Raw genomic sequence first — 72,089 nt, forward strand, 5'->3', positions numbered from 1 at the left:
CGACCCCGATATCAAAAAGTCAACCCCCTGGTCAAACTTCTCAAAAATTAAACTTTCGGCATTTCAAGCCTAATTCCTTTACGGACTTCCAAATAATATTTCGGACACGCTCCTAAACCCAAAATCACCATACGGAGCTATTGAAATCATTAAAATTCAAATCCAAGGTCATTTACACATAGGTCCATATCTGGTCCACTTTTCTAACTTAAAATTTTCAATTATGAGACTAAGTGTCTCATTTCACTCCGAGTTCCTTCCGAACCCAAACCAACTAACCCGATATAACATAATATAGCTGAATAATATAAAAAAAAGTAAAAATAGAAAAAATTGGGCTATAACTCTCGAAACGACCGGCCGGATCGTTACATATACCTCCACTGGGCTTTATACTTTCAGGTGTTGGGACCATCCATCCAACTTCACGTTTTTGAGGTGAAGTCAATCTTGATTGCGTATTTTTTATTTTTGTCCAATCATTTATCTATCCACATTCCAAGACAGATTTGAGAGATACTCGTCAATATCAATAATATTGAGCGTTATATTATATCAACGATATTGTCGACGATCATTTTATATCGGTTCCATCATCACTCAATAAAGACATAACTTATCGAGATATCATTATTTTCAGATACCTGACCCTTTCTTATGAGGTTTCATAAAGTGTTATGTCGCGGTGCTCTTATAGAGCACTTGCCTCTTTATTATGACCATCCTGATCATTTGCTCTTCTCCTTCTTCAAGGAGTTTTATTTTTGAAACTGATTGGTCTATTATGCTTCATGTGTGCCATAGACTTTATCCTTCACGGATTTTATTCTATTTGGATCATTAACCGCTGAAATATCACACTTAACTTTGGGTCAACAAATGTGCCTGATAATATTTTGCAAATGAATTATCACTTGAAATTCAAGTTCATATTTTCTTGTACGAGTATCTAGATGTACTCGTAATAATTCATTTCATGTATTACTTTTTCAGCTGCCCATTTTCTCCCCCTAATGTTGGATCACTAAGACATATCCCTATCATTCTTTAGGGACCCATCTTTATGCGTTATGGTGGAGCAATTAAATCATATAACACATATATATTTTTAGATGGAATTTATTTGGTTCTTGACCCTGAACCAATTGTAATGGGGAGAATTTATCATAACTTGTTGGCTAGATGTGTGCAAGTGCTGCTATATATATTAAATAATACATCTCATCCAAATTTCTTTTGGGGAGTTTTGTTATCATAACCAATTATTTAGCTATAATTAGAGGCATAGAATTTTTGCTAAACCAACTTGGATTTAAACCAACATTATCAAGATAAATCATTCAAATTTACATTCTCGAACTGTGCTCTAATAATTTGAGCAAGCAACCTTGCAAAATTCAAACTGCAAGTTGATAACAAACGCACATGTGACTATACAGTAGATGCATCTATTAATATCATATAATAGTAAACGGTCCACATGTCAGGTGACCGGGCCCATATATATATCATCTTTTATTCGTTCTAGAAATTAAGGGATTTCAATTCTCAACCTTAACTGGTATATCATGAGAATAAGCAGCACAAGAGAATTCTTGAAGAATCTTCTTACTTCTTCAATATATGCCAATGTGGGTTCTCAATTAATTTTCGCATGATAACTATTGAACCGGGATTATCTACCAGTCACGCCAACTAATATTTATTTCAGTAAACCTCTAGTTTACTTGTGGCATGCTATTCCACTCTCATGTTTATACTTGTGTAGTACAAATAGAAGAAAAGTCGGGTAACATTTTATATTTATCCGGTATGATTATATTAATATGAAGATATTTAATCTTCTTTTTATTTATAGTCTCAATATGCCAACTACTTTGGATAATATATTTAAAACTCAAAAAATATTTCTTTTGAGACTTACTACAATACCAATGCCATGAATAATTTTATTTATCCGGGTAGTAATAAATTAATTCTTCCGGATCTCTTAATTGATTTTGTACTACAAGATCTTTTGTCACACCATTCATATGGTGAATGTCTGCTTCACGGAGAAAATCATATTATAATAAATTGTCATGGTCAAAGTCATCATAAGCAAAATTATTTCTTGCTTGAATTTTCTTTAATAACCTTTAATAAGGCATGTCAAAATATTTTTGGCATACCACATGTACGCGACCAATGACATATTCATGTAACCACACAGTAATATTCATTATCTTTTTTTTTCTCAAACCTCCCTTAGAGGTGAGTTTGTGGTATGTGTCTAATCATTCATTGTATGTGTTTATTCATTACTTTTATCCATATTGCTACACTCGCCTTCAGGAAGGATTCTACATTCTAAATGTTTATCACAAGTCACATTCTTTTCAAGGAATGGAGTATAATCATTGCGACGTGCTTTTCCATACCAATTTGATGGTAAACATCCCCTTCACCTTTTGAAGGATATGTTGAGAACCTTTGTTGTTCTCTTTTTTATAATTACTACCGTGATGACGATTATTATTTTGTTCTTTGCCACGACCATGCCAATTCATATGGCCACGGTAATTATATTGTCTTATTTCAGAATCATCATCAAAATGGTGCATTGGGACTTGAACTCAATGTCTTACTCTTATAAAGGCGTGTTAGGCTTTATTGTGTTGGGACTTGAACCCAACATCTTATCATTATGATACACTTGGATATGAACCCAATATACCGAAGCCTCTTTCAGAATATATTGCAACTTAAATTAAGAGAAAATTTGAAGCATCAGACTATAACTACTATTATAATTATCTATAATTACTATTGCTCTGGGCTTTATGTAAACCTGCATCTTCTCTTGCTTTTGGGGCAAAACAATTTAGGTTCATATGAAGTAACAATAATATGCACCTGCCTTCCTTGATGTCTTTAAATCATACATTTTTACACTTATGCTTATTTGACTATTCTTATGTATCCATAAAGAAGTCAACATCTCATGTTCTAAAGGTCAAAGATCATAATATGCTCTAACTATGAATTAGCTTCTATGAGAAAAGTAGCAAGTTTGTGTCAACAAGAATAAGTAACATTCTCTCAGTATTCACCTTATAGATCTTTGTTGGCTAGCTTTTTTAGCCTCTTTGGGTTTTTTTCCTTTTTAATCTTATTTCACATTCTTTTCATAGATAATCAAGATAAAGAAAATATTTTCAACTATGAAGAACTTGACAAATAGGCTAATCAAAAGTATGAAATTTAATTTCTGCCGGAAAACAGAGAGATGATATATCTTAATTTTAAGAATAAAATGAGTGTCTATAGTAAGTCTTAATAAAACAAGTCTCTTCGACCATCTTAAATAAAATAACAATAAAAGCTTTTATATCCATATAACTTTGATCACTACTAAAATACTACTACTCCAATATTACGCAACATATGAATTCTGAGCACTTAGTATAGAATGCAACGTAAATATAATGTAACGCATTAACACATGGAGAACTCTTACAAGTCCAATATTGAATATCACACAAAGAACAAACTCAAATATAAAGAATAAGATGTGAAGTATACCTGAAGTTCTATGAATTTCACATCATCTCATTTATTTGTAACAGTTCAAATATTAAGAATTGGATACCTTCTCTAATTAGGCTAGGGGTTTCGAAGTAAGTTGTTCATAGTGGCAGATTCCATAAACTAATTGCTTGACCAACTTTGCTTCAACATATGGACCGAAAAGAAAATTGGTGTCACGATCCAAGATCCAATTAGTCGTGATGATACCTAATCCAACCTGTCAGGTAAGCCAATTAACAACTATCGAATTTAAATGAGATTTATTAAGAAAAGAAATGAAAATACAACTGCTTTATACAAGAATTTCCCAAGGACTAGTAGTATAAATCATGAGTATCTAAGATTTAGAATTTACAAAGCTGGTATGAAATAAAGTATATCATTTGTTTGTCAGATTAAAATTCTAAAGCTACCAAGATCAAGAGGCAGCTATGACCAGAACGCGGGTACATATTCAAATCCAGCTCCCTCCGTGCACAGCAACATCAGCATCCAACATCTGTACGCAAGGTGCAAAAGTGTAGTATAAGTACAACCGAACCCATATACTCAATAAGTAACAAACTTAATCTTAGGCTGAAAGTAGTGACGAGCTGGAACAAAGGTCGAAGTCCAACATCAGTTCATAACAACATAATAAAAGTGATAAAAGAAGTAACTCAGAGATATAGTGCTCAGCTCGTTCACAATTTCGAAAAATATGCATGATTTTCAAGTATGTCAGTGAAAATCTAAATCTTTTACCGAAATCACCAAAATATGAGTACGTTTGTAAAACCGTAATTTTTCCCAAAACTTTCAATAGGTAAATGTTTCATTTTCAAATGGCATTAGGAAAGTACATGTAAAGACCCGACTTATCGTTTTAAGAATTAACGCTCCGTTCAGCGACTTAAGATCTCGAGCAGTTTCGTAATATGTATTATGACCTGCGTGTGTGGTCGAGTTTGGTTCTCGGAAGATTTGGAATTTAATTTAAAGAACAATTCTCATTTTCTAAGTTTAAATGGAAAGAGTTGACCGGAGAGTTGACTTTTGAGCAAACAACCCAAGAATAGAATTTTGATGATGTCAATAGTTTCGTATGGTGATTTCAGACTTAGGAGTATGTCCGAATTTGGATTTGGAAGTCCGTAGGACAATTCGATGCATTTTGGCGAAAGTTGGAAAATATAAGATTTTTGGAGAGTTCGACTGAAGGTTGAATTTTTGATAACGAGGTCAAGTTTCAATTACAGAAATTGGAACAACTCCATTATGTCATTTATAATTTGTGTGCAAAATTTGAAGTCATTTCGGATTGATTTGATATATTTCGGCACACAATATAGAAGTTGGAAGATTTGAAAACTCATAATTCGATTCGAGGCGCGATTCATAATTTCGGCATTATTTGACGTGGTTTGAAGCCTCAACTAAGTTCATATTGTATTTTGGGACATCTTGGTATATTTTGTTAAGGTCCCGAGAGCCTCAAGTGGATTCCGGGTAGTTAACAGATCGATTTGGACTTGAAGAAAGCTGCTGGAAATTTCTGAACTGCTGGTGCATCGCTTTCGCGATGTTCTGGTCGCAGAAGCGACCTCGCAAAAGCGAGGAACTTGTCACAGAAGCGACCTGGGAAGAGCTGAAGGGAGGTCGCAGATGCGGACAGTCTTTCGCACCTGTGCAATCGCAGGTGTGATGTCTTGAAAACGTAGAAGCGGACTGAGGCAGAAGCTGGGCATGATTCTCGCAGAAGCGAACCTTCGTCGCAGAAGCGACATCACAGATGCGATGCTTCTGTCCGCAAGTGCAAAATTTGGACTGCCAGTGAGGATCGCAAAGGCGAATTTTGGCCCGCAAAAGGGAGGCCGCAGATGCGGCATTTATGTCCGCAGAAGCGAACTAGACAAAAACATTAAAGGACCAAAAATTAGTCATTTTGCAATTTTCGATTGGGATTTTGGAGCTCAGTTTTGGGGCGATTTTGGAGGAGTTTTTCACATACTTACACTTGGGTAAGTGTTCTATATCCTAAAGTGATTATATTTCATAAATTCATGATTATATTCATCATATATTTCGGATTTAAATGGAAGAAATCAAGGTTTTTGCAAAACTTTTCAAGAACGAAAAATTTAGATTTGCAGGTCGAGTTGTTATCGGAATTTGATAAAATTTGTATGGTTGAACTCGTATCGGAATGGATGTATGATTTCGTGAAAATTATGTCGGGTTCTGAGAGGCGGGCCCCGCGTTGACTTTGGTTGATTTGTTTTAGAATAAAATTTTAAGTCGACGTTTTATTATCCGAAATTATTTCCGGTAAATTTTAATAAAGTTATACAATTAATTTGGATATATTTAAGCTGTACGGAGGTTAATTCAAGCAAGAACGCTATTTTAGAATATCGGCATAACTTCAAAAAGGTAAGTATCTTGTCTAACCTTGAGTGGGGGAATTACTCCTTAGGCATTGAATTTTATGTGGAAATTATGTAATTGGAAGTTGTGTACGCGAGGTGACGAGTACGTACTCGGGCTAATATGTGCAAATTTTATTGGTTTAAAATTTTAGGCATTTTTATGTATTAAATTGGATAATTGTTGACATTTGGTAAATCCTTGAATTGTCACGCCTCATTCCTTATTTGTCGAGTTTATATTTTATATGATAATTTGATGTTATTGTCACTTGAATTTTTATGTGAATTCTGTGTGTTTGTTGATTTGATATTTTTCTTGGAATCCTTATCTGCAAATAATTATTTAATAAATTTAAAATGAGGCATTAATTTATACTTATTAAAAAATTGGAACAAAGAAGGTGGTGTCCTATGTTGAGTTACTTTTTCACCTCTGTTATTATTTTTGAGGTTTTATATTGTCACGACCCAAATTTCCCTCTGTATAATGTCGTGACGGCACCTAGTCTCTACGACTAGGTAAGCCTAACATTCACGGAATAATAAAATAAAAATAAAATTTTAACACCTAACTGTTCAAAATACACAGCAAATCCCAAAATCCGGAACATCGTGAATCACAACCTACAGAAGGAAAAATCGAGTGTCTCTATACATCAGAATTCTAACAAGGAAAATACATAAGATAATGGACATGAGAAAGAGTAGAAGGGGACTCCGAGGTCTGCGGACGCGGCAGATATACCTTGAAGTCTCCAAAGCTGTCTCGGCTCATTGATAGTGTGGCTGATAAGGTGCACCTGGATCTGCACACGAAAAACATGTGCAGAGAGTAGCATGAGTACACCACAATCGGTACCCAGTAAGTGCCAAGCCTAACCTCGGTCGAGTAGTGACGAGATCAGGTCAGGGCCCTACTGGTAAATATATATAATAAAATAATATAGAGTGTAATACCGCAATAAAATAAAGGCTGAAATTTAACAACAATGGAATCATAGAAGGTAACAGCTCAGTACACAGAAACACAACAGGGGATCTCCCGAGATACCGTCTCGTAGTCCCAAACGTAAATGTGCAGGGGAATCTCCCGGAATACTGTTTCATAGTCCAAAAGTAAATGTGCAGGGAAATCTCCCGAAATACCGTTCCGTAGTCCCAAAGTAAATATGTAGGGGAATCTCCCGGAATACCGTTCCGTAGTCCCAAAGTAAATATGCAGCGCGAGTGATAGAAAGACAACTACATCACGAAATTCTTACAATTTAGACTAAGTACCAGTCAGGGAAAAAGCAGGAAATTCACTGAGCATGTTGCGCATAATTCACATAAATAATTAAGACACGTAGACATGTTGTATTAGACTAAACATGATAGCTACACATATTGGAATAACTCAATTAAGAATGAAAATAGATTAGTATTCATTAAAATGGTATAACTCAAAATAACAGGAAAACATGTTTCTGCTCGGCAAAAAAATCGGGTTTTTCCATAACTAGCCCGTGTACGAACTCGTCACCTCACGTACACGGCGCTCACATAGCATAATAGTTCCAAATCTTAAGGGGATTTTTCCCACGCAAAGTTAGGAAAGCCACTTACCTCGAACCAAACTCAATCAATTGGTCACAATGCCTTTCCCACGAATATCCGGCTCCGAATGGCCCAAATCTAGCCAAAAGCAATTACATATCTTAAATACAACAATAATAGACTCATCTAATTAACGAAATCAACATTTTAACAAAAATTCCGAAATTAACTCAAAATCGCCCATAGGGCCCATATCTCGGAATCCGACAAAAGTTACAGAATATGAACGCCCATCCAACCACGAGTCCAACCATACAAATTTCACCAAAATCCGACATCAACTTGAACCTCAAATCTTCAATTAAAATCTATGAAGATTTCTACCATTTTCAACTCAATTTTTACCCATTTGAACTTAAAAATCTTTCCACAACCTTATTGGTATGTATACATAATACTCTTATACCCAAGAATCATACTATTAATCACCCATCTTTACTCCAACCCGAAATTGAAGAATTGAGGAAAGAAATTCTTACCTCTATGAAGCCCTAGCAAGATCCTTGTGAAATCTTCAAACCTTGAACAAGAATTGATGGATAAATCACTAAGTCTTCACTTTCTCTCTCTAAAATGCTCTCACATCTCTCTAAAATATCAGATTTTGGCTCAAAAATGAGCTTCAAGGGCTATAAATCAAAGTTGGGTCGGGTCAAAAATTAGAAAGAATGGAAGCTCCGACGCAGTTATGTAGTCGCATATGCGATCGCATAACAGGTATGCGGTCCGCATACCAACCGCATAATTTGGCCTCCAAAGCTGGGCGTTACTGACCTGTTATGCGGTCATTATGCGGTCTGCATACTTGTTTTGTGGTCGCATGATGGACCGCAAAATAGGTCTGCGGTCGCATAATACACCACAGATTTTCCTCAAATCTTGCTCTCCTCCTGCTCCACTTTGCGACCATTATGCGGTCCGCAGAGTGATTCTGCGACCGCATAGTGGTCGCAGAAATGACCATTTTCCGACAAAATTTTCCTTTACTATTTGATCTACCTCGACGCTACAAAAACTTAATTTCCTTAGCAAAACTTTTCGGGTCACTACACATACGTCAACATCTGGTCAACCTTTTCAACTGAATTTTGAAACCTTGGAACTTGGTGTTCCAAATCATTCAAAAATCTCACCAGACCCGAACCAATTACCCCCGACAAGTCACATAACAAATGTAAAGCATAAATTGAGCAGTAAATGGGGAAACAAGGTTATAATACTCAAAACGACGGGTAGGGTCGTTACATATATACGTTGTACGGAGCCTTGGGCTATTTGTTGAGAAATTTATTGATTTTGCTACATCTTTGGAATTTGGTTGTGGTCAGTGGACAAATTGTGATATGAATTATTGTATTGTGTTGTCGTTTAAACACTCTCCTTGATGTTATTTATTCTTTCTACCTTGCTTGTTAATGATATACATATGCTTAGTAAGAAAGAGTGTAAAGCACGAAGGGTGATGTTATGCCATTTGATAGTGTAAAGCACGAAGGGTGATGTCATGCCATTTGAATTATATTATCATGTGAGGGAGATTGTAAAACACGAAGGGTGATGCCGTGCCATTTGAATTATATTATCATGTGAGGGAGAGTTTAAAGCACGAAGGGTGATGCCGTGCCATTTCAATTATATTATCACGTGAGGATGAGAGTAAAAGCACGAAAGGTGATATTGTGCCATTATTTTTACATTATTATATGTTCATGGCACGAAGGGTATTTTCGTGCTGGCGAGGATAAGAGACATACATTATATTGTGATATCTTTTCATTGTGTATTTATTTAGGCCTTTATCTTGTGATGTTATTGTGTATATATGTTTTCTATGTAACTTGTAGTCGTTGTTGCTTCATGTGTGGCTCCCACTTTATTTCTTTTATTGTTATTGGCATTTATCCCACCTAGTTGGTACTGTTATATGTATGCACGATGAGAAAGAGATAAATGCACGAAGGGTGTTGCCGTGCCAATTGGTTTGATTTACATATATACATTGGGTGAGAATGACACAAGTGCACGAAGGTATTGCCGTGCCATTTGATGTGACATATTGAATATATTTCTCACACCAGAAAAGTTAAATGAGATGTCACATAGTGACTTTTACTTTAAAGAATTATATTCGAAAGGTGTTTACTTGAAAGAATTATATTCGAAAGATATTTACTTGAAAGAATTATATTTGAAGATATTTATTTGAAAGAATTATATTCGTAAGATATTTATTTGAAGGAAGTATATTCGGGATACATTTAATTGTACGGATTACATTCTAAATATTTTCATTTGAAAAACTTATAGAAGAAAGATGTATATTTTGAAGGACTTGATTAATTGGATGTACTTGTGTTTATTATTTGTTTGAGCAATATTTATGGTGTTCTTGTTGCCTTGCTTTTTATGTCACAAGTTGATTATTGTTGCCATCACTGTTATTTATTTTTTATTATTTTTGTATGCTATATTGCACATGTTATTTGACTAGTGTGTGTCTTGACTGTACCTCGTCACTACTCCACCGAGGTTAGTCTTGATACTTACTGGGTTCCGACCGTGGTGTACTCATACTATACTTCTGCACATTTTTGTGCAGAGCCAGGTATTGGAGATATCGGATTTGGACAGAGGTTAGAGTGTGATCGCAAAGATGTAAGGTAGAGTTGTTTGGTCGTCGCAGTCCCTTCGAGTGTTTCCATTTTTATTGTACTGTCAACTCTTATTCGAACAGTATGGTATATTCGATCCTTGAGATAATTTCATGTATTCAGTTAAAGTTCGTGACTCAGTATTACCAGTCTTGGGAAGTGGTTATATTTGTTTTTCGCTTTTAGTTTCAATTATCTATTTCAAAACAAATGACTCGTAATGTAATTGTAATCGGCTTACTTAGTCTTAGAGACTAAGTGCCATCACGACACCTGTGGTGAAATTTTGCGTCGTGACAAGTTGGTATCAGAGCTCTAGGTTCATAGGTTCTACGAGTCACGAACGAGTCTAGTAGAGTCTTGCGGATCGGCACGGAGACGTCTGTACTTATCTTCGAGAGGCCACAGAACTGTTAGGAAATTTCAACTTTTTTCATTCCTGTCGTGTGGAATTTGTTGATTTTTGAATTTGAGCCTTTGAATCTCTATTCTCTGACAAATGGTGAGTACACGTGCTATCGGGTCTGCTGAGAAAATACCTGCGCATATTGCTAGAGTCGCAAGAGGCCGGGGCTGAGATAGAAGTCGAGGTAGAGGCCGAGGAAAGGCACGTGTCGCAGCTAGAGCACCTGTCAGAGTAACAATTAAGGAGCCGCCAGTAGCTCCGATTGGGGGATAGGTACCGGAAGCACCTGTTGTTACCCCCGAACTTCAGGAGACCTTAGCACAGTTCCTTAACATGTTTGGTACATTAACGCAGGCAGGATTGATCTCTGTTGCACCAAATATTTTACAGATTGGGGGAGGAGCTCAGACTCCTACCTCCCGTACTCCAGAGCAGCAGGTCTACACTGGTAAGGTTCTGGGTGTGGTGTCGGTACAACCTGTTATGCCGGTTCAGCCTGAGTTTAGGCCAGAGACATCAAAAGAAGAACAAAAGAGACTTGAGAGATTAAAGAGGTATAGTCCACCTACTTTTGGTGGCATAGCTACCGAGAATGCCCAGGGATTCCTAGAAAAGTGTCACTGTATTCTCCGTACCATGAGTATTGTAGAAGTGAGCGGAGTTTCCTTTACTACATTTCAGCTGCCAGAAGCAGCGTATCAATGGTGGCAAGTTTATGAAGAGGATAGACCAGTCGATGCAACACCACCAACTTGAGCTCATTTTTCAGAGATGTTTTTGAAAGAGTTTGTTCCCCAAACTCTCTAGGATGTGTGGCACACAGAATTTGAACAGTTGCGTCAGGGCACCATGACGGTGTTAAAATATGCTATCAGGTTCAGTGAGTTAGCTCGCCATGCACCAGTCTTGGTTCCTACAGTTAGAGAACGAGTTTGCAGATTCATCGAAGGGATCGATTATGATTTTAAAATATGTATGGCTCGAGAGTTGCGGACTGACATTCCATTTCAGCAAGTAGTAGAAATTACCAGGATGTTAGAACATGTTCGAAATGAGGAAAAGAAGTCTAAGGAGGCCAAAAGGTTTCGAAATTCTGTAGGATTCAGTGAATTCTACTCTACAGCTATGACTCATCATGGCAGAGGCTCGGGCAATCGGTCAGCCCAGTCCGCAATTCAGAATACTCGTAGTGCTCCAGTTAATACTTTTAGTGCACCACCAGCACGAGGTTCTTATAGTGGTTATTCTAGTTATCCGGCACAGACTCAATACGAGCAGTCGCGACCTCAGAGGGGTTGTTATGAGTGTGGTGACACCAGGCACATCATGAGAAATTGTCCCAGACTTGGGAGAGGCAAATTTCATCAATACACTCAGGCTACATGCTTTATTTTAGTTAATATTCCACGTTCACAGCCAATTGGAGGTGGAGGACAGGCTTGTAGAGGGCGCCCAAGAGAGGGAGGCCCGACCCGTTGATATAATTGCTATGAATTGGTTGAGGCCGATATACCAGATGGTGTCGTTACAGGTATGAATTAATTTATAATAAAAGGAGCATTATTCTTATTTTGATTCGATTATCGAGGTGAGAACTCCTTTCATGCTCCTTGTATGGTGGATTTGTGAATTTGTACTCCATTTCAGTATTTTTCCCTGTTGGGAGACTTGATGGTGTTAGCCGTGTCTATCATTTTTTTTTTGTAAATTATTGTGGGCTATGAGTCCAAAAGGTAACTTCTTATTACTCACTACAGTGGGTTTTGATGTTATTTCGGGATAATTGATTACAATTTTATGAATTATATGCCCTACCGGTATGGGGGTTCATTACGTGTTATGAAAATTATTTATGAAATTTATTAAAAGAAAGAAAGAAAGGAAATAGAAATTTTCAGTTGGCACAATGTGCAAAATACTTGTGATTCAGGGTTGAGGACGAGATCATCGCATTTTTATATGATGTGAAATATTTAAACTGGGATACAAGCCACAGTGAAAGTTATATAATGACGAGGTCTTTGTGGTGAAATTTATGAGTTTAAACTCCCTTTGTAAAATTAAATTTGTACTATAGTATCAATAGGGAGTCATGCCTATTAGGCTTATTTGATAATTCTTTTATGTATTTTTGTGCATATTTAGCCATATTTGTGTTGTAACTATTAAGTTTTTAGCCTATGAAATGAGTGCCCATGTGGCGTTAAATGTGACTCGTTAATTCGGATAAATAATTATGAGGTCTTCATGCCTCGCGTGTTGCTGTCAGTGTTGTAAAAATTTGAAACGAGATTTTTGGTTAATATGAGATTAATTGAGGATGCTGGAATTAATTATGAACGACTATTATGATCAGAGATGTGGTTATGGGCATACGTATAATGTGTGTGTGGGCACGAAATTGCTACAGCCGGTTGAGACTAACACAGTGTATTAATATGAAAAACAATCAGGCATTTGAAATTGATTGGAGTATAAGGAATTGGATTTAAAGCTTATAAGTGTGGATAAAATAAATAATCTCTACTGAGATGGTGTTGTCGAACCCCTTTAAATTTACGGCGACGTAGAATCACCTGTGAGTATGTGTGAAATAATGCACTCAGTAATCTAATGTCAGCAGAATAATTCTTGGCACGTTCGGGGACGAACGTATGTTTAAGAGGGGGAAATGTAACGACCCGACTTGTCATTTTAAGAATTAACACTTCGTTCAGTGAGTTAAGGTCTCGAGCGGCTTCGTAATATTTATTATGACCCGCGTGTGTGGTCGAGTTTGGTTCTCGGAAGATTTGGAATTTAATTTAAAGAACAATTCTCATTTTTTTAAGCTTAAATGGTAAGAGTTGACAGGAGAGTTGACTTTTGAGCAAACGACCCCAGAATGGAATTTTGATGATATCAATAGCTTCGTATGGTGATTTCGGACTTAGGCGTATGTCCGGATTTGGATTTGGAAGTTCGTAGGACATTCATTTTGGGGAAAGTTGGAAAATAGAAAATTTTTGGAGAGTTCGACCGACGGTTGAATTTTTGATAACGAGGTCAGATTTCAATTCCGAAAATTGGAACAGTTCCATTATGTCATTTATGACTTGTGTGAAAAAATTGAAGTCATTTAGGATTGATTGATACATTTCGGCGCAAAATATAAAAGTTGGAAGATTTGAAAACTCATAATTTGATTCGAGCTGCGATTCGTAATTTCGGCATTGTTTGATGTGGTTTGAAGCCTCGACTAAGTTCGTATTGTATATTGGGACATGTTGGTATATTTTGTTAAGGTCCCGAGAGCCTCGGGTGGATTCCGGGCGGTTAACGGATCGATTAGGACTTGAAGAAAGCTGTTGGAAATTTCTGAACTGCTGGTGCATCGCTTCTGCGATGTTCTGGTCGCAGAAGCGAGGAATTTGTTGCAGAAGCGACTTGGGAAGAGCTGAAGGGAGGTCGAAGATGCGGACAGTTTTGCGCACCTGCGCAATCGCAGGTGCGATGTCTTAAAGACGCAGAAGCGGACTAAGGCAGAAGCTGGGCATGATTTTCGCAGAAGCGATCCTTCGTCGCAGAAGCGACATCGCAGATGCGATGCTTCTGTCCACATGTGCAAAAATTGGACTGCCAATGAGGATCGTAAATGCGAATTTTGGCCCGAAAAAGCGAGGCTGCAGATGCGGCATTTTTGTCCGCAGAAGCGAACTAAACAGAAATATTTAAGGACCAAAAATCAGTCATTTTGCCATTTTCGATTGGGATTTTGGAGCTCGATTCTGGGGCGATTTTTAACGAGTTCTTCACGACTTAGACTTGGGTAACTGTTCTATATCCTAAAGTGATTATATTTCATAAATTCATGGTTATATTCATCATATATTTTGGATTTAAATGGAAGAAATCAAGATTTTTGTAAAACTTTTCAAGAACGAAAAATTTAGATTTGGAGGTCGAGTTTTTATCGGAATTTTATAAAATTATTATAGTTGAACTCGTATTGAAATGGATGTCTGAATTTCGTGAAAATTATGTCGAGTTCCGAGAGGTGGGCCCCGCGTTAACTTTGGTTGATTTTTTTTAGAATAAAATTTTAAGTCGACGTTTTATTATCCGGAATTATTTTCGATGAATTTTAATGAAGTTATACAATTAATTTGGATAGATTTGAGTTGTCCTGAGGTTAATTCAAGTAAGAAATCTATTTTGGAATATCGGCCTAATTTCAAAAAGATTAGTATCTTGTCTAACCTTGAGTGGGGGAATTGCCCCTTAGGCATTGAGTCTTATGTGGAAATTGTATAATTGAAAGTTGTGTACGCGAGGTGACGAGTAGATACTCGGGCTTATATGTGCAAAATTTATTGGTTTATAGTTTTAGGCATTTTTATATATTAAATTGAATAATAGTTGACATTTGGTAAATCCTTGAATTGTCACGCCTCATTCCTTATTTGTCGAGTTTATATTTTATATGATAATTTGGAGTTATTGTCACTTGGATTTTTATGTGAATTACGTGTGTTTGTTGATTTGATATTTTTCTTGGAATCCTTATCTGCAAATAATTATTTAATAAGTTTAAAATGAGGCATTAATTTATATTTATTAAAAAATTGGAATAAAGAAGGTGATGTCCTATGCTGAGTTACTTTTCCATCTCTGTTGTTGTTTTTGAGGTTTTATATATGTTGTGTGGAGCCTTGAGCTATTTGTTGAGAAATTTATTGAATTTGCTACATCTTTGAAATTTGGTTGTGGTCAGTGGGAAATTTGCTACATCATTTAATAGTATAAAGCACGAAGGGTGATGCCGTGCCATTTGAATTATATTATCATGTGAGGGAGAGTATAAAGCACGAAGGGTAATGTCGTGCCATTGAGAGTGTAAAGCATGAAGGGTGATGCCGTGCCATTTTAATTATATTATCACGTGAGGATGAGAGTAAAAATACGCAGGGTGATGACGTGCCATTATTTTTATATTATTATATGTTCATGGCACGAAGGGTGTTTCCGTGCAGGCGAGGATAAGAGACATACATTATATTATGATATCTTTTCGTTGTATATTCATTCAGACCTTTATCTTGAGATGTTATTGTGCACCTATATTTTCTATATGACTTGTAGTCGTTGTTGCTTACTGTGTGCCTCCCACTTTATTTCTTTTATTGTTATTGACTTTTCTCCCGCCTAGTTGGTATTGTTATATATATGCACGGTGAGAAAGAGATAAATGCACGAAGGGTGTTACCGTGCCAATTGATTTGATCTACATATATACATTGGGTGAGAATGAGACAAGTGCATGAAGGTATTGTCGTGCCATTTGATGTGATATATTGAATATATTTCTCACACCAGGAAAGTTAAATGAGGTGTCACATGGTGACTTTTACTTTAAATAATTATATTCGAAAGGTGTTTACTTGAAAGAATTATATTCGAAAGATATTTACTTGAAAGAATTATATTTAAAGATATTTATTTGAAAGAATTATATTCGTAAGATATTTATTTGAAGGAAGTATGTTCGGGATACATTTAATTGTACGGATTACATTCTAAAGATTTTCATTTGAAAAACTTATAGATGAAAGATGTATATTTTGAAGGACTTGATTAATTGGATGTACTTGTGTTTATTATTCGTTTGAGTAATATTTATGGTGTTCTTGTTGCCTTGATGTTTATGTCACAAGTTAATTATTGTTGCCATCACTGTTATTTATTTTTTATTATTTTTGTATGCTATATTGCACAGGTTATTTGACTAGTGAGTGTCTTGACTGTACTTCGTCACTACTCCACCGAAGTTAGTCTTGATACTTACTGGGTACCGACCGCGGTGTACTCATACTACACTTCTGCATATTTTTGTGCAGAGCCAGGTATTGGAGATATCGGATTTGGACAGAGGTTAGAGTGTGATCGCAAAGATTTAAGGTAGAGCTGCTTGACCGTCGCAGTCCTTTGGAGTGTTTTCATTTTTATTGTACTGTCAACTCTTATTCGAACAGTATGGTATATTCGATCCTTGAGATAATTCCATGTATTCAGTTAAAGTTCGTGACTCAGTATTACTAGTCTTGGGAGGTGGTTATATTTGTTTTCCGTTTTTGGTTTCGATTATCTATTTAAAAAAGAATGACTCGTAATGTAATTGTAATCGGCTTACTTAGTCTTATAGACTAAGTGCTATCATGATGCCTGTGGTGGGATATTGGATCGTGACAGTACATCTCTATGCCTACATGTCAATGTGTATGTGAAGTCATGAATGGCGTAATGGCGTACACCATAAGGAGAATGCATCTCTACGTATGTATGTCAAGTGTGCATGTCGAATGCAATGCAACTCAGTGATAAAACCCTTTGCATACTCTCAGAGTATCAATTCGCTCAGTCCTCCCAGTCACTCAGTCCTCACAATCACTCAGTCCTCACAGTCGCTCAGTCCTCCCAATCACTCGGCACTCGCACTCAGTAGGTACCTGCGCTCATTGGGGGTGTGTACAGACTCCGGAGGGGCTCCTTCAGCCCAAGCGCTATAACAAGCCAACCATGGCATAAATCAATAAAACATGTTGTAGCGTGCAGCCCGATCCCCTCATAAATCAATAATACCTACTGCGGCGTGCAGCCCGATCCCATCAATATCCTTACCATTAGGCCCTCGGCCTCACTCAATCATCAATCTCTCCAATCTCTCGGGCTCACAATGTCATGAAAAATCAGCCCAAAATGATGATGTAATGTATCAACAAATGGTAACAGAGAGTGAGATATGATATGCAAATGAATGCGTATGACTGAGCGTGTAATTGCAATGTAAGCAAATAACTCAACATCAGAAATGACCTCAGTGGGTCCTAACAAGATAAGCATATAGCCTATACATGGTTTCTAACATGGATCATAGCTCAATTACTCTAGCACGTAGAGATTTCATGGATACAAATTAGATTAGGTAACTACACAGTACCACAGAAATAACCGGGTTACAATTCATATGATGCACGCCCACACGCCCGTCACCTAGCATGTGCGTCACCTCAACACCAAACACATATCATGTATATTCAAGGGTTCATACCTTCAGCACCAAGTTTAGAAGTGTTACTTACCTCGAACAAGCCAAATCCAATACCGAGCAGGCCAAGCGATGCTCCAAAAATGCCATCCCGCGCGTACCGATCTCTGAACAACTCGAAACTAGCCAAAAGCAACTCAAATACATCAAATAAAGCCAAAAAAACAAACTCAATCGATAAAGGTCGAATCTTTAATCAAAGCCCAAAATCAACCCAAAAGTCCAACTCGGGCCCGTGCCTCGAAACTCGATGAAACATATAAAATCTGACAACCCATTCAATTACGAGTCCAACCATACTAGTTTCACTCAAATCCTGCTCCGAATCGATGTTCAAAACTCAAAAACTCACTCTATGAAACTTTAGGCTAAAACCCACAATTTCTCTTTATAATTCATAATCCAATTACCAAAAACTAAGATAGAATCACAAAATAAAATCACGAGTGAGTCAAGAATTATTACCCCAAGTTACATGGTGAATTTCCTCTCTAAAGTCGCCCAAACCGAGCTCCAAAATCCCAAAATAAGAATAAAACGACCAACCCTCTAAATTAGGCTTCTGCCCAGCGATTTTCGCTTATGTGAACCAAGGGCCACTTTTGCGGCGTTGCTTTTGAGATAAAAATCACGCTAATGCGATAACAACTAACCAGCTGAACCCTCGCACCTGCGGAACAGTATCCGCCTCTGCGACATCGCAGGTGCGAGCTTCTCTTCGCTCCTGTGCAAGACCCCGCTTTTGTGCCCAAACTCACCGCACCTGCGCTTTCGCAGATGCGAAGAAACCTCCACTTCTGCGGCTCCTGCTCCTAGCAGCATTCCCGCCTTTGCGATTCCACTACCTCTTTTGTGGCTCCGCACTTGCGCCCTTAGCTCTGCAGGTGCGGTCACACCAAAAGCCTAGCCAAAAATGATCCAAACGAACCGAACCTCGTCTGAAACTCCTCTGAGCCACTCGTGACCCCGTCTGAATATACCAACAAGTCTTATAATATAACACGGACCTACTCAAGGCTTCAAATCACGCATAACAACATCGAAAGGATGAATCGCACCTCAAATCGAACTTAATGACCTCTTGAACTTTCAACTTCCAAAACTCGCGCCGAAACATATCAAATCAACTCGGAATGAACTTAATTTTTGCCCACAAGTCCCAAATAACATAACTAGGCTATTCTAATTCCCGTAACTACAATCCGAATTCGATATCCATAAAGTCAGCTCCCGGTCAAACTTATGAACTTTCCAAACCTTCAAATTTCTAACTTTCGCCAATTTCCGCTGAATCCTTCTAGAAATATCCAAATACAAATCTGGGCATACGCCCGATCAAAAATCACCATCCGGTCCTAACGAAGCCCTCAAAACTTCATTCCGAGGTCAAATTCACAAAAGTTAAACTTGGTCAACTCTTCCAACTTAAAGCTTAAATCATGAAATTCATTCTTCCAAATCGATTCTGAATAACCTGAAAACCAAAATCGATGATTCACATAAGTCATAATAAATCATACAGAGCTACTCATGCTCTCAAACTACCGAGAGAAGTAAAAATATTCGAAACGACCGGTCGGATCGTTACATCCTGGTAGGAAGAAGATAAAACCCGATTAAAGTAAATAATCTCAGTCGGTTATAACATCGTGCTAATAACGTATTATGAAATAAAATCAATATAGCAAGAGTTATGTAATTAACAAGGACTAATAATAGAAGAGAATGATAACATTAGAAGAGAGGATTTATTTCTTCGTTTCAGAGTCTATCAAATAGGTTCATCAGTGAACCTATTTATAGAAATATTTCGTTGTTACAAAACAAATCCAAAACCTGTTATGAATACATAACCAATCCAAAACTTGTTATGAATACATAACCAATCTAAAGCCTGTTATGAATACATAACCAATCCAAAACCTGTTATGGAAGACATCCATTATTGCAGGTGGATGAATCCACTTGCAGGATTTATAACAATCTTAATATTAAAATGAATAATATTTTCTCCCTCATTTTAATATTAATGTAACTGCTTGTTTGGATGGTTATTACCTATTGTATTGTATCGTATTGTTACTTTAAATATAATGTTTGTTTTGATTGTTACTTAACTTTTATTTTATCGTATTATTAAATTTGTTGTTACGTAACGACGAAAAATGCTACTTTATAGAACGACGAATTTGGTGTGGTGGCGTCGTTTCGTTGCTTTTTTCTCTTATCTTGTCCTTCCTTATTATTAAATAATCATATTTTATCTTTTATCATACTTTTTCTTAATATAATAATTCTACTATATATCCTATTTTTTCTTAGCGTTGCAAGTTTATTTTTCATATTGTTGGTGTGTGACATCATGAAACGACGAGAAACGACACAATCTACCCAAAATATTTTATTCATCAAACAATACAATACGATACATTATGAAACAATAAGTAACTACAATCCAAACAAGTTATAAGAGATTTTACCAACTGAGAGAGACTATGATCCATAATAATGGTGTGCTCTGCATTGAACTTTCACTTAAATAATCTTTACTCTAGAGCCAGTAGTGGTTCAAACTTGAACTGTGATTACTTAATAAAATAAAGTATCACTATTTATAAATAATAATTAAGATGTTGATATGTGCTTTATTAGTGAGCACATTACGACCTTGTGTTATCTAGATTATCATGAATATTTTCTAGAATAAGCTAAATTCTCATAGACTTAACCTCCACAAATCATTACAGAATAAATGCACTCATAAGAACCGCCCCCTTATTAAGGGATCGTGCGAAGGACAATCCCTTCTCCCAAGTCCCTGAATCAGCCCCTTAAAGGCCCCTTGAGAGACCGGATAAGAACCAGAATCAGGGCCCTTCCCAAGCCGCTAAACGGCCCCTTAAACACCAATATTGAGGGATCAAGTTTGATGTTTAAATGGAGAAAAATAAAATAATGAATCATTACCTATTATGTTTTGAAGATGAAAATTAGATTTCTCAATTATTAAGAACCAACGATTTTTGGAAAGGTTAATAAGAATAATATATAGAATGCCAAAAGAATATGTTGTTTCCCTCTCGACTTTGGATCTTAGCACCCAAAAAGTCTGTCTGTATAAATAATCTAGGCCTGTATTTGGAGTTTCTCTTTCAAACAGGACCTCGAGATGCAAGCTATGGAAGTACTGCTAGGTAGGAAGCGAGCTTCTACTTCATTGGGTGTCTGATAAAAATGTGGGCTTCCAACTGAGATTCACGAAGAGAAGAGAGGACCGGACTTCACAATCTGTGTCGAGCCTATGAAAGAGTATGCCTGAGTGGAATCACTTCGTCTACTAGACCAACCAAGAAAGAGTCTAGTGGACTATATTCGCCCGTGGAGAGGCATTTCAGTGACCCAAAAATCACAATTTAGTGATAATATTACTCAATTTGAATTTTAGTGGTTTATTAATTTGATTTGGATGATAAGTTCTAAACTTTTTATTTACAAAAAGAGAAATATAAGAAAGGTGGTGCATTACAATATTACATTCCTTCGGTTGGGTTGGTTGGGCCGGGTTCGCACCAATCGGGTCAGCCCATCGTTATGCAACGGCCCGTCGGCTCCCCCAGAGACTGACCGGTGACCACTTTACTGTTTACTCTCTTACAGTTTTTCTCTCTCTACCCTCCGTTTCGATTTAATCTCTCTCCTTTCCACCTCTGCTGCGACAACCACCGTTGTCCACCGCCGTCCTCCGCTGCATCAGAAAACTGTCTGAGATCGGCGAATCTCTGAGTTCGTAGCTGCATTTGACAGTAACGGAGCAAGAAGAAAATGAGCACAGTTCCGAAAGAGACAATAGAAGTGATAGCACAAAGTATAGGTGTAAGCAATTTATCTCCAGATGTCTTGCCTGCTCTCTCCGCTGATGTCGAATACCGTATTCGGGAGATTATGCAGGTACTTACCTCATTTTACACACACAAAACACACTCTTATTAGGGAAAAGCTATTATTTGGATAATTTGCTCTTAGAAACTACTTTTGAAGCATAAGCGTGGTCAAGTTTTGACTTTTGAAGTTATCGCGCATGTAAAAGTTTACACACACTCAAGCACACAGTGTGTGTGTGTATATACACACAATAACACACTTGGAAAAAGCTAAATTATGGATAGTTAGATCTTTGAGATCACTTTTGAGGTTATGGAGCATGTAATTTGCGTAAAATTTTGTTTGATAATTTAGGAAGCTATTAAATGTATGCGTCATTCGAAGAGAACGACCTTATCTACTGATGATGTGGATGCTGCACTCAGCTTGAGAGGCGTAGAGGTACCTCTTCTGTTTTTATACCAGCCAATTTGTGTATTAGTATATGTATTAATAGAGGCGTATCTACACTCTAACCTATGGGTTCATGGGAACTCAGTAACTTTGACTCGGACTGTATGTATTAAGAAATCCACTAAGTATCCACAAAAATTTGATTGTGAACACATAAACATCAAATTTTGGCTCTGTTTAATATATAGGTTATAGCTGATCGATCTTGTTTGACATTGTGGTTTAATTGATTGTTCTTTAATGTATCTGTTGCATTGAGCAGCCAATATATGGTTTAGCTTCAGGAGATCCGTTAAGGTTCAGAAGAGCAGCTGGACACAAGGATTTGTTCTACATTGAAGAGAAGGATGTAGAGTTAAAAGATGTAAAGAACTTTGATATGTTTCAGTACCAATCTTAGTTTGTGAATTTATTGAACTGATGCTCATAGTATAAGTTGATGTGTTTTCTGGTCTAGGTGATCGAAGCTCCTTTGCCTAAAGCACCGTTAGACACTGCTATTGTTGCCCATTGGTTAGCTATAGATGGAGTACAGCCTGCTATTCCTGAAAACCCTCCGCCTGAAGGTCCGTATTTTAGCTGCAGTTGGTTTGTCGTGATGTTTTAACATTTGTTTCACTTTAGTCATATGAAAACAAGTTTGCCATGCGTATTGTTCTTTTCCTACTGATTCTTATGTCTATTCTGCCTCCTGGTTTGAAAACTTTTTCTTTCCCCCGTGACTACTAAGAAATGAGGTATAAGTACTAGTTAAAATTTGTATATAATGCTATTTCAATATGCCAGAGAGTCAGACTAACTTATTAATTTGTCGCAGCCTTTGCTATGCCCTCTGATAATAGGAAGACCGAGTATAAGGAGGATGGAGTTCCTGTTGATATTAAAGTACCTGTTAAGCATGTTCTATCCCGTGAGCTCCAGGTATTACAATAACTGTACCAAAATGTTTGTATCCTTTTTGACCATCCAAAAAGATTCAATCCTTATGCCTTGGTGTTTTTTTTTTGCAGCTCTATTATGACAAAATTACAGAGCTTACTTTGAATAGATCGAATCCTCTTCTCTTTAAAGAAGCTCTAGCAAGCTTAGCAACGGACTCAGGGATTCATCCTTTAGTTCCTTACTTTACATATTTTGTTGCTGATGAGGTAATTGTAAGCCAATTTAAGCCCAGTTCATAACATTAGTGGGTGATGGACAATGATGTAATGATAGTTTGTTACATGTCAGGTTGCTCGGAAATTGAACAATTTTCCTCTCCTTTTCTCTTTGATGCGGCTAGTCTGGAGCCTTCTCCAGAATACACAAATACATATGGAACCATATGTGAGTCTATTGCTGATATCTTGGTTGCCACATCTTACTTGAAAAGCACGTTTAGGATAATGTATGAAATTCTGTGTTGATGATTGGACTCGTTAAACCTTAACGTTTATGAAAATGGCTTAAAAATGACAGCAGAAAAGGGAAGTACATGCCCGTTGAGGAAAGAGATAGAGTTTAATTGCACTAATTAAAGATTCTCAAAAAAAGGTGCATTAATTTATTTCTTTAGTTTGAATAAGCTTTTTTTAATTTACTTTGTTCATTAGGGTAGTGTTGTATACATAATGGAAAACTAGGCTTTGGCCTCAGCCATGCAGTTTTGATTCGTGGGGTATCTAGTTATGTCGTGGTTGGTCTGATGATTTCTCTTTTGTGTCACTTTTTATTCTTAATTTATGTATTTTGGTGAATTCATCTCCAGCTGCACCAGTTGATGCCTTCTATATTGACATGCCTTGTTGCAAAAAGGCTGGGAAACAGAATTTCTGACAATCATTGGGAACTTAGGGACTTCTCAGCAAAGTTGGTTGCTTTAATATGCAAGAGGTAAGGATCACTAGTTCTCACATTTAGAAGCTACAGAAAGTATACATCTGCGTCACTGGCTGTTGCTTCTATGTTGATTCTCCCATTTGACTTTTCAAAATCAAGCTATTATCTCTAACTGGATTCCGCCATTATGTGTTGGGCTTGGCCTTTGTTTTCCCTTTTACTTTTTGCCACCCCCAATGAGAAGGGGATTGTTAATGGCTGCTAGTGCATGTATCTGTATAGTTGTTGGCAATTGCAACACTATACTTCTATTTCGTGCTTCGTAGACTGTATTTCGCTAATGTTTCAGTTCTTTGATATTGGTAATCTTTCCATATTTATCAACTGGTGCTGTATTATTCACAAGTGAAAGTTGTGCTGTATTATTCACAAGTGAAAGTTGTGCAGACATGGTCATATGTACCACAATCTCCAGCCACGTGTCACCAGGACTTTGTTGCATGCTTTTCTGGATCCAACTAAGGCGCTGTCTCAACATTATGGAGCAATACAAGGGCTAGCAGCTCTTGGACCTGGTGTGGTATCTCCTTGTTCTCTCTGTACTTTCTTTCCTTCTAAATTTTGACGTGTAAGCAATTGGTGATATATTTTAAATTTGTAGGTTCGCCTACTTGTGCTGCCAAATCTTGAGGTTTATTTGCAATTGCTAGAGTCCGAAATGCAGCTTGAGAAGCAAAAAAATGAAATGAAGAGGCTTGAAGCTTGGCGTGTATATGGAGCCTTGATGGTTAGTTGTCTTGAATGGTTAATGATTTTTACCTCCATTATTTTGTCCAATTATTTCTATGTGATACTGAACATAGCTAAATGTCTTTTCTAACTTTTATTGTTAGATATTTTGGCATTACTGCAATTAACTCTTCTAATTATGTACAGTGTGCTGCTGGTTTATGTATCTATGAGCGCTTCAAGTTGCTTCCTGCTTCATTATCTCCATCTACTCGCACATTCCTGAAGAATAAATGGAAAGTCTCAACTACATTGTCAAGTATGTCCTTCTCTTTGTTTTACTTATTCCATTCTTTCACAAAGAGGAATCTATAACGCCGACTCTGTAACTACAAATTTTAGTTCTTCCTTCTTAACTTTTGCGTAATGCTGTCTGTTAAATATGTTCTGCCTCTTGGAGTGTCAATTAGAAATGGTTCCAAGATAGATATGATCAGTATGACAGGTTTCTTCAACTATTCTCAAAATGTGGAGAAATTTCATGCTAAATGTTGGAGGCCAATTCCTCTCACATTGCCAGTGGATACTGATCTATTAGGAACTCGTGAATCCGTCATATATCTTGAAATACTTGCTCCTGAAGTGATATAACTTATCTCTAAAGTCCCTACAACCTGTCCTGCTAGTTCTGTGTGGTCTGTCATTTGAATTCAAAGTTGAAAATCCTCTTCTGTGGATGTCTTCTTTGTCCAAGTGCTTTTACTTTAATGTCTCCTGCAATGTTTTATCTCTTCATCTTTGAATGTTAATACACTTCTATCATTATCTCTTGATTTTGTCTAGACATTCACTTACAAAATAAAATTGTGTAGACAAACGCAAAGCAAGCCTGGATAACATGATGACGCAGCCTCCACCCAAGAAATTAATGACAGACGGTCCAACAGGTTCAATGACAACAAATTCTTTGCCAGTAAGCACGCAAGGACCGGCTGGTCGATACGCTGCAACCCTGGGAGCCACGGAAACTGGTCTATCATCAGCACCACAAGGTTTGCACAACGAGAATATGCCAAGAAGCAGCAGCAGAAGGGAGATGGCTGGTGTGCAAGGTCAAAAAACGTCGGCTACTCTTGATCAGGCCTGGAAGGAAGATTTGGATGTCGCGCATTTGTTGCCATCTCTGTTTGAATGTTTTGGTGAAAGGATGTTTCCATTTACCCCTTCACCGGAGTTGTCTTTCTTTCTGTGATCCATTGGAATGGGAAGGTGGCACGCAACAGTGAATGCCAACTGCGACTGTTCACTTTTACGGGTAGTACATTTTGTGTTGATGTAATATGTGCTTCTAAGCGGAAATATGAAGTTATTAGCAGCCAAATCCACTTTATTTTGTATAATAGACATAATAAAATAAAAAAGTGGTCATCTGATCTTGTATACTTCGCTTGAGTTTCCCCCCTCTTTTTTGCGAATTGTATGTCCAATATTACTTGTGATCTCTTTTAACACATTGCTGTTGACAAATTTTGATATTCAAGAATATTTATTATCTAGTACTCCCTCCGTTCACTTATATTTGGCAGGTATACTAAAAATAGATTTTCATTTTTACTTGTCACTTTACGCATATCAAGAGACAAATTTTTTTTTGAAGTTATACCCACAGTATTTATTACTCATTTCAAATCATTTTCTCAAATCCAATAAAATATGCATCAATTAATATGGGTATCATGGTAAATTATACATTTCATTTATTATTCTTAAAAGGCGTCAAAAGTCAAAACGTGACAAGTAAAAATGAACGGAGGGAGTACTAACAAAGAAAATAAACCCAAATGGCTAATAGGTCAAAACATTAGTTTTGATTTGGTATTGAGATAATTGTGATGCGAGGAAGTAACACAGAAAATAACATAGATCTACTGTATTTTAATCATATGAGAACCGTAATATACATGAGATCTGTAAAATATAACACTAACAAAACACAGAAGATCTTTGTATGGTATGTTTCTCTATTTAAATTGTAAAAGAGTGATCATTTCCTCTTAATTTTTTTCAACTCAATTATGTCACGAGGACGAGCATTTCTAAGACCTCTGAACCTGTCCAACTTTATGTGAAATTTATTGAAGTCTTGTGATGCCTCAACTCTCTGTCCAATTTTTAATTTCCCAAAAATCAATATTCCCGCTGAAAGAGAAAACTAGCTTACTATGACACCATTTCACGATTAAAACCGGATTACGTGAGATTAAAAAGCTCTTTAACATCCTGATGCTATTATTAGTATTAGAGAGCCAAATGCCAAGAATTGTGAAACATTCTCTTTCAGTAATCCGAAATATTCAATTACTTCGAATCCTTGGCACCTGCACCATAAATAATAAACAGGTGGAAAAAAAACGCCATAGGCTCGTGGTCTATCGCAAATCCAACTTTCATAGGCAACACCAGTTAGAAGAGAGATGGTCAAGTGGAGGAACAAAAGGATATACGACAAAAGTTTCAATCCCCTAGAGAAGATTCAAGGAGCATAGTTGCCTGTGCAGTTCTAGCCTTTTCTTTATACAAAATAAGCAAAAAGAAGTTTGATAGGATGGAACAAGCAGACACTAGGAAGAGAACCATGACGAACATAAATAGGAAAATCTTCGACACTGCTGAAAAATAACTCCAACCAGCCAATGCCTACTCGTTAAGCCACCCTGACGAGTTTTGCTGTGAAAAGGGGTTGTAAGGCCTTGGAGCAAAACCCGATGAGCTACCTGGAAACCCAGGTCGAGCAACTCCACCGCCGTAGATGCCACTTCTGCCTTCAGATCCCATGCTATTCATCCTACCGGGATACAACTCATCATGTGGAGCATACCGTGGCATCGCAAGCGTATTAATCCTCCCATAGGTTGGTTCAGTTGCTGGACTCAACCGCCCGTAGGGGGGATAACCAGTGCTGGCACCCGCTGTGTAGTTGCTTCTGGGACTCGAAAACTCACTACCCAGCTGCCCATAAAGGTTACCCTGCGGCCGTACATCTAACTCCCTTGCATATACCCCCCCATTCATGTGACTGGGGTATGATCTATAACCAGGCATATCTGCACGCTCTCTCTGGTAACCCACAAACCGTTCATCTGAGGCCCTAAACGCATACTCAGGACCAGGACTAGCAGACTGAGAATATTGGTGATTTAAAGTCGAATAAGGCTCCTGCATCGGCAAGCTGTTCCTTCTTGCCATGTCACCATCCGGATGTGCCCCGTGCCCCACATACTCGGGACCAGGACTAGCAGACTGAGGATATTGGCGAGTCAAACTTGAATAAGGCTCCTCCTTTAGCAAGCTGTGCCTTCTTTCCATATCACTGTCCTGATGCACCCCATACCCTGTCTCTTGCTCTGTCTGTAATGCAGAAGCACTCTGGCCAGCAAATCGTTCATAGTGTTCCTTCTCTTCTGCCTTACAAGATGAAACCGCGTGCTGATCAGCTGACTTATGATTGGTCACGCTGGGGGAGGAATGTCGATACAGAGATCTTTTTCCAACAGATATCTCCTCTGTTGATTTTTCCACCAAATCTCTTGGACGTTTCGCTTTGGACTTGTCCTGTCTTGACTTCTCATCCAAATCATTTTGATATTTGCTTTTATCCTGACTCTCTTTCATCGACTTCTCATCAAATTTGTTCTTGCTTTTATCCTGATTCCCTTTCATCGACTTCTCAACAGATCTGTTCTTCGCATGGCCCAGGCTATCACCTTCTTTGCCACTGTTATTCTGCGATCTCTCCCTGTATTCTTGGTGCTGATGTCGCTTCTTATCCTTGAAATCAATATCATCACCGATCCTCGTCGACTCAACATCATCACCATGTTCCACCGAACGAGGGACAGGTGTGTGGGAGCAACTTTCTTCTAATTTATCTTGTATCTTGGACGGGTGGCCATACTGTTGAGCAATTGCTTTATGTTCGGCTGTCCAATCAGGGCGACTCCAAAGATAAAGTGGTGGTGCACTCACATTCCAGTCCTCCATTTGTTTGTTATTTGCATCAACAGAACCAGGCAAATAGAATGACTGGAAAAGAATAAGGATGAGCCACCAGACAGTTTACTTGTTTATATTCTCAATACCAATACATATTCATTCTTAATACCAATCACAAGAATGGTGAGAAACAGTTTACCTTCCCACTAAGCAACGCATCATCCTCCCAAATTAGATCATATGGATACCCTTTTTTTACATCTAACCTGGTTCCAATACAAACAATTTATCAAAATCGGAAAGAGAAAGGCAAGAAAAGAAGTTCACACAAATAAAAGAGATGCAAAATACCTTTCTGTCTCTTTTGGAACAATGAGGATAAGAAGCTTTGGCCTAAACCGTAGTGCTTTATCAATAAATTTGTTAGCAAGAGCAGCATTGACCCCAAAAGGAGGGTTCAGCCCCATGATCTACACCAAGGGATAAAAAATGTAATTCCACGCAACATGTGGTGAAAACCAATGAATTTTGGTGCCTGGCATATATCTGTGAATGTTGTGCTCTAAGAAAAAATATTTCCTACCAACTTCGATCCTGGTGGCAATTCATTAGGCCCTACTTTCATCCAATCCCTCTTCTCAAAATTAAAATCATTCTGCAGGAAGGACAAAGAACGACAATAAGTAACGTAATGTGCCAAACACCTAAAGCATATAGAAAGTCACTTGTCAAAGCAATCAACGTCTGACATCATTTCTTCAAGCATTCTCCTCCATGCTAAAAAGATTCCGACCTACGTGTTTGTATAACTTCCACCAGAAATGTGCACATACTAAACAAGGAAAAACATTCACCTTTGGTTTGAATAAATCATAATTCTTATATGAGCAATCCTTCCCCATCTCATCCAGCTTGTTTTTCATGAGGCAGCTGAAATCATTGGAACCGCAACAGAAATCCACAATCTGCTCAACAAACAACAAAAACGTTAAATCCATTGCCTGCTAAACCAAAGAAGATTCCCTGAGCTTAGAAGCTTTAGAAATCATAATAACATGATCCTGATTCCTGGCAGATATATAAGTCAAACGTAATTAGAGTTCAACGAATCATTTTCCGAAGTACAACAGAGGCAGACACAGATGATTGTGTTTCTAAACAGGTGAGGTTTCTCATGGATCACATTAAATGCATGAACAAGGGTCTACATAAATCCAACCCAGATTCCACACTGCATTACATGTTATCCAAATTGTGCATGGATGTTGCCATAACTTCTAGATAAAGGAGGGTCATGTTGTCCAGTGTGATCCCATAAGTGGGGTCTAGGGAGGGTGGGATGTACGCAGACCCTACCCCTACCTTGTGTGAGGTAGAAAGGTTGTTTCCGAAATAGGGTTGAAAAATACAAGAGTAAAAAAAAACTTAGATGAAAATACTAAAGAAAGAAACATAATGACAGTAAAGTAGTAACGATACCCAAAGTAGAAGAAACAATCGTAGTAATACATATTAAGATAATTATTATTATAATTATAATAATAATAATAATAACAATAATAACAACAACAATAGTAATAATACTGATACAGACAAGAGGGAGCATATAAGGTGCTCTAAACTAGAATCATACTCTCCCATAGAAAAAAAAAAGAAATCGCTCGACTACCTACTAATCTTCTACCCTAATCCTCGACCTCCATGCTCTCCTATCTAAAGTCATGTACTCGGTGAGTTGAAGATGTGTCATGTCCTGTCTAATCACCTCTCCCCAATTCTTCCTCAGACTACCCCTACCTCTTTTTATACTTGTCACTGCCAACCTCTCGCACCTCCTCACTAGGGCATCCGTGCTCCTATTCACATGCCCGAACCATCTCAGTCTCGCTTCCTCCATCTTGTCCACTACATAGGCCACTCCCACCTTGCTCTGTATATCTTCATTCTTAATCTTATCTCTCCTAGTATACCCACACATCCATCTAAGCATCCTCATTTCCGCTACTTTCATCTCATACATAAAATCAAACATAATAGCAAAAATTCGAGCATGCCATTTCCACCACTAATGAGCAAGACTAACTCTAACCATATTATGTTCATGCCAAAATAAAAGATCTCCTCTTGCACACATTCCAAAGTACACCGAGAAGCATGTGAGTATTCCTACTCTAAGTTAAATCAAATTTCCCAAACATTATGGTTAACTCAAACTGCACTTTTTGTCACTCAAATAGAAGAATAGGTTCAACAAACTTTTAATCCCCAGGGAGTCGTTAAATTTGACCGTAGTGTAGTTAAACACTATAAGTTGCAAGAACTTGAAAACAAGATTCGCTCTACCTTGATATTGGGATGATATTGTGCCTTTGTTCCCAAAAACAAAAAAGGATCCACATAGACTATTTCACAAGAACTTCAAGAAGAGTGAATTGAATTATCCGCGGGTGCTGAATTGCAGGCTATTCCTTACATCTAAAAAATGAGGAGAAAGATATGTAAAAATTACTTGACTAATTGGTCCATGTACCTCACTTGCCTGATAATATACTTTAGACAGACTTCAAAAGAAATTTGTAACTAATCCAGGCTAAAGGAAGAATGACATAAGCCAACAAAGGACAACAGGAGCCCCAAATAAGTATCAGAAGGTTAATAACTTTTTCTCTTGTCTTTTGACCCCAGCCAAGTGGGGAAAGCCACTTCACCGCACTAAAAATTGCCCCCAAGATCATAATAGTAACACCCATCTAACAGATGAATTGAATGCAGATAATAAATTACAGGAACTTGAGACACTTTTAACCATGTGTGATGTCATTCTATATAAAATAACAACTACGCCTCAATCCCGAACAAGTTGGAGTCGGCTATATGAATCTTCACTTCTTTCTTTAAGTTTAACTCATATCATCATCATAACATATAAAATATTCCCCTATAAAAATGTTATTATAGCAGAATAACAATGAACAAAGTTGGAGGATTATAACCAATCTACACAACAGAAAAAAATTGTTGTAGTCAAGTTGGTAACTAGGTTTCCATTCATAAAACGTAAGGCCAGTACAGACTCCTACCATATCACCTTCTCGAACATACCAATGAAGCATATCGACAATCTGCATAATAGAAGCATACTATTAGTTGAGTAAAATATGGAATGTACAGACTGTGAGGATTAGACATGAAATAAGATTCAGTGAAAAATTATCATAGAGCGCGGTCAAGGAAAAATCACTGCTCAAATGATCCAGCCAGAAGGTGCATAAGTGGTACAAACCTAGAAAGGGTAATTTTTACGTTTTTCTTTTCCTTTTTTTTTTGCCTTTTTTCTTCTCGTCAGCTTTTGCGAGAGGTGGGAAGCAGATAGCATTCCTTATATAATGCACTGCTATTCAAAATAAAATAGAAGGAAAAAATGATGCATTCAAAAATGGCTGCAAATACCAGAGCAGTGATGACACTCTACGGTCTGATGATTGACATGCAATAAAATGCAGTGAAAGAATATCATAGATCATGGTCAAAGAGAGATCACTGCTCAAAATTATCCAGCCAGGAAGTGCAGAAGTGAAAAAGCATGAATTTTTCTTTTTCACTTTTGGGAGAGGTGGAAAGGAGATCACATTCCTTCTATAATCCACAGCCCATTCACATAAAATAGAACGGAAAAATGATGCCTAAACTTTGGTTGCAAATTCCAGGATGGTGATGACTTAAGCTCCCGCAAAGACAAAGAGACAGCACTTGCAATGATTCTTCCAAAGTACAAAAGATACACAAATCTGCGGCATGCGTAGTTTCGGTATTCTGAACACTGAGATTGATCGTATCTCAGTCTCCAGTAGCCAACAAGAGATCCTAAATTTAGAAACATTTCAAGTGACAAGAACAAGCAGGAGTTCCTCTTTCCACAAAGTAGAAAGAAAAAAGTGAGAACACCAATGACTAACATTGTTTAAGGCAATTTACACGTCCCTGTGTAAGCCTTTTTTATTTAAGATAAGTAATATACCATCCAAAAAAGAAGCTGAGCTGAATGAGCAGCAATATCAATATGGTACAATACTCTCACTGAATAATCATCAACTGATAATGCCCTAATAAGCATGTATGTCAATCAAGTACAATTACTCCAAGGAACAACCACTGCATCTCTGCCTTAAGGCATGAACATTTTAAAACAATAATTAAGAAATGGGAAATGGATTTGTCTTAGGAGTTAACCAAGGCTTTTCAATTTGTACTTTTTCTGCATCTTCTTGATGCATTTGATGCAACACCTTACTTCATAAAAAAAATAAGAAATGGGAAATGGAGACACCGAGCAATTTAAATGGAGATAAGCTAGCACATAATCAGATTATTTTATACTACCTTAACAAGGGGCTAAAAAGAATGCCAAATTAGTGCCCGTATTAGTAATTAGATGAGACCCCCCCCCCCCGAAAAATAAATAAATCAAAAGCCCGTACTTAATCTTCTTTCTGGCTCAATTTCTGATATCACCAGTCGGAGAGGTGAAATCGTACTCACTACAACAAATATATCTTCCGATGACAAAAAAGCTTCAAGTTCTACCTCACCTCTCTCAGCTTCTCCACTTTAGTAAAATGGCGACCAAAGGACGTGTAGCGCATTCCGTGTAAAAAGGGAGCAAGATATACTCTCAGCTTGCTCTACAAAAAAAAAATTGGTATTTATGAGAAATTTGGGGAAACAAATAGACAGAAAACAAAGGGAAGAAAAAGAAAGCAAAGTGAGGTACAGCTTTTAGCAATCACTACAATCTAGGTCTGCAAAAAATGCAATATAGAACACTTGAACCCGCTTGAACAGATAATATAGAATGTGTATACCTAGTTATGCAGAATAGATTAATGCTTCAGCACTACAAACTACCAAACAGCCATCTCAATGTGCCGAAAGAAAGCAAGCAACTAAATTGAAAGACCAGCAACCAAACTTAACATTGAAAATTCTAAATCATTTAAATAGCAGAAGCAAAGAAACCTAAGTCAATCAAACAATCAGTTCAAATAGTTATCTTGAGGTTTATTGATAGTTCAATCTGATTCAGCTGTTGACAGTGCTTATTTATCAGTATTATTGAAAATTATTTTTGAGAAAATGTCTTACTGAAATTTATATACCAGAATTAGTGCGGGGAGTGGTTGGTAAACTAAAGATTTTTTTTTTTTACAACCGCCAGCTTGCCCGCACCTTGACTAATTCAACGAGGCACCTGCTACCTCCCATCAGTACAAGTTAGGACCTTTGTCCATCGACGCTTGGACATATGGGAAGAAATCACCTAGTGTTTTTGTCTCCGCTGGGATATGAACTTGAGACCTCACAGTTCTCAACCCACTTCATTGACCACTACGCCACACCTTGGGGTGTTTGTAAACTAAAGATAATTATATAAATGATTATCAAATCAATTAAAAATAACAACGTCATAGAAGAAATGATTGGCCATTAGTTTGAGAAGTGATTCTCACACGAAACAACCAGATACCGAATTATTTGGATAAGGCAACCAAAAAAACAATTACAAACTAATTTAAGCAAAGGCTGATTCGATGCCATGAAACGATCTAAATCATCGAAGTAACTAAGCCTTTTGAGAGTGAGGAAGGAAGGGAAATATCCGGAGGTGTTTACAATGATAGTAGAGAAAGATACAAGATCTGTAGTGAGGCATATGTGTCCTTTTCATTTTTCTGTCTCTACCTTCACACATTCCCCCACCCAGGGGCTAGTGAGCATATCTTTACTTTTGGACAGTGTTTTTGAGAGCGAAGAGCAAAAACGTGACGGGCTCACTTCGCTTAAAGCGTGAAGCATGCGCTACTTTGAAGTGAAGAGCATTTTATTTTTTAAAAAAAAAAATTGCACAGATTAGTAAGATAACTTAGTAAAAAAGAACTCCACAAAAATATTATATAAGCAAATGTTTAAATTTATAAACAAAAAAGTGAACAACCAAAAATCCTCCATAGCACAAGCAAAATCAAAACCAAAACATAAATGGATCAACATACTACTCTTCATTTTAAAAAATGGATAAAAAGAAAAGAAATAATTAATCAATTTATAAGCAATTAGTAATAATTGAAAGTAGAAGCAGCCAGCTCAAAAACAGGGGGGGGAAACAGAGAAAACAGAGAAAAGGGAAAAAAGAAAATTAAAACTGTAAATAAGCTGCTAGTAGCAGCAAAAATAAAGAAAAGAACAAAAGATTGTTGCCATTAACCCCAAAGAAGAAGAAGAAGAAGAAGAAGCGGCGGAGGACTTCTTCTAAAAGAGTTCCCAACCTGGACTCTTCTTCTTTATTTAGTTTTTTTATTTTTTAATCCCAAACTTTCTTTTTACTATTAAGATCGCTGCTTTTTAAAGAATCGCTCGCTCCGCTTCATGTTTCAGACATGAAGCGGACGCTTCATTAACATCGGCTTGTTTCACACCCTTGAAGCGCCATGGCTCGCTTCGGTTCGCTTCATCCCTTTAAGCTATGAAGCGCTCGCTTTTTACAACACTGCTTTTGGAGAATGTGTGCTTGGCTCCACAGGGGGGAGGGGAACCAGGATTGGATCAAGATCAAGGTTTGCAGTTGGTGTTGGACAGTTACTATTTTTTGAGAAAGGTAACATTTTATAAAAGAAAGCAGCACAAAGTTTGTGCTGGTAGAAGTGACAAAATACATATCCCAAAAACAGTAAAGAATTCCCCTACTACAAAAATTGACAAGGATTCTATGATATCAAGTATGGAGTCACTATCATTTACAGGTCATTCTTTACACCAATAAAGAAAAAGTACTAAACAGTTCATTTTGATTGGTGTAAGCATTTACTATATACTACAGTATTCCAGAAATACGCATCCCTCAAGAATATCACTTGCTTTTTTGTGTGAAGAGGGAAGGGGCATTGTTGATCATATCATATTGATGCTGCCTAAGGTCAAAGACAGCATATATTTAAGTTAGCATGGACAACTAAATGTTCAGACCTCAAGGAAAACTAGGATAAGCCAATTAAAAAGAAGAATGACAAGTACCCTCCACTTCATTATCTGATCAAGAAGCCCAGGCTCACAGACAGCTTTTGCATCTTCAACTTTGCCCCCTCCATCCAATATTTGCAAGGCCGCACGAATAGCCTGCAAGACATAAAATAGGTCATTTTTATTGGATGTTGCTTCAGTACATCTGGTAAAATAGGTCATACTAAAGATACTTTCAACAACAATCAGCATAAAAAATTGTTTCTCAAGTACCTCAATGGAACCTTCAACTTTCCCCAAGGTTATAGATTTGTCAAATTTTGACGAGTATGCATGTGTTGTGGGTGATATTTGCTTCATCAGTTTATCCATAGTTATGGAGGATTTAACGTCTTTCATAATAGACAAAATTCTGCATGGAATCCATGAAGGAAATCAGAACAGCATCTTATCAGTCACCGGAAACAGAAAGGAATCCATGGGCCGGGGGGGGTTCATCCCAGAAAAGTGAATCATGATCCCACACAAATCTTATTAGACAGAAAATTAATCAATTGAAATTGCTTATTACAAGAATTACCATTAACGCTAAACAACACAAAATTCAAAAAAAAAAAATCATTCCCAAAATTCATATATTTTCTTTATTATGAAGTGGTCTGGCCGTCAAGGAAGTGAAAGGAATCAGATGAAAATGGAAAGTTGGGGATTACAGTGAGGATTTCTGTCTGCGGAGAGAAAATAGGAGATATAGGGGGTGTTTGGTAGGGTGGAAAAAATTTTCCGGAAAATATTTTTCCGTTTTTCACTGTTTGGTTGCACAAAATAGTTTGAAAAATATTTACTTAGATATTACATTTTCCTGAAATTGGAGTAAAATAACTTTTCTAGAAAAAGTTAGGAAAACATTTTCCAAAAACTCCACCTACCCTCACATCTAACCATAAAACATAACTTATAGCCACAAGTTCTAAAAAGTATCACAAATACCCAACAATACCATTATCAATAACATTCATTATATTATCGCAAACCATAGTCCTGAACATAAATAAATTTGATACAAAATTATCATTTTTATAATGAACTACATGATACACTATCAGATGACCGAGAAGACGAAGCAACATCGTTACAAAATAATAAATGGTGGGTTTTTTTATAAAATATAAAAGTTTGGGGCAATTTTTAAAAAATACAATAGTGATATTTTGGCCCAAAACCAGCTATTGAGCTGGTTTTGGGATTTGGCCAAAATATAGGCAAAATCTATGGCCAAACATGTGTTTGCCAAATAAAACCCAAGTTTATTTTGGCAAAATCTATGGCCAAACGGGTCCTTAGTTTTTCTGCACCACCTCCCCCCCCCCAACCCCCGCAAAAAAATACTTTTTTACCTTTTTTTTTGTATTTTTCAATTTTCTGCACCACCCACCCCAACCCCGTCAACCCCAGGCAAAAAAATATTTTATTTTATATTTTCAGTTCTGGTTTTTTCATATTTCAGTTTACAGGTTTGAAATTTTACGAGTTCCAAAGTTATGAGTTCGGAGATTTATGTGTTTGGAACTTTGCGGGTTTAGAAATTATAGAGTTACGGATTCAAAAATTTGCAGGTTCGAAAGGTTAGCGGTTCAGAAGTTTATGAAATTTGTGGGTTCGGAAGGTTGATGGTTCGAAAGTTTATGGCTTCATGTTTATTGTATCTAAATTATTTATGAATACTCTTGAGAAATTATTTTCCTTAACTTGGGTACCAAACACCGGAAAATGAATAAGATTGGAGTACTTGTTTTCCAAGAAAATATTTTCTTGGAAAACATTTTCCGTTATACCAAACACACCCTTAGTCTCTCAACATCCAAACTACGCTTCACTACTCTTCTTCTTTTATCTCTTCCTTGAGGAAAAAAACCTTTACAATATTATTCCACATTGATTTATTAGCAGCCTACATCTGGATAAATTTTCAAAACCATTTTAAGATGAACCCACATTTCCACCGTGTCAAAATGTATAGCTATGAGTTAAAACCCTCATCCTAAGCAAGGAAAAGGAAAAGCTGTTATATCTGTGGAACCTCAAGTGAAAATAGTTATTGACAGAGCTAGAGTGCTTCACCTGCTCTTTGCTGTAGCATCTAAAGTCTGTGAACTGCTTGTTTCCTTTTTGTCAGACTTCATGATCTTGGTTTTCCCCTCTTCACTAGACTCAACGGTTTGTGATTCCCTGCTAATGAGTGCATATAACTTTAGACCTATAGAGGCTTTACCTTCACTATTGACAGTTTTGTTGAGCTTTGCAGATGATGTCTTGTTCAAACTCTTTCTAGTAGCATCATTTACTTTTTGTCTTTTTGAAGAATCAGGTAGAGACAATCTCCCCTCTCTCTTTCTGGAAAAATCAACTTTCTCTGCCTTGGACAATTTTTCATCAGTTTTTGGTCTTTTAGCAATCACTCTGCCATTAGTCACTTCTGCAGATTTTCCTTTTAGTTTGTCCAATTCTTCCGATATTTGCTTTCCCCTCCTATGGTTTCCTGGAAATTTGATGTGATCTCTTAAAGGTGTAGCAAGCTCTTCATCAATCTCATGTTTTCTGAAGAATTTCTCAGTATAAGTCACTTGGAAAAAATTAGACTAAAGCTCACTTGAATAATACCAGCTCAGATGAAGTAAACGCAGAAGTGACATGTAAAAGAACTCACAAGCAATAAATCAAAATTCGATCTGGTATAAGACCATCCCATGCCCTTGGCATCTCCTCGTCCTCGTCCTCGTCCTCGTCCTCGTCCTCGTCCTCGTCCTCGTCCTCGTCCTCGTCATTTTCCTCTTCATCCTTGCTTTTGTCGAAAACAATTTCCCTGGCCATTTACATAAAACTCGTTACACTTGTACACAAAGTACTGTCCAGTGTCCACAAGGATATCAAGGATAAGTACTTAGGCAAGCATTTCCGATGGTATGATGTTGGACACCGTCTACACATAGCAAACTGTAACTCGGGTTTATCTTTATCTTCTCTCTGTTTACAGACACAGCACTGATGCAGAGGACAAGCGAAAGGTTCACCAGCAGCGATCTTCTTTCTGAGTTCATCAACCTTCAACTGAGCATCAGGATGAAGCAGTTTGGCAACACAATCTGGGTGGTAAAAATGGCCACAAGTTGCATTAACGCAACGGAAGACCTGAAAACCATACCCAAAATTTGACTTAATCATATCCATGGAAAAACTGCAATTTAAAGCACAAACTCGAAAATAATATCAAGAGCACAGATATGCACTTATAATTGCTTTCTTAACGAAATAGAATCATACATGCAACTAAATGCAACTCCTAGTGCGCATGAGGAGCAAGAATGAATATAATGAAAGGACACCAGTTTTTACACACAGAAAGAAGTAGCTCCAATATTAAGTACCCCTCAGTCCAGATATCACACACCGGGCTTTTCAGAAGAAAAATGCTGGGACAACGCAATTAGTGCATGTACTAAAAGAGTGAAAACGGTCGTATCCGTAGAGAATATTTTCAGTGGCATTGCAGGCATATCCAGAAATCAATGGGGGCTATAACAGTTGGATTAACCAGTTGTAAGTCTTAATTCAATATAAAGGAATTCTTTGCATATATTGACTATATGCTATGATCATGTACTACATCTATACGCACTATTTTTCCATATTGATTGTCAACATTCAACAGTAGCAGATGGCTGAACATCTTCAGACAATTATACTATTCTAGCAGGTCTTGCAGGTTTGTTCGTACCTCCGCATGAGATGATTGATCAGAAGAACCTAACTCCCCACAAGCATAGCACTGGTGCTGCTGATATTCACAATTTTTACAATAGAAATCTTGATATTTCATTGCCTGGAAGGGAAAAACTTGTATTAGTAGGAAGCAATATGCTAAGCAGAGATGAAAATAAAGTTCACTAGAAGGAACGAAATTCAGGCAGACTTTGACATACCCTAACTTGAGCCTTGGTAAATCCAAGAGACTCACACTGAGATTGAGCACCATCTTCCACAGTAGCATGAAATGACCTCAAGCACTTTCCATCGCAACTGGTTTGGATCACAAGAGGCATATTATTTGGAGAAGCAGAAAAAAGCCACTAGTAATTACGCTTTAAGATGATAATAAGCAATTCAGAACCAAAATTAACCACCTCAGAAAAGAGAGAACTGGGATTTACTACATACTACTATCAGGTAGATACAGAATTTGAAATTGCAAAAGTTCTCAGGAGAAGTAGGTGCAAACAAAAATGTCAATTTGATACCACTAAAACAAACTAAGAAAAACTCAACAAAGACCTAGGAGCCAGAACATGTAAACTTCAAACACAGATGAATGCACTATATATTCAGTTGGACACTGGACTGCAGAGCTTATCTTTCTGTTCTTTATAGTTATGGAACCAAATAAGCTGACCAAACAACCTGAATCAATAATCTACACCTATGTACAAATTTGTATTGGGGAACAAATACAACATTAACAATGGAACATTTAAAAAAGAAAATCAGATAAGACGAAAACATTTGGCAAACTAAACTTAGTTCAACTAAGCGAGCGCAGATTCAAGGAAAAAATACAACATAAGCTGGACATCAGAGTTGTCTTTCTGGAAAGATAAGGACTCAGCACATACCAAAGAAGTTCACCACCATCATCACATATTGCGCAGAGAGATTCGAAGTGATTGTAATCATCTTCTTCATCATCATCATCATTGTCATCTATGATCTCATCGACTATAAACTCGGATATTGACCCAACCTGCCAAAATAAACAAAGCACAAGCTCAAAAAGAACGCCCGATGTTCTGTTTCTCAACTCCTGCTTTCCTACCTTAGAAAAGCAAGGGAAAGAATATGTACAACCTCATCAACTAGTTTCTTCTTCTTAGGCTTCTCCTCCAAAAATGTAAGTAAAACCTGCATAAAATAAGATCAGTTCACTTTTTGCTATAAACTATAAAGATGTGAAATAAATGAGAAGAGAAAAAGAAAGAAAAACAGATTCCAAAAGGAAAAAGGAGAAAATCAGGCCAAAAAGGAACAACCTGATCTAGAGTACTTTATTCCGTCTCAAGTCAGACATTGGTTAGTTCAGTTTATGAGAGAAAGAAAGAAAAAGAATTATGTATATTTATGGGATACACTAGAAGTACTTTTTTGGTTTGCGACTTACCAGCCTTGAACTCTTGGCCTAGTGTTGAAGAGAAAACTCCCTCAAACACTATGACAAAGAGAAAGTACTTCAAGTAAGGATATGTGAATAGAAAGTTAAATGGGCCGTCATCACATAAAATACTCCCCTTCTCCCAATTTATATGACTCTCTCTCTATTTTGAATGTCACCCGGTGTATGACCATATCTTATTATTCCTATATAAAATTCACAATTTTCTAGAACTCAAGTTCATTAACCTATATGATGTCTTCTCTGTAAACCTAACTATCCAACCGTCACTAAAATATTTTCTTTTATCGACACTGATGTAGTAATAGATATGTTAAATCAACTCCTAAACTTCGTGCGTACTCAAATAGGGTCATGTAAAAATGTAACTGAAGGGTTCCGTTTTAAGGAGACTTGTGAATGAAAATTCAAAAACAAATATGTAACGGCAATGGCCGATGAGAAAATACTTTTGACTCTCGAAGTAAGCATGCCATCTTTTTCTTCTTTCTTTTTTTTTTTTTTTGGGGGGGGGGGGGGGGCGGTAGTATCACAATATTAATATTGTGATACCACCAAGTCAATAAATATCATACTCCAATTGAGTGAACCTCTTTTTGGAAGTTTCAAGGTTCACTTTTTTACATAAAAGGTTTAAATATATCTTTTAAATTGTGGTGAATTCCAGAGACTGATAGCACGTTTGGTCGTACTTCTAAAATCAACTACTTTGAAAAGTGCTTTTCAAAAAAGTACTTCTATTGAGAAGCAATTTGTGTTTAGCTAATTAATTTGAGAAGCACAAGCTTTGAAAAGGTGCTTCTAAGTGTATTTTTCAAAAAAGTACTTTTGGGGAGATGCAGCATTTTTTCTACTTCTCAAAAACTACTTATGTTTCTACTCAAAAGCATTTTTTTTCCTTCTAAAAGCTTGGCCAAACACCTTAACTTTTGGAAGGAAAAAAAAAGCACTTTTGGCCCAAAAAGAACGACGCCAAAACTAGCTATATGGCTCTGATTTAACAAAACTTCTTTTACCTCATCTATTACATAAAAAGTACTTGAGACCTCCCCTTTAGTTAATAGAGTCCCCGGTAAAAAGCTTTCCTTGGCCACTTTCCTTAAATGGCAAATTTTTCTTCACCTAACAGTTCAAAAACTAAATAAACTATTGTTATGTGATATCACCTAACTACTCCATTTTTCACACTTTAAATACTTCCCTTTTTATTTTAAATAAGGATTCTAAGTACCTCCCAGCAACCTCACCCCACAATTTATTTGAAGCATAGGTAAAGTGGAACATTTAATAGTGATATCAGCCAAGAACATGCTAACTTATATTCAGTTTTTACCCCTTATACAATTGTATTTCCTTAAAAGTGTAGGGTGTTTTCCTTAAAAATGAGGGAAAACTAACAGATAACAAAGGTGAATTTAGAACTATTTGAACTAGAGATCTTTCCACGTGCTAACTGTCTGATCAAAGCAAGGAATCATACAAACCTTGGATTGAGCCAATTTTCCATCACGCTTAACAATTTCATTGATGAACTTCATGTGATCCACTAGATCATTCTCCGAAGGCCTGGGCTCATACACACTAAAAAAAACATGGGTAAGATTCTAGATTCCCTTCGACAAAAAGAAAATATATGCTGATACATAAAATATAATATGTGAACCTGAAAACTTTAGATAAGTGATCCCACAAAGCTCTGCCAGAAGATTCAGGATTTTTTTTCAGGAAGTGCAAGGAATGCACGGTGATCAAGATTGACCTAATGGTATCCTGGAAAACCTTCCTCGGTTTTTCAAGTCTGATCCAACCGTTCTCTTTAGATAAAACTGATATCGCCGGCTCTATGCGTGAAAAATCAAACTTCCATGATGTGACCTGCTTATAAATCTTCTGAAGGCCATTATCCGCAGTCCCACGCAAGAAAACATGTCTTTTTTTCCCATCCAGACTCTCAGTTTCATTCCACTGAAATTTTAGCTCCGCGAATGAAACAGGCTCATCCTTATCATCTACAAATTCATAGTTAGACACAGTACTCGGGACTGCTTCAACTTCATCATCAGAAGATGCCATACCCACTTTCCCCAAACGCTCTGGAGGAATACCTTACTACCTGTCGATGAAATTCACCCAGTATACAAAGATTAAAAAACACGGAGTTAAGACATGGCTGATACTCTTTAACTAGGAAAACATATCCATATAGTAGAAAAGCTTTTTTCAGATGAAAACGAAGCCTTGTTGCTGTGAAAATCTTATGATCGTTAGGCATTGTATATTTCTAAAATTGGTTATGCACTTTGAAATCCAATATGTTTTGCCTGGAAAGTATATTTAAAAGTTAGTTAAAAGTAGTCAGTGTTAATGAAGGCTGGTATTATGAAGGGGTGGGAAGATTTTAGTGGCCATATTTCCTTTAGGGTTGGGGACAGAAGCCGGATTAATTTTTGGGTGCATAAGTGGTGCGGGGAGAACGAGTTGAGGGAAGCTTTCCCTAACTTATATAGAGTATCTTGCCATAGAGATGACGGTCCAACAAATTTGCAGGTCCCGCCGAGGGGTGCTTCATTGGGATTTGAGATTTAGGAGGTAACTTACAGGATTGGGAGATGGAAGAATTTCACAATCTAGTTGAGTTATTGTATGGGTTGGATACACCGAATAATGTATCGGATGTATGGAGATGGCGGGAAAGTAAAAGTGGATTATTCACGGTTAAATCTTATTATAAGAGGTTATTAGTGAGAGAGGAACAAGTTTTCCCTCGTTACTCTATTTGGATTCCAAGAGCACCAAGAAAGGTGTGTTTCTTTATGTGGTTGGCGGCGAGGGGAGTAATTTTCACAGCGGAAAATCTTAGAAAGAGAAGAATCACCTATGTTAGTTGGTGCTTCATGTGCAAAAGCTCGGGTGAAGATGTAGATCATCTCCTATTGCATTGTAAAGTGGCTAATCGGTTGTGTAGAGTGATCCTTAATTTGTTTGGGGTGCAATCGGCGATGCCGGGTACAGTGAAGAAGGCGTTGCATAGTTGGGTTCACATGAGTGGAAAGAGAAGTCCAAGGGCATGGAGTGCCGCTCCCTAAGCAATCATGTGGGTAATATGGAAAGAGAGAAATATGAGGGCTTTTGAAGGGGTGGAACAAGATTTTGTGAAATTGCAAAGTAGTTTCTTCTTCCTAGTTTCTTTTTGGTGTACTCATGAGGTCCCTATTTGTATAGAGGATTGGATCTCTTTTGTTGAGAACTATATTTTGGTGTAGGTTCTCTTCTTTTTTTTTTGGTATACGGCTTGCATACGGTGTACTCATTTTGGTGTACTCATGAGGTCCCTATTTGTATAGAGGATTGGATCTTTTTTGTTGAGAACTATATTTTGGTGTAGGTTCTCTTCTTTTTTTTTGGTATACGGCTTGCATACGGGGTGAAAGGAACTGGAGCGTGTTTGAACATGTAAGAACTAAGAAGAAAGATTTAGTATATTGAGATAATTAAATTATATCTCAATTGTCCTAATCTTACTAATTATTTATTATTTGCAGATTCATACCAAAAAGAGGAACAAACTAACCTTGAAGCGTCTCAATGATCTAGTCTTCATTAAGTACAATAGAACATTGAAGCGTCGTTACAACGCTCGCAATGTAATTGATCCAATTAGTTTGGACAACATCGATGATGCTAATGAATGGCTAATTGGAGTCCCGGAAGATCATGCAGATGAAGAAGTATTTGAGGAAACTTATGATTTCACTTGGGGTGATGTTGCGGAGGCGCGTGGAATTGGGGAGAGGATTTATGGTTTGAGGGGGAGTACCTCAACTTCAAGTTCACAAAGGAAGGGAAAAGAGGTTGTTACTTTGTCCCTAGTTGATGAAGAAGAAGTTGAAGAAGATGACAAGCAATATAATAATGATAGGGGATACAAGAATTTGACAATCTTGTAGAAGAATAAAATGCTCATTTTATGCTTTAATTGATGCTACTATTAGTTTTTACATTGAAGTATTGAACATTTGCTTACAATTACATGTGTTGTCTATGCAGTATTTATTTTAATTTTATTTTTTAAATTCCGCTTCACTTCAAAAAAGCGAGCTCTTCGCTTCTCGCTTTAAGCAAAATGGAGGTTGTTGCTTTTCCTCGATTCACGCTCTTCACAACACGGTAAAAGAGGAATATGTAACTACAATTAATTAACTGCATCAATGTAGTCACTAGTCTTCGAAAATGAGGGGAAGTCTTCGAAAAAGATAAGAAACTGGAAAGCTGTACAATAACAAATTAACAACGATGTGACGTTTTGTAGTATTTGGCTATTTGTACAGCTCTTTTGCTTTGAGACCTCATTTCATAGACCACCTTTGCTTTGAGACCTCAGTGTACATCTCAAGAGCTGCTTTGAGACCTCATTTTTTCAGTTTCTGATTTTCTGTATCCTCTCAAGAAAAGCAGTTCAGTGTTGGTTCTGTTGAACCATTAAGAGCAACTAATGGTCCAACCAAATTGTTGGTTCGGTACACTGAAACAGTGATGTTACTACATTAGAAAAGCAGCTCTTAAGAAGCTTGAACAATGTTGTTACTACATTAGAAAAGCTTGAACAAACTTAATACCACATTACCAAACACATAAAATAGTAAACTACAGCAGATCAACCAAACATGAAACACCTGCCAAACAACAAACGTAATTGAAAATATTCAAGACGTCTGGTCCATTAGAGAGAGACATAAAGTAGCCTTAAATTACTGTTTACTAAGGAAATCACTATCAAAATTTCAACACCTCAACTGTTGCTTACAACTTACAAGGGCGGTAAAATCACTATTAAAATTTCAAGAAAAAATAAAGAAGTTGAAGAATGAAAAAGGCGAGAAGTTGTAAACCTGTTGAAGATTGAACAATTAAGGTCAGTCGCCGATGAGAGAACTGAGAAGTCGTCGTCGCCGAGGTCTCTGTCGCACAATCGGCGGTCGAAGGCTCGAGCTCGAACTCACAGGTCACAACGGGTCATCGGCAAAGCTTTTGAGAATTGAGAGAGGTGAAAAATTGAAAATCTTATCCAACCCTAGGTATGCTAATTCCTAATTTTCTAGGGAAATTTTCGTAATTACTGATGAAATAAAAAAATATTCCACAATCTACAACTATTAAGTAAATAACATATTCTACAACATAATCATGGTAATTGTATAAAAGTTAACCCTCAAATACGGTAGATTTCCTATTAAATAGGAAACTGATTCTAAAAGTATCACTTAATAATGCAATCTTCAAGTTAAAACAAACACCCAAAAATAAAGGAGTATCCTTATTTAGGGCAACATAAAGGAAATCAATATCTAACGCAATCAATTATTTCCTAAATAATCTCCTTCTCATTTGCTGCCTTTTATAGCCTATAGTTCAACGTATCTACATTTCAACTCCAATATGTCTTTCTCCTTAAAATGATGGGTATGTTTTTCTTTTTTGTTCTTAATAAAGTGTAACTTTTAAGTCATTTAATATAAAAGGCAGAATACCTAAAGAAAATCCTAAACTTGACACATATTATTAGGTACAGCCCTAAACTATTCGTTGTCTTAATTAACCCTCTCAACTTAGCCTTTTGAGAGTCACTACCCCTGGATGCTGATGTGGCAAAGAGTGTGGGTGCACTCTCTTTTACGCAGTGAAAAAAATTGAAAAACCACCTTCCAAATAGGTTATTTTTTAACTTTTAATTGTCATAGTCATATATAACGATTTATTTATTACAACTATGTATTTCTTAAGCTTCATCTTAACATACAATGTGGACTTTACTCTAACTTTTATTATTTTTAATTTCTTCTAAGATATAATGTCTATTTGTTCCAACTGCATATTTCTTTTTTTTGTTTTTGGACGAATTTGTAAAATGTTTGGTAGGAACTCCATCATTTTAGCTAAATAAAAAATTTTAGCAAAAATAATTGAGTACCAGTTGTTTATATTTCCTGTTTTTTTCTTTATATATAATATTTATTTATTTTAATTGTGCATTTTTATTTTCGAGTCAAACCAATAAAACAAATTGGCCATAGCTCCATTATTTTTTATCAAATAAAAAAAGTATAGCCAAAATAATGAAATTGCAATTGTACACTCTTTTTATTTCTTTTTTTGATGCAATGACTATTTTTTTCAACTGTGTATTTTTACTTTTTCAAGTAAAATCTGTAAAAAAATTATTTTTAGAGCACCATAATTTAGAGCTATATAAAAAATTATACCCAAAATAATTAATTTCAAACTATGTATTTTTTATAACTTTTTAGATGCCTTGACTATTTATTTCAATTGTATAAATCATTATTTTCAGGTCAAATTCAAAAAAAGAATAACTAAAATTCTATTATTTTTAGCCAAATAAAAAAATTTAGCCTAAATAATGTAGTTCTATCCAAGTTTTATTATAAATGTTATTCAAAAAAAATTATCTAAAAAAGTAACATACTTAAAAGGGTAAAAATACAGTTTATTTTTCAAAAAAATGCCACATAAATAGAAAAATCCACGTGGCAGGCGAGAGCATGCCACTTTCCTGGGACGAGATCGTCCCGGGGGTAAAAACTATCAAATAACCAAGTATAGGGGGGTAATTAAGACCATAGATAGTTCAAGAATATACCAATAATGTGTGCCAAGTTTGGGGGTTAAGGTATTTTGCCAATATAAAAATGTGATATTGATGGCATAGTGGCTTTGACAAACTCCCCTTTACAACAAAAATAGTTTGTTGTAAAGGTATGTTAGCTACGAGTCAATATATACACACACAAACACAACATTTATATACCTTTTTATATTGAAAATTTATATTCAACTCACATTATTTATATTATGTACGTATATGTCATCAATATATGTTTTATATTTGAAGTAATAATCTATTTACATATCTGTAGTATACTACAACAACAGGGGTGGGCATCGGTCGGTTCGGTCGGTTATTATGAAAGTACGGTTCGGTTTATTGGTTTTCGATTTTGTAATATTAATAACCAAATCAAACCAAAGTATTTACGGTTCGGTGCAGTTTTTTCAAAGTTTGGTTCGATTATTTCCGATTTAATTTTTCGGTTATTAACGATTCAAGATTTTGATTAATACAGCAAGATGCTGAAACATGTTGGTTGCTTTTCCGGGGAGAGTGATGCCATAAAAGATATGATTCTCCATCCTAGTAGTAGTATTATCTTATTGTTATGATTTTGACGAAAAAGGGGAACTTATATTGCATTGCTTGTTTGGACCTCAGATAGATAGGAAAAGTTTGTCTGCACCCATCTCTATTGGGTGGGTGGAGAAATACTTTGGTCTTAGTTTTTGTCGCATTTTTTTCTTGTTTTTTGGGGGGCCGTTGAGGGTTTTCTTTCTTTTGTTATTTTAATATAAATTCTTATCTTGACCCAGATGGCTTCTGTATATATATATTATATAATAGTATAAATAGCCTTTGCAATTACATTCTGGTTCTGATGAATTATCGTTTGTATTTAGGTATCTCTTTCATAATATATTAATATTTTATGCCAAGGTGTCCATTCACGGGACAATATATTAATATATATATATATATATATATAAAGAACTGTCCTCGCATACCCTTTTCATGTCTTCTCCTCCGCACGTATAATATTAAATTTCGGTTTTTCGGTTTAACCGAAAACCGAAACACCAAAACTGTAAACCACACCGAAAAACCAAAATTTAATATTCTAAAAATCGCACACCGACCGAATAACCGTTTAAACCGAAACCGAAAAATCGAAATTCACGGTTCGACCGGTTTTTTCGGTTCGGTCGGTATTATGTCCAACCCTACTAGTGAGGTCTGGGGAGGGTAGTGTGTACGCAAACCTTACCCCTACCCCGAAGAGTAGAAAGGTTGTTTCCGAAAGATCCTCGGCTCAAGAAGACGAAGAGAAAAGAAAAGAAAAGAAAAGAAAAGAGACAATATCAGTACTGCCAACAGATATCATAAGAAAAAAAAATTAACAACATCATGAATGCCAGAAAATAGGTGTAGAGCAAAAGCGATAACCATTAAATAGAGTCGGCTCTATGAAACGAAAGAGTAGTAAGAAACAACATTGACAATAGTTGTCTCAGACAAAAACCCTACCAAACTAGCCTCACAAATATACGAACTAAGGAAAGACTCAACTACCTCCTCGACCTCCACAGCTCTCTATCAAGGGCATGTGTAGTTATTCATAATGTATATAATTTATATTAGAACCAATATATAATTTTTATTCATTATATTCATATGCGGTCCTCGCATGCACAAGCAAGCAGATTAGCTCCCTCATTCTCTTATTGTGCTGGCATGCCTGGGCGAACGAGGTAGGGTTAGATTAGATGGAGGAGGATTGTGAATGTCCGTCCCATGAAGCGCCAGGGAACCATACATTCCTCCTGGGCTGGGCTCTCGCGTGTCCGGGATCCGATCAGATCTACTAGCGACCGGTTTACGGAACAAGGAGTTAAGCAAGGGTCGGAAGATAATTTCGAGTGTGATCAGACAACCAAAAATCAGACAATGACAGAGCGGCCTGTGATTGAGTGAGAAATTGATCGACGACGGAACGAAGAACGAAACTTTACGACAGCTTTTTCGTAAACGTTCACTTGCTGTAGCTATATATATATATATATATATATATATATATATATATATATATATATATATATACACACACACACTATACTATATATACATAGTATATAAGTCATATTCATATATATATGTATATTATACTATATATAAATACGATGATGAAATAATATCATTCATTGAAAGACAATTCAATATTCTAGAAAAAAGGAGATGGAGAGTTGAAGAACAAATTTATATTAATTCCTCCACCAGTGACCTTAAACGATTGTAGCCCTAGGGAATTTAAGTTCTAAAAATTTTATTCCATGGCTGGAAAAGACCATGAGAATAGTTGAAACCACCACTATTTGAAGAAAATGAAAACTCAAATAAATCTACAAGTTTGAACAGGGTTCGATAGTGCTCACAAGAATGAAGTCCCCATCGGCGAGCTAAAAAAAACCTTGAAATCCCAACTGGAGGTGTTAATTGCATTCAAGTATGAAGTAGATATTGCATGAGATAGAAAATTTGATAAATTTGAAGTAAAAGAAATCCCTAATTCTATGTTAAGTGGAGGTATTTTTAGGAGAATCTTAGATAATTATGCATTTAAGATTCTTATAATTGTAATCACAATCCATATTTTCAAATTTTAAAAATGAGATATTTAAGGAATATATAAGTGGTATAGTATCTAATTAAGAAGTTAAAAATTATATTAAATTGTAGATAATGTAATTATTTTAAAATGGTTGTAAGTTTTATAAATAACTCTTCAAAATGTTGTATTTCGGGTAAATTTCTCAATTTCCTATCGCTAGTCTAAGTGGGGTTGGACTTGGGCCTAAGGGTTTGGGCTGTCATGGACTATTTGGAAATTGCGATAACTATTAAGCTTAATATTTCGGTATACCGAAATATCGAAACCTCAATACCGAGAATCGTATCGAAATACCGATAACTGAAATATTTATACCGAAATAGTACCGAAATACCAAATTAACTGAAACCGAAATACCGAATTAATTCGGTCCGGTTCGAAATTTAATTTTTCGGATTTTATGCCCACCCCTAGTTAAGAGAGAAATAGGAGGGTATTCCTGGGGTAGACTAGAAATTTGTGAAATTGCAAAGTAGTCTCTTGTTCTTAGTTTTCTTTTAGTGTACCCGTAAGGCCCCTATTGTGTATAGAAAAATAGGCTTCTTTTGTGGAAAATCATATTTTGGTGCAGGTTCTCTACTTTTTGGTATATATCTTGTATACAGAGTTTATCCACCATCAATAAAATTATTTACCTTATAAAAAACATATCCTCGAACAATAACACTCACCAATGGCAATTGTTTTTGAAAAGGAATTCGAGGGCATTCAAGACATTCACCAACTGAACGTCGTTTTTGAAAAGGAATTCGAGGGCATTCAAGACATTCACCAACTGAGGACGTTCAGGATAACTCGAAAATTTGAAAAGGACTAAAAACTATTTTACTGGCTTGGCATGAAAAAGGATGTGGTGAAACTTGTCAATAATTGTGACACTTGTCAGAGAAGCAAGTCTACGACGAAGTCCCGAGGGAGATCCTATGGAGATGTTTGGATGTTAGCGGTGTTCCGGTAGCGTACATTAGGGTGATTAAGGATATATACGAGGGAGCTAAGACTCGGGTGAGGACTGCGGGTGGTGACTCGAGCATTTCCCTGTGGAGATAGGGTTATATCAGAGATCGGCTCTTAGCCCGTTTTTGTTTGCATTGGCGTTGGATGTGCTGACGCGACCCATACAAGGGGAAGTGCTATGGTGTATGCTATTCGTTGATGACATAGTACTGATTGGCGAGGCGCGAGAGGGTATTAACGCAAGGTTAGAGGTTTGGAGACAGACGTTGGAGTCTAAAGGTTTCAAGTTGAGCAGGTCGAAAACATAATACTTGGAGTGAAAGTCCAGTGATGGGATGCCTGAAGCAGAAGTGAAAGTGAAGCTTGATATACAAGTCATCCCAAAAGGGATAGTTTCAAATATCTTGGGACTGTAATCTAAGGTAACAGGGAGATTGACAAAGATGTTACTCATCGAATTGGAGCGGAGTGGATGAAATGGAAGCTCGTTTCTGGGCTTCTGTGCGAGAATAACATGCCACCAAGACTTAAGGGTAAGTTCTACAAAGTGGTGGTTAGACTGACTATGTTGTATGGGAGGAGTGATGACCCGTCAAGAAGTCCCATATTCAGAAGATGAAGGCAACTAAAATGAGGATGTTGAGATGGATATGTGAACATACCAGGAAAAACAAGATTAGGAATGAAATTATTAGGGATAAAGTGGGTCTGGCCTCGATGGAGGACAAACTGCGGGAATCGAGGTTGAGATAATTCGGGCACGAGCAGAGGAGAGCCATAGATACTTCGGTCAGGAAATGTGAGAGGTTGACCATGGCGGGTCTGGGAAAGGGCAGGGTAGGCCAAAGAAGTAACAGGGTGAGGTGATTAGACAGTATATGTCATTGCTCCAGTTTACCGAAGACATGACCCTCAATAGGAAAAGGTGGAGGTCGGGAATTAGGGTGAAAAGTTGACCGATAGTAGTTAGTCTCCTAGTCTTATCAGTAGTACTAGTATTATTTTTATATTTTTTTATTCTCGATTCTTTATTATTACATGTTGTGTCATTTGCTCCTATTATATTGTTGTTGCTACTATTTGTTACTTTATTTTCACTTTTCCTTGAGCCAAGAGTATGTCGGAAATAACCTTTCTATCTTCACAGGGTAGGGATAAGGTCTGCGTACACACTATCCTCCCAGACCCCACATGTACGATTGCACTGGTTTATTGTTGTTGTTGTTGAGAAGCAAGGAAGAAGGTAAGCAATCCAGGTCTTTTGCAACCTCTCCCAGTACATGATCAAGTCTAAATGCACCTGAGCATGGACTTCATTGAAGTCTATCCAAAGTCATAAGGCAGGGTGTGAAATATGTAATAGTAGACTGATCTATAGGACATCTCGTTTCATAGCCCCCTTCTATCCACTCGCAGCCAATTGGGTGGTTCAGAAGTTCATGAAAGGAGTACATAAACTACATCAGGTACCTGACAGAACTGGCCAGGATATAATTCTAATTACCACGCTACCTTAAAGTGCACTCCTTTTGAAGCCCCCGATGGTCAATTGGTCATTCACCCTTAAGATACCACTGAGCAAGAGTAAATCATGAAGAGGCAGCAGCTACGTAAAGGTAGCTTAACTAGAGAATGAAACACTATCCTGGTAAGGAGAGTGGGGACATGATTCTCTTGAAAATTAGACAATATAGACATACCACTATAGCATTAACTCAAAATACTACGGACCCTTTAGAGTAATAAAGAAAGTGGACGGTGCTTACAAGCTAAAGCAGGCTTCGGAATCCAAAATACACCATGTTTCATATCTCATTACTCAAGAAAAAACTGGGCAATAGAGTAGTGATTTCTTCGCTTGTGACGACTGATGAAGGCCAATTTGTGGCTCAACCTGTGGCTACCTATCAAAGACAGCTAATGAGATAAGGGCAATGCAGCTAGAGTGAAGGTGTTGGTGGAGTGGTTTGACCTACCCTTAAGGATCGACCTGGGAAGACTATGACTTTATCAAAGGCAAAAATTGTGGATTCTTTGCTCAATTCTTTTGGACAAGATCAAATTGAAAGAGAACGAATTCTTACGCTCGAAAAGAAGATTTAAAAGTTAGTTAAACTTGGTGTTCGGAGTAATAAGCCGAGATACGTGGACAACTGACATTTTTCCTTCATTAAAGTGGATCGCTGACTCGTGTTTATTCCCAAGCCAAGCATACAAATGACACGTGCGAAGCGAATTCAGAGTTTTGAACCCAAGTTTTCTGGTATTGTTCTTGGTCTTTTCTCCCTCTTTTTCCCTCTCAAAATTCTGTTACTGATATGTGGATTACCCCCACCCCACCCCCAAAAAATCATGTTCTTCTTCAATTACATTATCTAACTTCCAAAAATGGATTTCCAATGATAGTTGGCCACAAATGGTGTTTATTATCAGTTGCAGTGTAGTTAGAAGCATTTCCATTTAAGTTGATTTGATTTCGAGTTGTAATTGACCAGTTTTTACTGGATTGGCAATACAATAAGCTTAATTCGTAAGATAATTGAGTGTGTCATGTATGAATCAACCTTTGGGCATAATACAATTTGATTTCTAAAACGTATCAAAATAATTTACGGAAGCCTCGATGATTCTAGAATCGTGTATTTCAAAAATTATAGTAACAAATACACGATTGTATTATGTTGAGTGTCTTTCCTACAGAAGAAGAAGACCTTTGGGCTGCCTGAGGGCATTTTCAAGGTGAGGAAACAGATTCTAGGGTATAGCAAAACTTCGGAACTGGGCGGATTTTCAAGTTAGAATGTGTCATTCTGGAAAGGAGTATGTCGAATGATCGGGGACCGTGAGTGTCTAGGTGCGAGGCACACCGAACCGGGAAGCCGTGCTAGCAGGACCAAGAGGGTGCCTGTCTATAGGGTGAGTATTGAACTACTACCGGGAGCATTGGCTACTTGCCGAGGAAGTGACAGCTGGAAAACAAAGAGCTTTGTTCGGAAATGCGGCGATGCTATGACTTTGGGAATGTAGTACTCACCAAAGGTCATCCCAAGTGCTGGCTGAATGCCAAGTGGGACGACAGTGCTAAGATGTATCCTCCACATTGAGTGTGGGAGGATCCCGCCTATGCAAGAGGCATATGGGCGAAGTCGTGGGTTTGGAAGCGAACACATCTTCAAGGTAGTGAGGGCAAGGAAAGCTACGGGAGCTATTCCAAGAGGGCGTCTTAATGCTACGGGAGCGAAAGACTACGGGAGCCATGCCAAAGAGGGCATCTTAAGGCTACGGGAGCGAAAGGCTATGGGAGCAGCGTCAAAAGAGCACATTGATGTGCTAACCTGTGAAGGGAAAGCTTCAGGCGGACATGAAGACCGTGAGGGTCATTGTGTGATTGACTAGTGTGGGTCAATCACAAAGTTAGACACCATAGGGTGCAAGTGCGGAGGCACTTTCCAAGTGAACACCTAATATAGGTGAAGTGCAGAGGCACGCTTGGAAGATACTTGGGGGAGAAGTGCATGGGGCACGACTCCTTTTGAGAAAGGACTTCGAGGAAGTCCAACCCACAGGACAAAGGGAGCTGAAATGGACATACCTGAGGGGGCAGACTCCGGGATGTCTTAAGCCATGATGTGTCATCGGGGAAGATGACATTATGAGTGTGGGAGGATGTCACAACTCGAAATTTGGAGTTGTGATTTCGGCCAAGAACTAGTGAGAAAAGGTCCTTTTGATGGTCTGACGTAGAACTGTCTACTCGGGCAACTTGGACTTTTTAATTTTAAGCATATATAAGGGGGGTATAGGTGATGAAAGCTCCGACCTGCCTCCCCCATACGTGCTGCCACCGAGCCGTAACGAACGAGCTACCCTGGGGGCGACCTCAAGGGCCTGCCTAGATGACTCAAAGGAGTGTCAAAGGTACCCATACGAGTTTGGGAACTCTATGGGCGGCGCGACGCCTTCGGGCTAGCGTTGGGCATCAAAGTGGTGCTAGAGGCTCGATGTGTGGCACGGCCAGCCCCGCGGGCTGCCGAATATTGGAACGAGACTTCCGTGTCGATTGGATACTTGATGCACCTGTCATAGGGGAATCATGTGTCGACTTGTGAGCATGGCTTGGGTTCAACCATGCAAGCAAGGGTCCGTTGGCCTAAAGGTGCAGTTGTGGGGCGACACTGCACTATTCGGGATGGAAGCGTGTCGCAAGGGCAATGTATGGGCATGGCACGAAAGACGCGCATGACAATGGCCAAGGGCTAAAGGTTGCCTTACTCGGGCAAGGCACGAGCTAGTCGCGGATGCACTAGGCGAGTGTCAAGCTTGAGGATTGGGCTGTGCACGCGGGAGCGATGCTCAGTCTTGGGCGAGGGAAAAGACATGTCCTAAGCCAATTTCCTAGGGCGCACATGGATTGTGATCCTAAGATGAAGCGCCACGACATGTTTAGGGTCAAGGGCCTAGATATCTTATGGGCGGCACAAGTTGGGATGAGCCTACGGGCGAGTCTCACCAACAGGCACATGATCGTGCTTGGGAATCCTGGGATAGGAAACAGGCTGGCCTGCAGCGAGGGAAACTGCAGGCACCACACGGGCGAGCAGGTGCGGCTACCCAATGTAAGGATTTGGGCCCGTGACACTGACACTACATACTTCTCACATTAGCTTTACTTTGTACTCTCACATGTGAACCCCACATCCCCTCCCTACCTAAATCGTCTCTCAACTTTGCATTTTCCAACCATTCATATCATTACAATTGTCACTATTTGCTAATTGCATACACCTATATTAATCTTTTAGCTTCTGGTTATGTAATTCGTATATAGTGAATTATGTGGCTAACGTTTTGGAAAAATTTATAAATTATTTTTAAAAAAAATAGTCAAGTTTTTTGTTAAATAACCACAAGTGGCGTAAATATTTAAATAGAAAAAGGAAATTGTGTTCTACTTAATTATATTAAATTTATAATTAACCTGCTTGCAGATAAAAATAATAAGAGAACATTTAGGTACTTCTAATTTTATCATGTCATTATGCAATATTAAATTACCTTTTTCTTGTAAAATTTACTGTTGCACAATAGCTTAGATTCAATAAAGACTTAATAGCTTAAAAATACTTGGAAATATAATCATACTAATTATTTTTTCAAATAAGTTCAACACTAAATTATAATGAAGAAAATTGTATTATACTCTATAAAATGCATGTAAAATGAGACTAAAAATTTGACAAGGATAAACTTATTAATTTAAAAATTCAAATATTTGATTTATAAATTTAATTTTAAGATCAATTTGACTAATTTCTAAAGCAAATAAAAAATTAATTCGTTTTTTAAATTAATATTGAACCCAAAAATTACTAATGCAGCAATAAAAAAGAACTCATCATCATACCTAGTAAAATTCCACTAATGGGGTCTGGGGAGAGTAGAGTGTACGCAGACCTTACCCCTACCCCGAAAAGGGTAGAGAGGCTCTTTCCGGGAGACTCTCGGCTCAACAGAAGAGACAATAATATCATAAAAGAAATAAAAGAAAAGGCCTGTAACAACAAAAGATGCTAGAAAGATAATAACAGCAACGAATAAGTGAAAGTACAATAACATAAAACTATGCAAAACAACAATATGAACACAACATAGACCGCTAACAAATAGGCCAACCTGTTTCCTATCCCAGAATTCCCAAGCACTATCCTATGCCTGTTGGTGAGACTCGCTCGTAGGCTCGCCCCAACTTGTGCCACCCGTAAGATGCCTAGGCCCTTGGACCTAGACATGTCGTGGCGCTTCATTTTAGGATCACAATCCATGTGCGCCCTGGGGAATTGTCTTAGGACATGTCTTGTCCCTCGCCCAAGACTGAGCATCGCTCCCGCGTGCACAGCCCAATCCTCAAGCTTGACACTCGCCTAGTGCATCCGCGACTAGCTCGTGCCTTGCCCGAGTAAGGCAACCTTTAGCCCTTGGCCATTGTCATGCGCGTCTTTCATGCCATGCCCATACATTACCCTCGCGACACGCTTCCATCCCGAATAGTGCGGTGTCGCCCCCACAACTGCACCTTTAGGCCAACAGACCTTTGCTTGCATGGTTGAACCCAAGCGATGCTTACAAGTCGACACATGATTTCCCTATGACAGGTGCATCAAGTATCCAATCTGCACGGAGGTCTCGTTCCAATATTCGGCAGCCCGCGGGGCTGGCTGTCCCACACATCGAGACTCCAGCGCTACTTTGATGCCCAACGCTAGCCCGAAGGCATCGCGCCACCCATAGAGTTTCCAAACTCGTATGGGTACCTTTGACACTCCTTTGAGTCATCTAGGCAGGCCCTTGAGGTTGCCCCCAAGGTAGCTCGTTCGATACGGCTCGGTGGCAGCATGTATGGGGGAGACAAGTCGGAACTTTCATCACCTATACCCCCTTATATATGCTTAAAATTAAAAAGTCCAAGTTGCCCGAATAGACTGTTCTACATCAGACCATCAGAAGGACCTTTTCTCACCCGTTCTTGGCCGAAATCACAACTCCAAATTGCGAGTTGTGACTGTCACTATGACATAAGCAAGGTCAATTTAGTGAAGGTACTCAAAATTTTATATAGCAGCTACAGTAACATTCCTTTTTAGCCTACCATAATGTTCCATTTTACCTGAAATGACCAATTATCCTTACAGCCCCAAACAGACATTGTCGTCCAGCTGTGTGCTTAACTCTCTCTTATTAGATAGTAGAATTTGAGAATAAAAAAGAAAAGGGATGTATCCTTATGTAGATTTTTTGCCATAAACTTATATTCTTATAAATAACTATTTTAAAAAATACATATATACTGAAATTTATTGAGAAATATATAGTTTTAACTGCTTTAAAAAATAATAGCGATAAAATATATATTTTGTGTATATATATATATGTATTATATACAAAAAAAAATCATATTTTGTATATTTTTCGGCTAGCAAATGCAATTAGTTTCGGCGGACCGGTCAGTTTTGTATTTTGCGCAATTTTATTTGTTTTCTAATGATATAATTTGATTTTAGAAATTGAGAAATTATGCTGAAATTCACCTTAAAAATTAAATGTTTTAACCTTCACACTTTTGAATCTTACTATTGCTCTAGTTTGATTAGACACGAAATTTAAGTAAATATGAAAGACTTTTGAATTTTATGATTTTAAATTCAAGATGTGTTTAATGTACCAAAATACTTTTTGAATCTTGTGGTTCTGAACAAACGATGTAAAATATTGGAATTAGAGAATTACCAAATATAAAAAGAGATATTCTTTTATAAATTGGCTAAAAAGAAAAGTAAAATACTTAAATTGTAACGAAGAGAGTAGTAACAACAACAATAACATACCTAGTACTATCTCATACCGTGGGGTTTGGGGAGGGTAGTATGTATGCAGACCTTACCCCTACCTTGTGAGGATAAAGAGGTTGTTTCCAATAGCCCCCCGTCTCAGAAAAGCATAAGCACCACATTAATGAAAATGCAGACAAGAAGGAACAATACCAAAAAGCCATATAAAAGCAGAATAAAAATAACAAGATAATAAGGTGATCAACAATGAAAGAAAACACCGGTTAGGCATAAAAATCTACTACCAACAGAAAGTGAGACTGTGTGTCAATACTACTGTTATGAACAACACTCTAGACTACCTACTCTACTACTATAATTCTCGACCTCCATACCTTCCTATCAAGATTCATGTCCCCGGTCAGCTGAAGTTGTGCCATGTCTTGCCTAATCACCTCTCCCCACCTCTTCTTTGGCCTACCTCTACCTCTCTGTAAGCCCTCCAATGTCAACCTCTCACACATCCTCACCGGGGCGTCTGTGCTCCTCCTCCTCACATGAGCAAACCACATAAGCCGCACTTCCCGCATCTTGTCCTCAATAGGGGCCACACTCACCTTGTCGTGAATAACCTTATTTCTGATCCTATCTAATTTGGTGTGCCCGCACATCCATCTCAATATCTGCATCTCTGCTACCTTCATCTTCAGGACATGAGCGATCTTGACTGGACAACACTCAGCCCCATACAACATCGTTGGTCTGACCACCACTCTGTATAACTTACCCTTAAATTTCGGTGGCACCTTCTTGTTACACAAAACACCGAAAGTGAGTTTTTATTTCATCCATCCCGCCCCAATACGATGTGTGACATCTTCATCAATCTCCTCATCCCTTGAATAATAGACCCAAAGTACTTAAAACTCCCTCTCATAGGTATGACCTGCGAGTCCAGCCTCACCTCCCCTTCCCCTTCTTGAGTCTCGCCACTGAACTTACACTCCAATTATTCTGTCTTGGTCTTGCTCAACTTGAAACCTTTAGATTCCAGGGTCTGCCTCCATAGCTCTAATTGTGCGTTCACACTGTCTCGCATCTCGTCAATCAATACAATATCATCTGTAAATAGCATGCACCACGGCACCTCCCCTTGGATGTGGCGCGTCAATACGTACATCACTAGAGCAAACAAAAAAGGGATAAATGCTGACCCCTGATGCAACCTCATCATAACTGGAAAATAGTCTGAGTCCCCACCCACCGACCTCACTCATGTCTTTACTCCATCATACATGACCTTAATCAACCTAACGTAGGCAACATGTACACCTCTAGCCTCCAAACATCTCCACAAAATCTTCCTTGAAACTTTATCGTACGCCTTTTCTAAGTCGATGAACATCATATGCAAGTCCTTCTTTCTAACGAAGAGAGTAGTAAAAACAATGTAATTTTCAAGAGGGGCTAAACTATTTGTAATGGAAAAAGATGGTCAACAAATTAGATAGAACGAGGGAAGTAGGGATTAGGTGGTTTAATTATTTGTGATTGAAGAATAAAAGTTAGTAGCAAATTGGGGGATCACAAAAAGTCTAATTTATTATTAGTAATTAAAAAAAGCCACGGTTTAAAAAATAATCAAAATTTAACCACTTTTTTATGTAAAGATAAAATCTGAATAAAATCACACTTAAAAATCCGGAAAAATTCCAGCATAATATGCTGAAGTTCGAATTTTTTATATAGGACATTCCAGCATAATGTGCTGGAATTCCAACATAATATGCTGGAAGGTTATATGTATGAGCTCCATAATCCAGCATAATATGCTGAATTTTTTGTGTTTCAGCTAAAATAGTGATTATTTTTTAATGACTTTACAAATGTTGACTATTTTTCAATTATTAGTCCAAAAACTTGCTAGCTCATTCTATTTTCACGGCAAATGGTCCTACTTACATGGCAAAATATGCAAATAGTGGTTGAATGTTGAGGTGACAAAATTAGTTCATGAAAATATGATTCATCTAATCTATCCAAGTTTGGAAGGTTAATAAAATTCAAAAATAGCCAAATTTATAAGTGGTAATTGAAAAATATCCACGGTTTCAAAAGTAATCAAAATTAATCACTTTTCATGTAAAGATAAATCTGAACGAAAGCACTATTCAAGATCCGAAAAATATTCCATCATAATATACTGGAGTTCGAATTTTTTACATGTGAACTTCCAGCATAATATACTGGAGTTCCAGTATAATAAATTGGTCCAGCAAAATATGCTGGAAGTTCATACACAGGTGATCCAATCTCCAGTATATTATCATGGAACTTTCTGTGTGGTGGAGTTCCAGCATAATATGCTGGAAGTTCATATACAGATGCACCAATCCCTAGTATATTATGCTGGAATTTTTCCTGTTGCACCAAAATAGTAGCTATTATTCAATGACTCTGCAAACATTGGTTATTTTTCAATTACCAGTACGAAAACTGGCTAGCACGTGCTATTTTCACATGCATTTCTTAACTCAATTTCTTTTGACCCGTTCATTTTATCCCATTTATAAGTTGGATTGATTTGGGCTAAATATGTAGCCCAATTGAACCACGAAAAACTTGCCAAAAGATTTGTTTAAAAGAATTTTTGTTTTGTTTTGATATGTTATATATAAATATAATAAAGAAAAAAATATTTATTTTTTTGGTAATAAAACCAATTTAAGAAGAGAAAAAACTTGATATGAGTTGAAGAGCTTGGGCACATTATTTGTTTAGCTCATTTTGTCCTAACCCGAGCAACTAAGAAGTATTGGGACAAATTGGGTTACAACTTAAAATTGGGGAACTTTACATAACTATCACAATTTAAAAGAAATATAACAAATTCGTAGCATGAAATTCAATATTACAGTTGTGGCAGAAAAATATTTATATTTGTAGCACACAGTTTCATTAAAATAGGAATATTAATTATTAATGTCTAAACATAAGCAATTTGAATGGAAAGTCAATAATTCTTTGTACAAAAAATATATTTTTTTTTCTCTCTTTATCTATTAGCTTTCCTTCTTTTTCTTCATCTTCTTAATTTTATTTTCTGCCGAAGCCAATATATTTTCTAAATTTGTTCCATTCGTTTTCTTTTTAATTATCTTTCTTAAGTTTTTCTCTTCCTTCTTTCTTCCTTTCTTAACATAAAGATCTTACTTCGATAATAATATACGTTAATATATACAAAACGTATATAAAAATATATATATTGAATTAACACATATAAAATATACAAAAAATATACATAAAAATTACATCTTCAATTAATAAGACACTTAGGCATGTGAAATATACATAAAAACATATCTTAAATTTAATTAATATGGCATATAAATATACAAAAAATATATATATATATAAAATATATCCTGAATTAAAATGGCACTTGACATTTAAAATATATTTGAATTATACATTGAAAATACATCTTAAAATAAGATGGCACTTCACAAATAAATATACAAAAATTACACTTCACAAATAAATATACAAAAATTATATACATAAAAATACATTTTGAATTAAAGTGATACTTGATATACAAAGTATAAAAGACGTATAAATCAATACATCTTGAATTTAGGTGGCATTCACATATGCATCAGATTTTAAAAAATGGAGTGAAAAAGATGAATGTCGGAAAGGGAGAGTGAAGATGGACAAGAAAAATACTTCTTGTGATTAGTGAGTCAGTTAACTTATTAAATATTGAGCTTAATTTTTATAATATACTAATAATAAAAAAAATGCTCTCTATGAAATAAATAATAAATAATGCTATTTTTTAAAATAATAGTTAAAAAAATATCCGGGCATAAAAAAGGCAATAAAGTCGAACTGTTCCGAATATGTTAAGAAAGATCTTGGGCTTATCAATGGTATTCCCATCCAAATCCCTGTCAATATAGGATATATTGTACTTGTTATAAATGTCCTCAAAGTCGACACAATAAGCAATTGTTTTAAATACGTACTGAACATCTCTATAACAATATTTTTATATAACAATACTTTACTATAAAAGTCAAACTTTTTCGGAACCAATATTTATGTTATATTAGTATAATATATGTTCTCTATAACAATACTTCGCTATAACATTCAAAAATATTCGGAACAAACGAACCTGTTATAGAAAGGTTTGACTGTACTTAGCTATCTTGTGCTACATGACACCAGGTATCCACGTGAAAATAGCACGGTCTAGCCAGTTTTCGGACTGGTAATTGAAAAATAATTAGCGTTTGCAAAGTCATTGAAAAATAGCCACTATTTTGATGCAACACAAAAAGTTCCAGCATAATATATTGGAGATTGGTGCACTTGTGTTTGAACTTCCAGCATACTATGCTGGAACTCCAACACACAGAAAGTTCCAGCATAATAAATTGGAGATTGGTGCACCAGTATATGAACTTCCAGCATATTATGCTGGAACTCCAACACACGGAAAGTTCCAGCACAATATACTGGAGATTGAATCACCTATGTATGAACTTTCAGCATATTATGCTGGAACTCGAGTATATTATGCTGGAATATTTTTCGGATTTTGAACAACTGTTTTTGTTTAGATTTATCTTTACATGAAAAGTGACTGAATTTCAATTACTTTTGAAATTGTGGCTATTTTTCAATTACCACTTGTAAATCTGACTATTTTTGAATTTCGCCTGGTATCCACTCTAAAGGACTGCTATTTAGAAATTAACCAGTGTGTCATGAATTTCAGTTTTTGACAAAAATATCATAAATTGTCCTGAAATTAAGATTTTTAGTTTAAAGTTTCAAGATAAAATAAGTGATGGTTAATCTCTAAATAACATCCATGAGAATGACTATCTATGCACTTGCCCCTTACAATTTGTATTTGCTGCAATTTGAATCCTGATCTCCATGATTTTTAACCACTTCATCAATCATTAAACCATACCATTAAGTAATACACGGACTTGCGTCTTCTATTTCTTCAATTCATCTAACCATCAAACCTACAACATTAATATCAATATCTTCACAATGAACCAATCAGGAAAGCAAACTTCTTCCACAGCGTTTCTAATAAGTTCCTACCAAAATATATGATAACCAGCTTTGATGAAATATAACAAGGTTAAATATTAGAAGTTGGAAACCTCCATCAGCTGGAGGTAGTTTAGGGGTTGATCCGGGAAGAAGCCAGTGGCGAAGGCAGAATTTCTGCTAAGGGGGTTCAAAAAAAAAGTTAACATATAATATGCAGAGGCACAAAACAAATTTTGCCTTCTTCGGCCCCCCTAAATCCGTCGCTGGCAGAACCGCAGAAGCAATCAAATTTTTTCATGTATTTGCTGCTCCTTCAGCATAGAAACTTTACTAATAATTCACAGTACAAACAAGAACAACAGCAGAGAACACTGGAGAAGTGATGTGGGCACACAAATGACAGATTAAGGAAACATTAGACTATAAAAAGCAAGAAAATTAAGGCTCCATCTTATAAAATATGTACTGAATTACACTAAATAACTCTGCAAATACAGGATATCAGAGACTACAATAACAAATCCAGTGAAATCCCACAAGTGAGGTCTGGGGAGGATAGTGTGTACGCAGACCTTATCCCTACCTTATGAAGGTATAGAGACAGTTTCCGAAAGACCCTCGGCTCAAGAACACAGGATATCAGAGACTAGATAAGAATTTTGGATTATAAAGAATCAGAAGGTCCAGAGATTGAATCGATGTGAGAAAGCTTTTGCATGGGAATGCATACAACACTCATAAATACACACATGCATATTGGTTAAGTATGAGCACACTTTAATTAGTACTGCAGAAAATGTAACTAAATTAAGGCACCTATGTAACATAATGACCTATTTGAAGAATGGAACAAGACCTAATAAGTTAACAATCACATAAACACATGCTGCGAAAGAACATGGAAATGCCTACAACACCCAGAAATAGATTCATGCATATTGGTCAGATACAAACACACTTTAATTAACGCTGCAGAAAATTTCACCAAATTAAGGCAAGTTTAAAAAGGTATGGATGTAACATAATCACTAGATTTGAGGAATCCAACCGGTCTATATAGATCTTACAAACACATAAAACCATGGAGTGAAAGAAATCTTGCACCGCTAGTATTTCACGCAAAGTTTTTACACTCATTCAGGTTGCAAGAAAGTGACACAAAGTACAAAATATCATCTAAGTCAGAACCAGGGTGTTAACAGCTACTAATGCCTCAAATGCTCAGATAAGATGGCTCTAGACGTTTAAGTGAAAGCAGCATATCTGAAAAGAGAAACAATCCAAACAGATAGTTCATAAACTCCAGTATCAAATAGTAGCTGATAGGGAACATTCACATAAAAGCCCTAGGTTGAAACATAACACATGTGATCATTTGTAAAAGAATGACTATCAAATGACGGAATGCTGTTTCTTTACTCCACACAACATCTAGTTGACATAGATAAGAAGAATCTCTTGGGCAGAAGACGAAGATACTTTACAAACCTCCTTGCTCACTATAAAAAACAACCACAACTCCACAAATACCACACGGCTAATAGTTTCCTTTTAGCATCTAACAGAAAACCTTCTGTGCCCCAACTACGCTTTATTACTTGGAGCATGAACAGCACTAAGCCATGTCAAAGCGCTTGATATTTAGAAATATTGGACGATTGTGATCATCCAATGATTGAATGTTGTTTGCTTTACTCCATAGAACACATGGTTTATATAAGTATATATTTGGCAGGCAGCAGACATTTCTAGCTTACTATCAGACAGTCACTAAATAACAAACTTCCTTGCTTTTTTGGCAAAAGATAACAAGACTCCACAAAGCTAAGAGTTCTATTTTAACAGCTCAAGCAAAACCCTCTCTGATGCACTTGGGCTTATCCCTCAAGAATGAACACCGATAAGCCATGTCAAATACTATATTCCAACAGACTATGGAATTTCATGAAAACATCTAGTGTCCTCAACTTCTATCACATCGCTAGCAAAAGAATAATTAAACCTTCAACCAACATACAAGTACTCAATCATATATAATTATAATGTAAAAGTGCACTCATACTGAAAATAAAAATTATAGTTGATTAACACCAGAATCAAACCACTAAACAAGCATAAATGATAGTGAACACATGTCAACTAATATTTGATTAGATGAAATCTTGATTCTTACATAAAGTGATGAGAGAGTATTCAACATCTCATACATCAACAACACTAGAACTCCCATCATAATACGACACCAAGGAACTGAAAGTTCCCTCTAATTTTACATGTCAATGTATATAAATCTGACTTCAACTGATAATAAAGGACTTAATTATCCCAGAACCCATATATAGTTGAAGATCACATAATCATATCAATTATCAGACACACACTGATCCATCCATCATGAAATAACATGATATTAAATAGGACAAGTAAATTGAAGAGTTCAAATCTCTTCCAGCAACAGACTCATATCAATAGCCTTAAAGCTATGATCTTTTTTTTCTTTCCACCCCCTTTTTTCTCGAGATCAATAATTAAATAAAGAAGGGAAACCAAATGGGGCTTTTTCGAATAATTAACAGATCCAAATTTCGAAACCATATTCCATCAAAGACATAATGCTGTGCAGTGAAGATCATCAGAATCAGCATCCATAGGTGGAGGAAAGTTGAGATCGAAAGGCAATGGTTTCCGAAAAGCTGATGAAACGATATTATCATTTTCATTATCATTATCACAATCGCCATCTTCAACAACAGAAGAAGACGAGTCACAATCACTCCGGCAGTCGTCCGGCACGACCGGCGGCGATCGAGGATGTTTTCTCGAAGGCAACACGGCCGTTTGCTGGCGTGGCGGCGGCCTGGGCCCACTGAAGGATTCTACGGTACTACTCATGCTGCTCGATGTAGGTCTTTGAATAACAATCGGATGGTTTTCCTGAGAGTACAATCTCGGGTCAATAAACGGGCCGTTAGGGTTTATGGTTTGATTGAAGTGAGAATACGGAGGTAAAGGGAAATTAGTTTTTGCTTTAGGTCCCCGAAGAGTCCGAGCTGCAGCGTCATAAGCTTTAGCGGCTTCTTCAGCTGAATCGAAAGTGCCAAGCCAAACCCTAGTTTTTTTCCACGGGTCTCTAATCTCCGCCGCAAATCTTCCCCACTGCCGTTTTCTGACACCACGAAACCTAATGTCTTTCAATCCTCCAGATCCAGCCGCCGGTGAAGCCTCCGCCGCTTGCTTCGCCGCCGCGGTTGCTCTACCTCTTCGCATGGCCACAGGTCAAAAAACAACAACAAAAAGCTTACCCCTTTGAGACCGATTGGAGCCAATCAAAGATCGAGAAGCAGCAGAGGATTAGCTTCCCTTCCGAGAGCACTCACTTTCTCTCTCTAGAACTCAGCTTTTCTCTCTCTCTAGAACTCAGCTTTTTTCTCTCTCTACTGTTTGTGGTGGGTTTGGGTGAGAGAAAGGAGAGAGAAATAGGGGCTGTTTGTTTTCTTTTGTTTATTTTTAAATTTTTCCCTTAGAAGTTTAATATAAGGGGGGTTTTATATAATTTGATTTGGGAGGGAGGAGTTGGTGTGGAAAGTGGAAAAAAACGCGGGGATAAAAAGAGGGGTAGTTGGATTTCTCAATTTTCTTTATTGTTTTCCTTTTTCTCACCCTCATCTCCTTGTTTTGTTTATTGTTTACTTTGTAATGACAATATAGTCCCTAACATGTTCCTTTTTTTTTTCTAATACCACTAGTAGGTTGTGAGGGAATAGTAAATTTTTATCGTTAAGGATTATGGTGATATTGATATGATTCCTTTTGGATTCGAGCTTTAAACATAGAAAAAAATTTAATAGAGAATAATTCGCCCTTTAATAAATTTTATACGATGCCAATTTAGATGTCATATCTAAGTGAGAAATCAACTAGAGACTTCGGGATCAAACCCTATAGATTTAAAAAAATCTAATAAAGAGCACTTTTCACTTTAATTAGTTTTACATGATACGAATTCCTATTTGTCGGGGCGTAAAAATAAATATCAAAACCAAGTAAAAAAATATATGATAGTAACTTTGTTGAGTCCCACATCGGTGGGTGTGGCAGGCCATTTGTCTCGTTATATGACCCTGGTCAATTCCCAGCTTGTGAGCTAACTTTTGGAGTTGAGTTAGGTCTAATGTCCATTTATCATTGTATTAATGCCACATCATATCTTCTTCTTCTTCCTCATTTCTAGGGTTTAATCACATTAATTCAGCTATAATTTTATGGTATTAGAGCCAAGCTTACCTCAATTTATTGTTATTAATGTTGGGCTTCATTTATGTTGCTCACGCTCCAGTTTGTTGGCCTTAGCATGGGGAGGGGATGTTGTATCCCACATTAGTGGGTGTGGGAGGATATTTGTCTCCTTATTTAGTCTTGGGCAATTTTCACCTCATGAGCTAGTTTTTTAGGTTAACTTAGGTCTAATGTCCATTTATCAAACTTTTTAATCCAACAACTATATTTTCATTATATTCTTTTTTGTCTCTTAATTAAAAAAATTATGGAAATACACTAAGCCGGTGAATAATAGAAGATGAGAAATAAAAGAAAATTTATATTTAGTGAAATAATATTAAAGCCCTACATTTAAATGGTGTTGAGGTGAAATTGTAAAAAGTAACAATTATTATAACTGCAATTAGTAGTTTTGATTATGTTTCTTCAGTCCAAATGATTTTTGCCAGTTGGTTTACTGTAAGAATCTTTATTTATTCACGTGAATGAGCAAATAACCTTGTAAGCAAAATGGGGTGTGTTAGTTGGAGAAATAAATATAGGATGAAAGTCGTTTTGTTTTTAAAGTTGTAGCAACTACCTTACCCTTCAATAATGTGTAGTAGTGCATATTATTGAAGCACGGACAAGAAAACCAAATATACCAAATGAAAAAGGTAAAGTTGTCTTAGAGCAATAGTAAGGTAGCAGTTACTAATATTTGTGTTAGGGTAGTACAAGATACGGAAAGTGTGACTTAGGTGGTTTGGTCATGCGAGGAGGAGGAGCACACATGCCCGGTGAGAAGGTGTACGAAGTTGATATTGGAGGGCCTACGGAGAGGTAGAGGTAGATCAAAGAAGAGGTGGGGAGAAGTGACTAGGCAAGATATGGCGCAGCTTCGGCTGACCGAGGACATGACCCTTGATATGAAGGTATGGATGTCGAGTATTAAGGTAGTGGAGTAGGTAGTCTAGAGTGTTCATAACAGTAGTATTGGCACGCAGTCTCGCTTTCTGTTGGTAGTAGATTTTTATGACTAACCGTTATTTTCTTTCATTGTTGATCACCTTATTGTCTTGTTATTTTTATTCTGCTTTTATATGGCTTTTTGGTACTGTCCCTTCTTGTTTATATTTTCATTAATGTAGTGCTTATACTTTCCTGAGCCGAGGGTCTATTGTAAATAACCTCTCTATCCTCACAAGGTAGGGGTAAAGTTTGCGTATACACTACCCTCCTCAGACCCCATGATGTGGGATAATACAGGGTATGTTGTTGTTGTTGGTGGTGGTGGTGGTGGTGATAGGTTATCTACATCACACGCCTTGAGATACAGCCTTTTCGCGGACCCTACATAATATCTATATATTACTCAATCTGGTTCATTTTATGTGTTTTAGTTTGACTGGCATAAAACTCAATAATATAAAGAAAACTTTTAAATCTTATAATATCTTAAATTAAATGTGTGTACAGCATACCAAGTACCTTTTAAATCTTTAATTTTAAACATGTCATCTTATTTTTATAAGAGAATATCATTGAGGAAAAAATAAGAATATTAAAATTAAAAATTTATTAAATCCTGTATCATTGATTTTTTCATATTATGTTTACAAGTTTGTAAATTGGAAGTTTAAACTAATGACAACGTGCAATACGAACCGTGTGGTCTCTTGGAGAAAAATCAGAAAGGGGATGGTCAAACAATAGGAAACGTGTTTGAACCCTAACTTATATTAAATGAAAACAAAATTAATATGATGATACAATGAGAAATAAGTGAAACAAAAACACTACTACTTTGTTTTTTGGTTAAAAAATATTGTGAGGTATTACTCTGGTTTATCACTTTTCTTTAACCATCCATTATTCAAAATTTACTAATCCGATTTTTTTAAATTTGTGTCACGTAAGACTTATTAAAGGAAAAGTAGTCTTCTCTGCTAAGAGGCGAAATCAAGATTTGAAGTTTATACATTCTAAATTCTACCGAACTCAAAGCTCGTTGTAGTTATTGCATCTTCGGCAACCAACCGGTGGAGCTGGCCTCCCCGTCGCCCTCCTATTCAATGAACTTTATAATATAAATACAATATCTAAGTAAAATCTATGAAATTTGTTCGTAGCATTGTCGATACTCTAGTTTTGCCCCTGTTTTTATCAGAGGTTCCTCTATTTACAGAATTAATTAAAAACGGAGAGATCTCATTTATCTTCAAATGTATAAATGCTTGTGAGTTACAATATTATCCATTGTGAATCAACCATTCTTCTCTCTCTCTTTTTTGGTTCTTTTTCTTTCTCTTTATAGTGGATAATTATTGGTGGCTAAGGTTTAAAGAACCTCCTAGCTATTGTTTGGTTCGTAATCGCGTACTTCATTTGGATTCCAATTCACACGCATTGTAAGACCATAGAATTGGCTTCTAATTTCTCTTTATGGAATGCCGGCCATCTTAATGACCACAAAACCGTGGCACTCGAATATTCGACCAAACCACCCCATTATGTTCTCCTCCTAATTTTCGTTTTAAAAATAATTTTTAGCTAATGGCTTATCGAAAATAATTTTTTGTCTCACAAGAACTAAGATAAAGTTTGCGTATACCTCACTTTTCTAAACCCCTTGTGAAATCACACTGAATTGTTATTGTTGTTGATGTTTGGATTAACCTGCTACATCTCGGCTAATTGTATTACTTACTTGTTATATTTTATTAATACATGTATCGAATAATTTCATCCACTCAAATTAAAACATATGAAAGAAGTAACTTAGTAGGTGTTTGGACATAAAAATTGTACTTTTCGAAAGAAATTAGTATTTGGAGTTAAGTTGAAAAATGATATTTGGAATTTGAAATTATATTTGGACATACATTTTACTTGAAAATATTGTACTTTTGTGAGTGGGGAAAAAAATTCTGAAAATTTTGAAAAAGTGATCAAAATCACTGTTTGGCTTTTGAAAAACTCATTTTCGAAAAATTTTCAAAAGCTTGTAAAATTTCATAAACACATTTTTTTTAAAAAATTATGAACAAATGGGCCTTAATATTTTTGTCTAAGCTGCAATTTAAATTTGAGACCTCAAGATTCTTCTTCCACTTTATTAATCACCAAGTTACAAAGGCCTTTGGGTGGAAGGAGTCTTAAGAAAAGTAATCTAAAGGACAAATTAAAGAAGCTTAATTGCTGTCTAATGCCAACTAGTCTGTCTATTAATCATTAATACTGCAAAATAAATAAATAAATAAATAAATAAATAAAGGACTATGTTGAAATACAGATATATCACTAATTCGTTCAAACTTAGATAAGAACCTCAAAAAACAAAAATATCAAAAACTCAAACGTGAAAAAGAATAACGAATTATAGAAAGAAAAAAAATAGCTTATATAGTGCGTGAGTAAACTTATAAGTTAGTCAAAAACTAGTAAATATTTTTAAAATTTTCTGCGGGTAAGCACGAAATATCCATATAAGTTGTGTGCTTATAAGCAAACATTAGTTTAAACCTAAACTCAAACTTATTGTTATTTAGCTTATAAGAATTTTTAACTTGACCAAAATATTTATTTTTTAATACCTATATCTTTTGTAATCTATGAAATACGCCTAAAAAGACCTAACTACTTATTGTATAGGGTAAAATCGGTTCATATTAAATGCTCGTATAATAGAGTGACACGTGGAATCAGAGACATATGGAAAGCGAGACAGGTGGAAGTCAAGATCGAAGGCAACAGTCTCAGCTGACATCAGGAAGCCCCCGAAGGAAATGTTACTCATGAAGACAAATGAATACCTGTCACCCGATAGCATTCAATGAAGAATATTCTGCAGTATTAAAAACATAATCCGTTATATAGAATATGGCATTCATAGCTAGTTGTTACACATTCTTCAGTGGCACCCATAATTATCATTTAAGAGAGGCTTAATCCTAGGACCTTGTTCCCTAGGTGCCACTATAAATAGGGACTCCAACAACCATTGTAGAGGAGCATTTTCTCACAATCTTATACCATATATTATTCTAAGCTTAATAACATTTTATCATCTTGTTTATTAATATCGTTATTACTGCCTCCAGAAGTAGAGCTTCCGGATCCAAGATCTCTGATGTCTTATCACGATTTCAACTCTAAGTCTTATATTATTATTTAATTTATTTATTATTTTGGGATCAAATCGATTCTCATGTCTATAAACCATATATAAATTCTATTGTATCATTTTGCGGGTAAGCAGTTTGGCGCCCATTGTGGGGCTTAGACAGTTGTGTAATTGAGTTGATCCTTGCATCGATTACTAACTTGTTTGATTCTTTGTTCTTA

At 36.8% G+C, this 72,089-nt stretch overlaps 3 protein-coding genes across 4 annotated transcripts; 1 reads left to right on the plus strand and 2 right to left on the minus strand.

The window, feature by feature from the left end:
• Window positions 1–21,245: 21,245 nt before the first annotated feature.
• On the plus strand, window positions 21,246–26,171 carry LOC107808745 (transcription initiation factor TFIID subunit 6). Its single transcript, XM_016633311.2, has 12 exons — window positions 21,246–21,663; window positions 21,952–22,038; window positions 22,313–22,414; window positions 22,508–22,616; window positions 22,868–22,971; window positions 23,061–23,198; window positions 23,281–23,376; window positions 23,798–23,922; window positions 24,316–24,448; window positions 24,530–24,655; window positions 24,805–24,916; window positions 25,470–26,171. Exons 1-12 carry the CDS (start codon window positions 21,538–21,540, stop codon window positions 25,847–25,849), a joined length of 1,638 nt encoding a protein of 545 aa, XP_016488797.1. The 5' UTR covers window positions 21,246–21,537; the 3' UTR covers window positions 25,850–26,171.
• An 856-nt stretch (window positions 26,172–27,027) lies between these two features.
• On the minus strand, window positions 27,028–46,283 carry LOC107808744 (protein ENHANCED DOWNY MILDEW 2). Of its 2 annotated transcripts, none has more exons than XM_075227043.1 (19): window positions 45,715–46,283; window positions 42,489–42,938; window positions 42,310–42,406; window positions 40,504–40,557; window positions 40,272–40,399; window positions 39,585–39,681; window positions 39,380–39,484; window positions 38,546–38,793; window positions 38,312–38,467; window positions 37,726–38,202; window positions 35,878–36,016; window positions 35,659–35,760; window positions 33,180–33,272; window positions 31,671–31,712; window positions 29,445–29,555; window positions 29,174–29,245; window positions 28,942–29,060; window positions 28,790–28,856; window positions 27,028–28,680 (listed from the first exon to the last, which is right to left on the minus strand). In XM_075227043.1, the coding sequence occupies exons 2-19, from the start codon at window positions 42,896–42,898 to the stop codon at window positions 27,295–27,297; spliced, it is 3,903 nt and encodes a 1,300-aa protein (XP_075083144.1). In that variant the 5' UTR covers window positions 42,899–42,938; window positions 45,715–46,283; the 3' UTR covers window positions 27,028–27,294. The 2 variants fall into 2 exon arrangements, with proteins under 2 accessions (XP_075083144.1, XP_075083145.1); XM_075227044.1 differs by lacking the exon at window positions 45,715–46,283 and adding an exon at window positions 45,188–45,347.
• Window positions 46,284–66,033: 19,750 nt separating this feature from the next.
• On the minus strand, window positions 66,034–66,817 carry LOC107808746 (ethylene-responsive transcription factor 3-like). Its single transcript, NM_001325828.1, has one exon. The coding sequence runs from the start codon at window positions 66,750–66,752 to the stop codon at window positions 66,087–66,089; it is 666 nt and encodes a 221-aa protein (NP_001312757.1). The 5' UTR covers window positions 66,753–66,817; the 3' UTR covers window positions 66,034–66,086.
• Window positions 66,818–72,089: the final 5,272 nt, after the last annotated feature.

This window comes from Nicotiana tabacum, chromosome 12, assembly GCF_000715075.1.
Source record: "Nicotiana tabacum cultivar K326 chromosome 12, ASM71507v2, whole genome shotgun sequence".
In the NCBI taxonomy this organism is placed as follows: Eukaryota; Viridiplantae; Streptophyta; class Magnoliopsida; order Solanales; family Solanaceae; genus Nicotiana; species Nicotiana tabacum.

Excerpts from the sequence above, each read along its gene's own strand:
- LOC107808746 (NM_001325828.1), bottom strand. The coding sequence starts at position 66,752 with ATGCGAAGAGGTAGAGCAACCGCGGCGGCGAAGCAAGCGGCGGAGGCT.
- LOC107808745 (XM_016633311.2), top strand. The coding sequence starts at position 21,538 with ATGAGCACAGTTCCGAAAGAGACAATAGAAGTGATAGCACAAAGTATA. Across the intron at positions 23,923-24,315 it reads GTTGCTTTAATATGCAAGAG|ACATGGTCATATGTACCACA; the intron begins GTAAGGATCACT and ends AAAGTTGTGCAG. Across the intron at positions 24,449-24,529 it reads CAGCTCTTGGACCTGGTGTG|GTTCGCCTACTTGTGCTGCC; the intron begins GTATCTCCTTGT and ends TTAAATTTGTAG.
- LOC107808744 (XM_075227043.1), bottom strand. The coding sequence starts at position 42,898 with ATGGCATCTTCTGATGATGAAGTTGAAGCAGTCCCGAGTACTGTGTCT. Across the intron at positions 38,794-39,379 it reads ATCAATCATCTCATGCGGAG|GTCTTCCGTTGCGTTAATGC; the intron begins GTACGAACAAAC and ends TATGGTTTTCAG. Across the intron at positions 29,061-29,173 it reads TGCCACCAGGATCGAAGTTG|ATCATGGGGCTGAACCCTCC; the intron begins GTAGGAAATATT and ends CCCTTGGTGTAG.